Raw genomic sequence first — 71,490 nt, forward strand, 5'->3', positions numbered from 1 at the left:
CAACAAGTCCCTGTGGCCTCCTGATGTATTATTAATAATTGTAGACGATACATACAGAACCTGGTCATTCTATTTTCGTTTATAGTTATGTGTTAAAGTGTCCAGTATCATTCAGCAGGTAACTTGGTCTGATGAGTGAATATCCTTTTTAGGGGACAATGTAGGTAGAATTTTTTTTTCTAAACTCTGAATTGACTTATACTCTGAAACACAGACCTATATGGCCAGGGTGTACAAGCTATGTCATCTGACTACTGACAGTTTTGTATAAGGGGAATTGGAGGCTGATGCAGGCAAAGCTTTACTTTAAAATAAAGCAAGAAGTTGCAAATAAATGAGGCATAGTTGAATACAAGAGAGGTGGAAGCAAGTTTGAAAAGAAGACAGAAAGTAAATAATATGTTGAATTGATTGTGTTGTTGATCAGATTGATAAAAGGTTTTGATAAAGAAGAGCGTTGATTTAACTCCAAACAGCTTTTGTGACTGAAAAGCAGAAGTTGAAATTGTGCCGAAACCCAGGATAGAACCAGGGACCTTTAGATCTTCAGTCTAACACTCTCCCAACTGAGCTATTTCGGCCTGCTGGTAGTTTGGGTCTTCATCCTTTCTTTTAAACTTCCCAAGAAAATAGATGCTCAACCTCATGCTAGAGCTATGTTTTAAGATGTCCTGTATCATTCATCAGTTAACGGGTGCAATAGGTAAATAGCATTTTTCGGATCCAGGTTAGGTAACTTTTGTTTTTTACTCTGAATGGACTAGCACCATATTACACAGAGGTATTTGGCCTGAGTAGGTAAGCTATGTCATCTGAATACTGAAATCTGTGTTCAAGGAGAAGTGGAAGCTGATGCAGACAAGAGTTTACTTTACAAAAAAGCATGAAATAGGAAACATTTGTAGTCGAAGCTGAATGCAAGAGAGGTGGAAGCAAATTTAGAAGGAGGACAGAAAGACAATTCTATGTTGAATTGATCATGTTGTCGGTCAGTTGATCAAATATTTTGATAAATAAAGAAAGAAAAACTTGAGCTGATACCAAGAAATATTTTGTGAGAAGCAAGAAACCTCTCAGACTTTTCCGAAACCCAGTATTGAACAAGGGAGTTTTAGATTTTCAATCTAACACTCTCCCAACTGAGCTATTTCATCCAGCTGGCCATTTTGGCTTTCTGTTGTATTTTTGATAATTGTTAAAGATAAATGCAGACCCTGGTCATTCTATCTGCATGTGCAGTTATGTGTTAAATTGTCCAATATTATTCAGCAGCTAAATTGGTCTGATGGGTGAATTTCCTTTTTAGGAGCCAAGTTAGTTAGAAGATGTTTGTAAACTATGAATGGACTTATACTCAGACACACAGACCTATATGGCGAGGGTAGGCAAACTAGGTCATCTGACTACTAACAGTTTTGTATAAGGGGAACTCGAGGCTGATGCAGGCAAAGCTTTACTTTCAATTAAAGGAAGAATTGGCAAATAAAGCAGGTAAAGTTGAATACAAGAGAGGTGGAAGCAAGTTTGACAGAAAGACAGAATGTAAAAAATATGTTGAAATGGTTGTCTTATCGATCAGCTTGATAAAAGGTTTTGATCATTATAAACAACGTCAATATGAGTTGACTCCAAATAGCATTTGTGGCATGCAAAGCAGAAGTTCAAAATGTGCCTAAACCCGGGATTGAACCAGGGACCTTTAGATCTTCAGTCTACTGCTCTCCCAACTGAGCTATTTCATCCAGCTGGCAATTTTGGCTTTCTGTTGTATTTTTTATAATTGTTAAAGAAAAATGCAGAACCTGGTCACTCTATCTGCATGTGCAGTTATGTGTTAAATTGTCCAGTATTATTCAGTAGCTAAATTGGTCTGATGGGTGAATTTCCTTTTTAGGAGCCAAGTTAGTTAGATGATGTTTGTAAACTATGAATGGACTTATACTCAGAAACACAGACCTATATGGCGAGGGTCGGCAAGCTAGGTCATCTGACTACTAACAGTTTTGTATAAGGGGAACTGGAGGCTGATGCAGGCAAAGCTTTACTTTCAATTAAAGGAAGAATTGGGAAATAAGGGAGGCAAAGTTGAATACAAGAGAGGTGGAAGCAAGTTTGAAAGAAAGACAGAAAGTAAATAATATGTTGAATTAATTGTATTGTCGATTATCTTGATAAAAGGTTTTGATCATTATAAACAAAGTCAATATGAGTTGACTCAAAATAGTCTTTGTGGCATGCAAAGCAGAAGTTCAAAATGTGCCGAAACACGGGATCGAACCAGGGACCTTTGGATCTTCAGTCTAACGCTCTCCCAACTGAGCTATTTCGGCCTGCCAGCAGCTATAGTATTCAGCCTCTTTTTTTGAACAATCCCAGAACAGAGATGCAGAACCTGGATTTTCAATCTGAGGTTAGAGCTGTGTTTTAATGTGTCCTGCATTGTTCAGCAGCTAACTGGTGAAATGGGTGAGTAGCGTTTTTGGGATAAATGTTAGGTTGTTTTTCTTTTAAAACTCTGAGTGGACCAGCACTGTATTACACAGACGTATGTCGCCTGAGTAGGTAAGCTATGTCATCTCAATACTGACAACTTTGTTCAAGGAGAAGTGAAAGCTTATGCAGACAAGAGTTTACTTTGAAAAAAGTATAAAATGGGATAAATTCGTCATCAAAGTTGATGGCAAGAGAGGTGGAAGCAAGTTTAGAAGGAGGACAGAAAGACAACTTTTTGTTGAAGTTATCATGTTGTTGATCAGTTGATAAAATATTTTGAGAAATAAAGAAAAAAAAACTAGAGCTGATTTCAAGAAATATTTTGCAAGAATGTAGGATCCCCTCGCACTGTGCTGAAAGTCAGGATTGAATCAGGTACCTTAAGCTCTTCAGTCTAACGATCTCCCAACTGAGATATTTCAGCCAACAAGTCCCTGTGGCCTCCTGATGTATTATTAATAATTGTAGACGATACATACAGAACCTGGTCATTCTATTTTCGTTTATAGTTATGTGTTAAAGTGTCCAGTATCATTCAGCAGGTAACTTGGTCTGATGAGTGAATATCCTTTTTAGGGGACAATGTAGGTAGAATTTTTTTTTCTAAACTCTGAATTGACTTATACTCTGAAACACAGACCTATATGGCCAGGGTGTACAAGCTATGTCATCTGACTACTGACAGTTTTGTATAAGGGGAATTGGAGGCTGATGCAGGCAAAGCTTTACTTTAAAATAAAGCAAGAAGTTGCAAATAAATGAGGCATAGTTGAATACAAGAGAGGTGGAAGCAAGTTTGAAAAGAAGACAGAAAGTAAATAATATGTTGAATTGATTGTGTTGTTGATCAGATTGATAAAAGGTTTTGATAAAGAAGAGCGTTGATTTAACTCCAAACAGCTTTTGTGACTGAAAAGCAGAAGTTGAAATTGTGCCGAAACCCAGGATAGAACCAGGGACCTTTAGATCTTCAGTCTAACACTCTCCCAACTGAGCTATTTCGGCCTGCTGGTAGTTTGGGTCTTCATCCTTTCTTTTAAACTTCCCAAGAAAATAGATGCTCAACCTCATGCTAGAGCTATGTTTTAAGATGTCCTGTATCATTCATCAGTTAACGGGTGCAATAGGTAAATAGCATTTTTCGGATCCAGGTTAGGTAACTTTTGTTTTTTACTCTGAATGGACTAGCACCATATTACACAGAGGTATTTGGCCTGAGTAGGTAAGCTATGTCATCTGAATACTGAAATCTGTGTTCAAGGAGAAGTGGAAGCTGATGCAGACAAGAGTTTACTTTACAAAAAAGCATGAAATAGGAAACATTTGTAGTCGAAGCTGAATGCAAGAGAGGTGGAAGCAAATTTAGAAGGAGGACAGAAAGACAATTCTATGTTGAATTGATCATGTTGTCGGTCAGTTGATCAAATATTTTGATAAATAAAGAAAGAAAAACTTGAGCTGATACCAAGAAATATTTTGTGAGAAGCAAGAAACCTCTCAGACTTTTCCGAAACCCAGCATTGAACAAGGGAGTTTTAGATTTTCAATCTAACACTCTCCCAACTGAGCTATTTCATCCAGCTGGCCATTTTGGCTTTCTGTTGTATTTTTGATAATTGTTAAAGATAAATGCAGACCCTGGTCATTCTATCTGCATGTGCAGTTATGTGTTAAATTGTCCAATATTATTCAGCAGCTAAATTGGTCTGATGGGTGAATTTCCTTTTTAGGAGCCAAGTTAGTTAGAAGATGTTTGTAAACTATGAATGGACTTATACTCAGACACACAGACCTATATGGCGAGGGTAGGCAAACTAGGTCATCTGACTACTAACAGTTTTGTATAAGGGGAACTCGAGGCTGATGCAGGCAAAGCTTTACTTTCAATTAAAGGAAGAATTGGCAAATAAAGCAGGTAAAGTTGAATACAAGAGAGGTGGAAGCAAGTTTGACAGAAAGACAGAATGTAAAAAATATGTTGAAATGGTTGTCTTATCGATCAGCTTGATAAAAGGTTTTGATCATTATAAACAACGTCAATATGAGTTGACTCCAAATAGCATTTGTGGCATGCAAAGCAGAAGTTCAAAATGTGCCTAAACCCGGGATTGAACCAGGGACCTTTAGATCTTCAGTCTACTGCTCTCCCAACTGAGCTATTTCATCCAGCTGGCAATTTTGGCTTTCTGTTGTATTTTTTATAATTGTTAAAGAAAAATGCAGAACCTGGTCACTCTATCTGCATGTGCAGTTATGTGTTAAATTGTCCAGTATTATTCAGTAGCTAAATTGGTCTGATGGGTGAATTTCCTTTTTAGGAGCCAAGTTAGTTAGATGATGTTTGTAAACTATGAATGGACTTATACTCAGAAACACAGACCTATATGGCGAGGGTCGGCAAGCTAGGTCATCTGACTACTAACAGTTTTGTATAAGGGGAACTGGAGGCTGATGCAGGCAAAGCTTTACTTTCAATTAAAGGAAGAATTGGGAAATAAGGGAGGCAAAGTTGAATACAAGAGAGGTGGAAGCAAGTTTGAAAGAAAGACAGAAAGTAAATAATATGTTGAATTAATTGTATTGTCGATTATCTTGATAAAAGGTTTTGATCATTATAAACAAAGTCAATATGAGTTGACTCAAAATAGTCTTTGTGGCATGCAAAGCAGAAGTTCAAAATGTGCCGAAACACGGGATCGAACCAGGGACCTTTGGATCTTCAGTCTAACGCTCTCCCAACTGAGCTATTTCGGCCTGCCAGCAGCTATAGTATTCAGCCTCTTTTTTTGAACAATCCCAGAACAGAGATGCAGAACCTGGATTTTCAATCTGAGGTTAGAGCTGTGTTTTAATGTGTCCTGCATTGTTCAGCAGCTAACTGGTGAAATGGGTGAGTAGCGTTTTTGGGATAAATGTTAGGTTGTTTTTCTTTTAAAACTCTGAGTGGACCAGCACTGTATTACACAGACGTATGTCGCCTGAGTAGGTAAGCTATGTCATCTCAATACTGACAACTTTGTTCAAGGAGAAGTGAAAGCTTATGCAGACAAGAGTTTACTTTGAAAAAAGTATAAAATGGGATAAATTCGTCATCAAAGTTGATGGCAAGAGAGGTGGAAGCAAGTTTAGAAGGAGGACAGAAAGACAACTTTTTGTTGAAGTTATCATGTTGTTGATCAGTTGATAAAATATTTTGAGAAATAAAGAAAAAAAAACTAGAGCTGATTTCAAGAAATATTTTGCAAGAATGTAGGATCCCCTCGCACTGTGCTGAAAGTCAGGATTGAATCAGGTACCTTAAGCTCTTCAGTCTAACGATCTCCCAACTGAGATATTTCAGCCAACAAGTCCCTGTGGCCTCCTGATGTATTATTAATAATTGTAGACGATACATACAGAACCTGGTCATTCTATTTTCGTTTATAGTTATGTGTTAAAGTGTCCAGTATCATTCAGCAGGTAACTTGGTCTGATGAGTGAATATCCTTTTTAGGGGACAATGTAGGTAGAATTTTTTTTTCTAAACTCTGAATTGACTTATACTCTGAAACACAGACCTATATGGCCAGGGTGTACAAGCTATGTCATCTGACTACTGACAGTTTTGTATAAGGGGAATTGGAGGCTGATGCAGGCAAAGCTTTACTTTAAAATAAAGCAAGAAGTTGCAAATAAATGAGGCATAGTTGAATACAAGAGAGGTGGAAGCAAGTTTGAAAAGAAGACAGAAAGTAAATAATATGTTGAATTGATTGTGTTGTTGATCAGATTGATAAAAGGTTTTGATAAAGAAGAGCGTTGATTTAACTCCAAACAGCTTTTGTGACTGAAAAGCAGAAGTTGAAATTGTGCCGAAACCCAGGATAGAACCAGGGACCTTTAGATCTTCAGTCTAACACTCTCCCAACTGAGCTATTTCGGCCTGCTGGTAGTTTGGGTCTTCATCCTTTCTTTTAAACTTCCCAAGAAAATAGATGCTCAACCTCATGCTAGAGCTATGTTTTAAGATGTCCTGTATCATTCATCAGTTAACGGGTGCAATAGGTAAATAGCATTTTTCGGATCCAGGTTAGGTAACTTTTGTTTTTTACTCTGAATGGACTAGCACCATATTACACAGAGGTATTTGGCCTGAGTAGGTAAGCTATGTCATCTGAATACTGAAATCTGTGTTCAAGGAGAAGTGGAAGCTGATGCAGACAAGAGTTTACTTTACAAAAAAGCATGAAATAGGAAACATTTGTAGTCGAAGCTGAATGCAAGAGAGGTGGAAGCAAATTTAGAAGGAGGACAGAAAGACAATTCTATGTTGAATTGATCATGTTGTCGGTCAGTTGATCAAATATTTTGATAAATAAAGAAAGAAAAACTTGAGCTGATACCAAGAAATATTTTGTGAGAAGCAAGAAACCTCTCAGACTTTTCCGAAACCCAGCATTGAACAAGGGAGTTTTAGATTTTCAATCTAACACTCTCCCAACTGAGCTATTTCATCCAGCTGGCCATTTTGGCTTTCTGTTGTATTTTTGATAATTGTTAAAGATAAATGCAGACCCTGGTCATTCTATCTGCATGTGCAGTTATGTGATAAATTGTCCAATATTATTCAGCAGCTAAATTGGTCTGATGGGTGAATTTCCTTTTTAGGAGCCAAGTTAGTTAGAAGATGTTTGTAAACTATGAATGGACTTATACTCAGACACACAGACCTATATGGCGAGGGTAGGCAAACTAGGTCATCTGACTACTAACAGTTTTGTATAAGGGGAACTCGAGGCTGATGCAGGCAAAGCTTTACTTTCAATTAAAGGAAGAATTGGCAAATAAAGCAGGTAAAGTTGAATACAAGAGAGGTGGAAGCAAGTTTGACAGAAAGACAGAATGTAAAAAATATGTTGAAATGGTTGTCTTATCGATCAGCTTGATAAAAGGTTTTGATCATTATAAACAACGTCAATATGAGTTGACTCCAAATAGCATTTGTGGCATGCAAAGCAGAAGTTCAAAATGTGCCTAAACCCGGGATTGAACCAGGGACCTTTAGATCTTCAGTCTACTGCTCTCCCAACTGAGCTATTTCATCCAGCTGGCAATTTTGGCTTTCTGTTGTATTTTTTATAATTGTTAAAGAAAAATGCAGAACCTGGTCACTCTATCTGCATGTGCAGTTATGTGTTAAATTGTCCAGTATTATTCAGTAGCTAAATTGGTCTGATGGGTGAATTTCCTTTTTAGGAGCCAAGTTAGTTAGATGATGTTTGTAAACTATGAATGGACTTATACTCAGAAACACAGACCTATATGGCGAGGGTCGGCAAGCTAGGTCATCTGACTACTAACAGTTTTGTATAAGGGGAACTGGAGGCTGATGCAGGCAAAGCTTTACTTTCAATTAAAGGAAGAATTGGGAAATAAGGGAGGCAAAGTTGAATACAAGAGAGGTGGAAGCAAGTTTGAAAGAAAGACAGAAAGTAAATAATATGTTGAATTAATTGTATTGTCGATTATCTTGATAAAAGGTTTTGATCATTATAAACAAAGTCAATATGAGTTGACTCAAAATAGTCTTTGTGGCATGCAAAGCAGAAGTTCAAAATGTGCCGAAACACGGGATCGAACCAGGGACCTTTGGATCTTCAGTCTAACGCTCTCCCAACTGAGCTATTTCGGCCTGCCAGCAGCTATAGTATTCAGCCTCTTTTTTTGAACAATCCCAGAACAGAGATGCAGAACCTGGATTTTCAATCTGAGGTTAGAGCTGTGTTTTAATGTGTCCTGCATTGTTCAGCAGCTAACTGGTGAAATGGGTGAGTAGCGTTTTTGGGATAAATGTTAGGTTGTTTTTCTTTTAAAACTCTGAGTGGACCAGCACTGTATTACACAGACGTATGTCGCCTGAGTAGGTAAGCTATGTCATCTCAATACTGACAACTTTGTTCAAGGAGAAGTGAAAGCTTATGCAGACAAGAGTTTACTTTGAAAAAAGTATAAAATGGGATAAATTCGTCATCAAAGTTGATGGCAAGAGAGGTGGAAGCAAGTTTAGAAGGAGGACAGAAAGACAACTTTTTGTTGAAGTTATCATGTTGTTGATCAGTTGATAAAATATTTTGAGAAATAAAGAAAAAAAAACTAGAGCTGATTTCAAGAAATATTTTGCAAGAATGTAGGATCCCCTCGCACTGTGCTGAAAGTCAGGATTGAATCAGGTACCTTAAGCTCTTCAGTCTAACGATCTCCCAACTGAGATATTTCAGCCAACAAGTCCCTGTGGCCTCCTGATGTATTATTAATAATTGTAGACGATACATACAGAACCTGGTCATTCTATTTTCGTTTATAGTTATGTGTTAAAGTGTCCAGTATCATTTAGCAGGTAACTTGGTCTGATGAGTGAATATCCTTTTTAGGGGACAAGGTAGGTAGAATTTTTTTTTCTAAACTCTGAATTGACTTATACTCTGAAACACAGACCTATATGGCCAGGGTGTACAAGCTATGTCATCTGACTACTGACAGTTTTGTATAAGGGGAATTGGAGGCTGATGCAGGCAAAGCTTTACTTTAAAATAAAGCAAGAAGTTGCAAATAAATGAGGCATAGTTGAATACAAGAGAGGTGGAAGCAAGTTTGAAAGGAAGACAGAAAGTAAATAATATGTTGAATTGATTGTGTTGTTGATCAGATTGATAAAAGGTTTTGATAAAGAAGAGCGTTGATTTAACTCCAAACAGCTTTTGTGACATGAAAAGCAGAAGTTGAAATTGTGCCGAAACACGGGATTGAACCAGGGACCTTTAGATCTTCAGTCTAACGCTCTCCCAACTGAGCTATTTCGGCCTGCTGGTAGTTTGGGTCTTCATCCTTTCTTTTAAACTTCCCAAGAAAATAGATGCTCAACCTCATGCTAGAGCTATGTTTTAAGATGTCCTGTATCATTCATCAGTTAACGGGTGCAATAGGTAAATAGCATTTTTCGGATCCAGGTTAGGTAGCTTTTGTTTTTTACTCTGAATGGACTAGCACCATATTACACAGAGGTATTTGGCCTGAGTAGGTAAGCTATGTCATCTGAATACTGAAATCTGTGTTCAAGGAGAAGTGGAAGCTGATGCAGACAAGAGTTTACTTTACAAAAAAGCATGAAATAGGAAACATTTGTAGTCGAAGCTGAATGCAAGAGAGGTGGAAGCAAATTTAGAAGGAGGACAGAAAGACAATTCTATGTTGAATTGATCATGTTGTCGATCAGTTGATCAAATATTTTGATAAATAAAGAAAGAAAAACTTGAGCTGATACCAAGAAATATTTTGTGAGAAGCAAGAAACCTCTCAGACTTTTCCGAAACCCAGCATTGAACAAGGGACTTTTAGATTTTCAATCTAACACTCTCCCAACTGAGCTATTTCATCCAGCTGGCCATTTTGGCTTTCTGTTGTATTTTTGATAATTGTTAAAGATAAATGCAGACCCTGGTCATTCTATCTGCATGTGCAGTTATGTGTTAAATTGTCCAATATTATTCAGCAGCTAAATTGGTCTGATGGGTGAATTTCCTTTTTAGGAGCCAAGTTAGTTAGAAGATGTTTGTAAACTATGAATGGACTTATACTCAGACACACAGACCTATATGGCGAGGGTAGGCAAACTAGGTTATCTGACTACTAACAGTTTTGTATAAGGGGAACTCGAGGCTGATGCAGGCAAAGCTTTACTTTCAATTAAAGGAAGAATTGGCAAATAAAGCAGGTAAAGTTGAATACAAGAGAGGTGGAAGCAAGTTTGACAGAAAGACAGAATGTAAAAAATATGTTGAAATGGTTGTCTTATCGATCAGCTTGATAAAAGGTTTTGATCATTATAAACAACGTCAATATGAGTTGACTCCAAATAGCATTTGTGGCATGCAAAGCAGAAGTTCAAAATGTGCCTAAACCCGGGATTGAACCAGGGACCTTTAGATCTTCAGTCTACTGCTCTCCCAACTGAGCTATTTCATCCAGCTGGCAATTTTGGCTTTCTGTTGTATTTTTTATAATTGTTAAAGAAAAATGCAGAACCTGGTCACTCTATCTGCATGTGCAGTTATGTGTTAAATTGTCCAGTATTATTCAGTAGCTAAATTGGTCTGATGGGTGAATTTCCTTTTTAGGAGCCAAGTTAGTTAGATGATGTTTGTAAACTATGAATGGACTTATACTCAGAAACACAGACCTATATGGCGAGGGTCGGCAAGCTAGGTCATCTGACTACTAACAGTTTTGTATAAGGGGAACTGGAGGCTGATGCAGGCAAAGCTTTACTTTCAATTAAAGGAAGAATTGGGAAATAAGGGAGGCAAAGTTGAATACAAGAGAGGTGGAAGCAAGTTTGAAAGAAAGACAGAAAGTAAATAATATGTTGAATTAATTGTATTGTCGATTATCTTGATAAAACGTTTTGATCATTATAAACAAAGTCAATATGAGTTGACTCAAAATAGTCTTTGTGGCATGCAAAGCAGAAGTTCAAAATGTGCCGAAACCCGGGATCGAACCAGGGACCTTTAGATCTTCAGTCTAACGCTCTCCCAACTGAGCTATTTCGGCCTGCCAGCAGCTATAGTATTCAGCCTCTTTTTTTGAACAATCCCAGAACAGAGATGCAGAACCTGGATTTTCAATCTGAGGTTAGAGCTGTGTTTTAATGTGTCCTGCATTGTTCAGCAGCTAACTGGTGAAAGGGTGAGTAGCGTTTTTGGGATAAATGTTAGGTCGTTTTTCTTTTAAAACTCTAAGTGGACCAGCACTGTATTACACAGACGTATGTCGCCTGAGTAGGTAAGCTATGTCATCTCAATACTGACAACTTTGTTCAAGGAGAAGTGAAAGCTGATGCAGACAAGAGTTTACTTTGAAAAAAGTATAAAATGGGATAAATTCGTCATCAAAGTTGATGGCAAGAGAGGTGGAAGCAAGTTTAGAAGGAGGACAGAAAGACAACTTTTTGTTGAAGTTATCATGTTGTTGATCAGTTGATAAAATATTTTGAGAAATAAAGAAAAAAACTAGAGCTGATTTCAAGAAATATTTTGCAAGAATGTAGGATCCCCTCGCACTGTGCTGAAAGTCAGGATTGAATCAGGTACCTTAAGCTCTTCTGTCTAACGATCTCCCAACTGAGATATTTCAGCCAACAAGTCCCTGTGGCCTCCTGATGTATTATTAATAATTGTAGACGATACATACAGAACCTGGTCATTCTATTTTCGTTTATAGTTATGTGTTAAAGTGTCCAGTATCATTCAGCAGGTAACTTGGTCTGATGAGTGAATATCCTTTTTAGGGGACAATGTAGGTAGAATTTTTTTTTCTAAACTCTGAATTGACTTATACTCTGAAACACAGACCTATATGGCCAGGGTGTACAAGCTATGTCATCTGACTACTGACAGTTTTGTATAAGGGGAATTGGAGGCTGATGCAGGCAAAGCTTTACTTTAAAATAAAGCAAGAAGTTGCAAATAAATGAGGCATAGTTGAATACAAGAGAGGTGGAAGCAAGTTTGAAAAGAAGACAGAAAGTAAATAATATGTTGAATTGATTGTGTTGTTGATCAGATTGATAAAAGGTTTTGATAAAGAAGAGCGTTGATTTAACTCCAAACAGCTTTTGTGACTGAAAAGCAGAAGTTGAAATTGTGCCGAAACCCAGGATTGAACCAGGGACCTTTAGATCTTCAGTCTAACACTCTCCCAACTGAGCTATTTCGGCCAGCTGGTAGTTTGGGTCTTCATCCTTTCTTTTAAACTTCCCAAGAAAATAGATGCTCAACCTCATGCTAGAGCTATGTTTTAAGATGTCCTGTATCATTCATCAGTTAACGGGTGCAATAGGTAAATAGCATTTTTCGGATCCAGGTTAGGTAGCTTTTGTTTTTTACTCTGAATGGACTAGCACCATATTACACAGAGGTATTTGGCCTGAGTAGGTAAGCTATGTCATCTGAATACTGAAATCTGTGTTCAAGGAGAAGTGGAAGCTGATGCAGACAAGAGTTTACTTTACAAAAAAGCATGAAATAGGAAACATTTGTAGTCGAAGCTGAATGCAAGAGAGGTGGAAGCAAATTTAGAAGGAGGACAGAAAGACAATTCTATGTTGAATTGATCATGTTGTCGGTCAGTTGATCAAATATTTTGATAAATAAAGAAAGAAAAACTTGAGCTGATACCAAGAAATATTTTGTGAGAAGCAAGAAACCTCTCAGACTTTTCCGAAACCCAGCATTGAACAAGGGACTTTTAGATTTTCAATCTAACACTCTCCCAACTGAGCTATTTCATCCAGCTGGCCATTTTGGCTTTCTGTTGTATTTTTGATAATTGTTAAAGATAAATGCAGACCCTGGTCATTCTATCTGCATGTGCAGTTATGTGTTAAATTGTCCAATATTATTCAGCAGCTAAATTGGTCTGATGGGTGAATATCCTTTTTAGGAGCCAAGTTAGTTAGAAGATGTTTGTAAACTATGAATGGACTTATACTCAGACACACAGACCTATATGGCGAGGGTAGGCAAACTAGGTCATCTGACTACTAACAGTTTTGTATAAGGGGAACTCGAGGCTGATGCAGGCAAAGCTTTACTTTCAATTAAAGGAAGAATTGGCAAATAAAGCAGGTAAAGTTGAATACAAGAGAGGTGGAAGCAAGTTTGACAGAAAGACAGAATGTAAAAAATATGTTGAAATGGTTGTCTTATCGATCAGCTTGATAAAAGGTTTTGATCATTATAAACAACGTCAATATGAGTTGACTCCAAATAGCATTTGTGGCATGCAAAGCAGAAGTTCAAAATGTGCCTAAACCCGGGATTGAACCAGGGACCTTTAGATCTTCAGCCTACTGCTCTCCCAACTGAGCTATTTCATCCAGCTGGCAATTTTGGCTCTCTGTTGTATTTTTTATAATTGTTAAAGATAAATGCAGAACCTGGTCACTCTATCTGCATGTGCAGTTATGTGTTAAATTGTCCAGTATTATTCAGTAGCTAAATTGGTCTGATGGGTGAATTTCCTTTTTAGGAGCCAAGTTAGTTAGATGATGTTTGTAAACTATGAATGGACTTATACTCAGAAACACAGACCTATATGGCGAGGGTCGGCAAGCTAGGTCATCTGACTACTAACAGTTTTGTATAAGGGGAACTGGAGGCTGATGCAGGCAAAGCTTTACTTTCAATTAAAGGAAGAATTGGGAAATAAAGGAGGCAAAGTTGAATACAAGAGAGGTGGAAGCAAGTTTGAAAGAAAGACAGAAAGTAAATAATATGTTGAATTAATTGTATTGTCGATTATCTTGATAAAAGGTTTTGATCATTATAAACAAAGTCAATATGAGTTGACTCAAAATAGTCTTTGTGGCATGCAAAGCAGAAGTTCAAAATGTGCTGAAACCCGGGATCGAACCAGGGACCTTTAGATCTTCAGTCTAACACTCTCCCAACTGAGCTATTTCGGCCTGCCAGCAGCTACAGTATTCAGCCTCTTTTTTTGAACAATCCCAGAACAGAGATGCAGAACCTGGATTTTCAATCTGAGGTTAGAGCTGTGTTTTAATGTGTCCTGCATTGTTCAGCAGCTAACTGGTGAAATGGGTGAGTAGCGTTTTTGGGATAAATGTTAGGTTGTTTTTCTTTTAAAACTCTGAGTAGACCAGCACTGTATTACACAGACGTATGTCGCCTGAGTAGGTAAGCTATGTCATCTCAATACTGACAACTTTGTTCAAGGAGAAGTGAAAGCTGATGCAGACAAGAGTTTACTTTGAAAAAAGTATAAAATGGGATAAATTCGTCATCAAAGTTGATGGCAAGAGAGGTGGAAGCAAGTTTAGAAGGAGGACAGAAAGACAACTTTTTGTTGAAGTTATCATGTTGTTGATCAGTTGATAAAATATTTTGAGAAATAAAGAAAAAAAAACTAGAGCTGATTTCAAGAAATATTTTGCAAGAATGTAGGATCCCCTCGCACTGTGCTGAAAGTCAGGATTGAATCAGGTACCTTAAGCTCTTCAGTCTAACGATCTCCCAACTGAGATATTTCAGCCAACAAGTCCCTGTGGCCTCCTGATGTATTATTAATAATTGTAGACGATACATACAGAACCTGGTCATTCTATTTTCGTTTATAGTTATGTGTTAAAGTGTCCAGTATCATTCAGCAGGTAACTTGGTCTGATGAGTGAATATCCTTTTTAGGGGACAAGGTAGGTAGAATTTTTTTTTCTAAACTCTGAATTGACTTATACTCTGAAACACAGACCTATATGGCCAGGGTGTACAAGCTATGTCATCTGACTACTGACAGTTTTGTATAAGGGGAATTGGAGGCTGATGCAGGCAAAGCTTTACTTTAAAATAAAGCAAGAAGTTGCAAATAAATGAGGCATAGTTGAATACAAGAGAGGTGGAAGCAAGTTTGAAAGGAAGACAGAAAGTAAATAATATGTTGAATTGATTGTGTTGTTGATCAGATTGATAAAAGGTTTTGATAAAGAAGAGCGTTGATTTAACTCCAAACAGCTTTTGTGACATGAAAAGCAGAAGTTGAAATTGTGCCGAATCCCGGGATTGAACCAGGGACCTTTAGATCTTCAGTCTAACGCTCTCCCAACTGAGCTATTTCGGCCTGCTGGTAGTTTGGGTCTTCATCCTTTCTTTTAAACTTCCCAAGAAAATAGATGCTCAACCTCATGCTAGAGCTATGTTTTAAGATGTCCTGTATCATTCATCAGTTAACGGGTGCAATAGGTAAATAGCATTTTTCGGATCCAGGTTAGGTAGCTTTTTTTTTTACTCTGAATGGACTAGCACCATATTACACAGAGGTATTTGGCCTGAGTAGGTAAGCTATGTCATCTGAATACTGAAATCTGTGTTCAAGGAGAAGTGGAAGCTGATGCAGACAAGAGTTTACTTTACAAAAAAGCATGAAATAGGAAACATTTGTAGTCGAAGCTGAATGCAAGAGAGGTGGAAGCAAATTTAGAAGGAGGACAGAAAGACAATTCTATGTTGAATTGATCATGTTGTCGATCAGTTGATCAAATATTTTGATAAATAAAGAAAGAAAAACTTGAGCTGATACCAAGAAATATTTTGTGAGAAGCAAGAAACCTCTCAGACTTTTCCGAAACCCAGAATTGAACAAGGGACTTTTAGATTTTCAATCTAACACTCTCCCAACTGAGCTATTTCATCCAGCTGGCCATTTTGGCTTTCTGTTCTATTTTTGATAATTGTTAAAGATAAATGCAGACCCTGGTCATTCTATCTGCATGTGCAGTTATGTGTTAAATTGTCCAATATTATTCAGCAGCTAAATTGGTCCGATGGGTGAATTTCCTTTTTAGGAGCCAAGTTAGTTAGAAGATGTTTGTAAACTATGAATGGACTTATACTCAGACACACAGACCTATATGGCGAGGGTAGGCAAACTAGGTTATCTGACTACTAACAGTTTTGTATAAGGGGAACTCGAGGCTGATGCAGGCAAAGCTTTACTTTCAATTAAAGGAAGAATTGGCAAATAAAGCAGGTAAAGTTGAATACAAGAGAGGTGGAAGCAAGTTTGACAGAAAGACAGAATGTAAAAAATATGTTGAAATGGTTGTCTTATCGATCAGCTTGATAAAAGGTTTTGATCATTATAAACAACGTCAATATGAGTTGACTCCAAATAGCATTTGTGGCATGCAAAGCAGAAGTTCAAAATGTGCCTAAACCCGGGATTGAACCAGGGACCTTTAGATCTTCAGTCTACTGCTCTCCCAACTGAGCTATTTCATCCAGCTGGCAATTTTGGCTTTCTGTTGTATTTTTTATAATTGTTAAAGAAAAATGCAGAACCTGGTCACTCTATCTGCATGTGCAGTTATGTGTTAAATTGTCCAGTATTATTCAGTAGCTAAATTGGTCTGATGGGTGAATTTCCTTTTTAGGAGCCAAGTTAGTTAGATGATGTTTGTAAACTATGAATGGACTTATACTCAGAAACACAGACCTATATGGCGAGGGTCGGCAAGCTAGGTCATCTGACTACTAACAGTTTTGTATAAGGGGAACTCGAGGCTGATGCAGGCAAAGCTTTACTTTCAATTAAAGGAAGAATTGGGAAATAAAGGAGGCAAAGTTGAATACAAGAGAGGTGGAAGCAAGTTTGAAAGAAAGACAGAAAGTAAATAATATGTTGAATTAATTGTATTGTCGATTATCTTGATAAAAGGTTTTGATCATTATAAACAAAGTCAATATGAGTTGACTCAAAATAGTCTTTGTGGCATGCAAAGCAGAAGTTCAAAATGTGCCGAAACCCGGGATCGAACCAGGGACCTTTAGATCTTCAGTCTAACACTCTCCCAACTGAGCTATTTCGGCCTGCCAGCAGCTATAGTATTCAGCCTCTTTTTTTGAACAATCCCAGAACAGAGATGCAGAACCTGGATTTTCAATCTGAGGTTAGAACTGTGTTTTAATGTGTCCTGCATTGTTCAGCAGCTAACTGGTGAAATGGGTGAGTAGCGTTTTTGGGATAAATGTTAGGTCGTTTTTCTTTTAAAACTCTGAGTGGACCAGCACTGTATTACACAGACGTATGTCGCCTGAGTAGGTAAGCTATGTCATCTCAATACTGACAACTTTGTTCAAGGAGAAGTGAAAGCTGATGCAGACAAGTGTTTACTTTGAAAAAAGTATAAAATGGGATAAATTCGTCATCAAAGTTGATGGCAAGAGAGGTGGAAGCAAGTTTAGAAGGAGGACAGAAAGACAACTTTTTGTTGAAGTTATCATGTTGTTGATCAGTTGATAAAATATTTTGAGAAATAAAGAAAAAAAAACTAGAGCTGATTTCAAGAAATATTTTGCAAGAATGTAGGATCCCCTCGCACTGTGCTGAAAGTCAGGATTGAATCAGGTACCTTAAGCTCTTCAGTCTAACGATCTCCCAACTGAGATATTTCAGCCAACAAGTCCCTGTGGCCTCCTGATGTATTATTAATAATTGTAGACGATACATACAGAACCTGGTCATTCTATTTTCGTTTATAGTTATGTGTTAAAGTGTCCAGTATCATTCAGCAGGTAACTTGGTCTGATGAGTGAATATCCTTTTTAGGGGACAATGTAGGTAGAATTTTTTTTTCTAAACTCTGAATTGACTTATACTCTGAAACACAGACCTATATGGCCAGGGTGTACAAGCTATGTCATCTGACTACTGACAGTTTTGTATAAGGGGAATTGGAGGCTGATGCAGGCAAAGCTTTACTTTAAAATAAAGCAAGAAGTTTCAAATAAATGAGGCATAGTTGAATACAAGAGAGGTGGAAGCAAGTTTGAAAAGAAGACAGAAAGTAAATAATATGTTGAATTGATTGTGTTGTTGATCAGATTGATAAAAGGTTTTGATAAAGAAGAGCGTTGATTTAACTCCAAACAGCTTTTGTGACTGAAAAGCAGAAGTTGAAATTGTGCCGAAACCCGGGATTGAACCAGGGACCTTTAGATCTTCAGTTTAACACTCTCCCAACTGAGCTATTTCGGCCTGCTGGTAGTTTGGGTCTTCATCCTTTCTTTTAAACTTCCCAAGAAAATAGATGCTCAACCTCATGCTAGAGCTATGTTTTAAGATGTCCTGTATCATTCATCAGTTAACGGGTGCAATAGGTAAATAGCATTTTTCGGATCCAGGTTAGGTAGCTTTTGTTTTTTACTCTGAATGGACTAGCACCATATTACACAGAGGTATTTGGCCTGAGTAGGTAAGCTATGTCATCTGAATACTGAAATCTGTGTTCAAGGAGAAGTGGAAGCTGATGCAGACAAGAGTTTACTTTACAAAAAAGCATGAAATAGGAAACATTTGTAGTCGAAGCTGAATGCAAGAGAGGTGGAAGCAAATTTAGAAGGAGGACAGAAAGACAATTCTATGTTGAATTGATCATGTTGTCGGTCAGTTGATCAAATATTTTGATAAATAAAGAAAGAAAAACTTGAGCTGATACCAAGAAATATTTTGTGAGAAGCAAGAAACCTCTCAGACTTTTCCGAAACCCAGCATTGAACAAGGGACTTTTAGATTTTCAATCTAACACTCTCCCAACTGAGCTATTTCATCCAGCTGGCCATTTTGGCTTTCTGTTGTATTTTTGATAATTGTTAAAGATAAATGCAGACCCTGGTCATTCTATCTGCATGTGCAGTTATGTGTTAAATTGTCCAATATTATTCAGCAGCTAAATTGACCTGATGGGTGAATATCCTTTTTAGGAGCCAAGTTAGTTAGAAGATGTTTGTAAACTATGAATGGACTTATACTCAGACACACAGACCTATATGGCGAGGGTAGGCAAACTAGGTCATCTGACTACTAACAGTTTTGTATAAGGGGAACTCGAGGCTGATGCAGGCAAAGCTTTACTTTCAATTAAAGGAAGAATTGGCAAATAAAGCAGGTAAAGTTGAATACAAGAGAGGTGGAAGCAAGTTTGACAGAAAGACAGAATGTAAAAAATATGTTGAAATGGTTGTCTTATCGATCAGCTTGATAAAAGGTTTTGATCATTATAAACAACGTCAATATGAGTTGACTCCAAATAGCATTTGTGGCATGCAAAGCAGAAGTTCAAAATGTGCCTAAACCCGGGATTGAACCAGGGACCTTTAGATCTTCAGCCTACTGCTCTCCCAACTGAGCTATTTCATCCAGCTGGCAATTTTGGCTCTCTGTTGTATTTTTTATAATTGTTAAAGATAAATGCAGAACCTGGTCACTCTATCTGCATGTGCAGTTATGTGTTAAATTGTCCAGTATTATTCAGTAGCTAAATTGGTCTGATGGGTGAATTTCCTTTTTAGGAGCCAAGTTAGTTAGATGATGTTTGTAAACTATGAATGGACTTATACTCAGAAACACAGACCTATATGGCGAGGGTCGGCAAGCTAGGTCATCTGACTACTAACAGTTTTGTATAAGGGGAACTGGAGGCTGATGCAGGCAAAGCTTTACTTTCAATTAAAGGAAGAATTGGGAAATAAAGGAGGCAAAGTTGAATACAAGAGAGGTGGAAGCAAGTTTGAAAGAAAGACAGAAAGTAAATAATATGTTGAATTAATTGTATTGTCGATTATCTTGATAAAAGGTTTTGATCATTATAAACAAAGTCAATATGAGTTGACTCAAAATAGTCTTTGTGGCATGCAAAGCAGAAGTTCAAAATGTGCCGAAACCCGGGATCGAACCAGGGACCTTTAGATCTTCAGTCTAACACTCTCCCAACTGAGCTATTTCGGCCTGCCAGCAGCTATAGTATTCAGCCTCTTTTTTTGAACAATCCCAGAACAGAGATGCAGAACCTGGATTTTCAATCTGAGGTTAGAGCTGTGTTTTAATGTGTCCTGCATTGTTCAGCAGCTAACTGGTGAAATGGGTGAGTAGCGTTTTTGGGATAAATGTTAGGTTGTTTTTCTTTTAAAACTCTGAGTAGACCAGCACTGTATTACACAGACGTATGTCGCCTGAGTAGGTAAGCTATGTCATCTCAATACTGACAACTTTGTTCAAGGAGAAGTGAAAGCTGATGCAGACAAGAGTTTACTTTGAAAAAAGTATAAAATGGGATAAATTCGTCATCAAAGTTGATGGCAAGAGAGGTGGAAGCAAGTTTAGAAGGAGGACAGAAAGACAACTTTTTGTTGAAGTTATCATGTTGTTGATCAGTTGATAAAATATTTTGAGAAATAAAGAAAAAAAAACTAGAGCTGATTTCAAGAAATATTTTGCAAGAATGTAGGATCCCCTCGCACTGTGCTGAAAGTCAGGATTGAATCAGGTACCTTAAGCTCTTCAGTCTAACGATCTCCCAACTGAGATATTTCAGCCAACAAGTCCCTGTGGCCTCCTGATGTATTATTAATAATTGTAGACGATACATACAGAACCTGGTCATTCTATTTTCGTTTATAGTTATGTGTTAAAGTGTCCAGTATCATTCAGCAGGTAACTTGGTCTGATGAGTGAATATCCTTTTTAGGGGACAAGGTAGGTAGAATTTTTTTTTCTAAACTCTGAATTGACTTATACTCTGAAACACAGACCTATATGGCCAGGGTGTACAAGCTATGTCATCTGACTACTGACAGTTTTGTATAAGGGGAATTGGAGGCTGATGCAGGCAAAGCTTTACTTTAAAATAAAGCAAGAAGTTGCAAATAAATGAGGCATAGTTGAATACAAGAGAGGTGGAAGCAAGTTTGAAAGGAAGACAGAAAGTAAATAATATGTTGAATTGATTGTGTTGTTGATCAGATTGATAAAAGGTTTTGATAAAGAAGAGCGTTGATTTAACTCCAAACAGCTTTTGTGACATGAAAAGCAGAAGTTGAAATTGTGCCGAATCCCGGGATTGAACCAGGGACCTTTAGATCTTCAGTCTAACGCTCTCCCAACTGAGCTATTTCGGCCTGCTGGTAGTTTGGGTCTTCATCCTTTCTTTTAAACTTCCCAAGAAAATAGATGCTCAACCTCATGCTAGAGCTATGTTTTAAGATGTCCTGTATCATTCATCAGTTAACGGGTGCAATAGGTAAATAGCATTTTTCGGATCCAGGTTAGGTAGCTTTTTTTTTTACTCTGAATGGACTAGCACCATATTACACAGAGGTATTTGGCCTGAGTAGGTAAGCTATGTCATCTGAATACTGAAATCTGTGTTCAAGGAGAAGTGGAAGCTGATGCAGACAAGAGTTTACTTTACAAAAAAGCATGAAATAGGAAACATTTGTAGTCGAAGCTGAATGCAAGAGAGGTGGAAGCAAATTTAGAAGGAGGACAGAAAGACAATTCTATGTTGAATTGATCATGTTGTCGATCAGTTGATCAAATATTTTGATAAATAAAGAAAGAAAAACTTGAGCTGATACCAAGAAATATTTTGTGAGAAGCAAGAAACCTCTCAGACTTTTCCGAAACCCAGCATTGAACAAGGGACTTTTAGATTTTCAATCTAACACTCTCCCAACTGAGCTATTTCATCCAGCTGGCCATTTTGGCTTTCTGTTGTATTTTTGATAATTGTTAAAGATAAATGCAGACCCTGGTCATTCTATCTGCATGTGCAGTTATGTGTTAAATTGTCCAATATTATTCAGCAGCTAAATTGGTCTGATGGGTGAATTTCCTTTTTAGGAGCCAAGTTAGTTAGAAGATGTTTGTAAACTATGAATGGACTTATACTCAGACACACAGACCTATATGGCGAGGGTAGGCAAACTAGGTAATCTGACTACTAACAGTTTTGTATAAGGGGAACTCGAGGCTGATGCAGGCAAAGCTTTACTTTCAATTAAAGGAAGAATTGGCAAATAAAGCAGGTAAAGTTGAATACAAGAGAGGTGGAAGCAAGTTTGACAGAAAGACAGAATGTAAAAAATATGTTGAAATGGTTGTCTTATCGATCAGCTTGATAAAAGGTTTTGATCATTATAAACAACGTCAATATGAGTTGACTCCAAATAGCATTTGTGGCATGCAAAGCAGAAGTTCAAAATGTGCCTAAACCCGGGATTGAACCAGGGACCTTTAGATCTTCAGTCTACTGCTCTCCCAACTGAGCTATTTCATCCAGCTGGCAATTTTGGCTTTCTGTTGTATTTTTTATAATTGTTAAAGAAAAATGCAGAACCTGGTCACTCTATCTGCATGTGCAGTTATGTGTTAAATTGTCCAGTATTATTCAGTAGCTAAATTGGTCTGATGGGTGAATTTCCTTTTTAGGAGCCAAGTTAGTTAGATGATGTTTGTAAACTATGAATGGACTTATACTCAGAAACACAGACCTATATGGCGAGGGTCGGCAAGCTAGGTCATCTGACTACTAACAGTTTTGTATAAGGGGAACTGGAGGCTGATGCAGGCAAAGCTTTACTTTCAATTAAAGGAAGAATTGGGAAATAAGGGAGGCAAAGTTGAATACAAGAGAGGTGGAAGCAAGTTTGAAAGAAAGACAGAAAGTAAATAATATGTTGAATTAATTGTATTGTCGATTATCTTGATAAAACGTTTTGATCATTATAAACAAAGTCAATATGAGTTGACTCAAAATAGTCTTTGTGGCATGCAAAGCAGAAGTTCAAAATGTGCCGAAACACGGGATCGAACCAGGGACCTTTAGATCTTCAGTCTAACGCTCTCCCAACTGAGCTATTTCGGCCTGCCAGCAGCTATAGTATTCAGCCTCTTTTTTTGAACAATCCCAGAACAGAGATGCAGAACCTGGATTTTCAATCTGAGGTTAGAGCTGTGTTTTAATGTGTCCTGCATTGTTCAGCAGCTAACTGGTGAAAGGGTGAGTAGCGTTTTTGGGATAAATGTTAGGTCGTTTTTCTTTTAAAACTCTAAGTGGACCAGCACTGTATTACACAGACGTATGTCGCCTGAGTAGGTAAGCTATGTCATCTCAATACTGACAACTTTGTTCAAGGAGAAGTGAAAGCTGATGCAGACAAGAGTTTACTTTGAAAAAAGTATAAAATGGGATAAATTCGTCATCAAAGTTGATGGCAAGAGAGGTGGAAGCAAGTTTAGAAGGAGGACAGAAAGACAACTTTTTGTTGAAGTTATCATGTTGTTGATCAGTTGATAAAATATTTTGAGAAATAAAGAAAAAAACTAGAGCTGATTTCAAGAAATATTTTGCAAGAATGTAGGATCCCCTCGCACTGTGCTGAAAGTCAGGATTGAATCAGGTACCTTAAGCTCTTCAGTCTAACGATCTCCCAACTGAGATATTTCAGCCAACAAGTCCCTGTGGCCTCCTGATGTATTATTAATAATTGTAGACGATACATACAGAACCTGGTCATTCTATTTTCGTTTATAGTTATGTGTTAAAGTGTCCAGTATCATTCAGCAGGTAACTTGGTCTGATGAGTGAATATCCTTTTTAGGGGACAATGTAGGTAGAATTTTTTTTTCTAAACTCTGAATTGACTTATACTCTGAAACACAGACCTATATGGCCAGGGTGTACAAGCTATGTCATCTGACTACTGACAGTTTTGTATAAGGGGAATTGGAGGCTGATGCAGGCAAAGCTTTACTTTAAAATAAAGCAAGAAGTTGCAAATAAATGAGGCATAGTTGAATACAAGAGAGATGGAAGCAAGTTTGAAAAGAAGACAGAATGTAAATAATATGTTGAATTGATTGTGTTGTTGATCAGATTGATAAAAGGTTTTGATAAAGAAGAGCGTTGATTTAACTCCAAACAGCTTTTGTGACTGAAAAGCAGAAGTTGAAATTGTGCCGAAACCCAGGATTGAACCAGGGACCTTTAGATCTTCAGTCTAACACTCTCCCAACTGAGCTATTTCGGCCTGCTGGTAGTTTGGGTCTTCATCCTTTCTTTTAAACTTCCCAAGAAAATAGATGCTCAACCTCATGCTAGAGCTATGTTTTAAGATGTCCTGTATCATTCATCAGTTAACGGGTGCAATAGGTAAATAGCATTTTTCGGATCCAGGTTAGGTAGCTTTTGTTTTTTACTCTGAATGGACTAGCACCATATTACACAGAGGTATTTGGCCTGAGTAGGTAAGCTATGTCATCTGAATACTGAAATCTGTGTTCAAGGAGAAGTGGAAGCTGATGCAGACAAGAGTTTACTTTACAAAAAAGCATGAAATAGGAAACATTTGTAGTCGAAGCTGAATGCAAGAGAGGTGGAAGCAAATTTAGAAGGAGGACAGAAAGACAATTCTATGTTGAATTGATCATGTTGTCGGTCAGTTGATCAAATATTTTGATAAATAAAGAAAGAAAAACTTGAGCTGATACCAAGAAATATTTTGTGAGAAGCAAGAAACCTCTCAGACTTTTCCGAAACCCAGCATTGAACAAGGGACTTTTAGATTTTCAATCTAACACTCTCCCAACTGAGCTATTTCATCCAGCTGGCCATTTTGGCTTTCTGTTGTATTTTTGATAATTGTTAAAGATAAATGCAGACCCTGGTCATTCTATCTGCATGTGCAGTTATGTGTTAAATTGTCCAATATTATTCAGCAGCTAAATTGACCTGATGGGTGAATATCCTTTTTAGGAGCCAAGTTAGTTAGAAGATGTTTGTAAACTATGAATGGACTTATACTCAGACACACAGACCTATATGGCGAGGGTAGGCAAACTAGGTCATCTGACTACTAACAGTTTTGTATAAGGGGAACTCGAGGCTGATGCAGGCAAAGCTTTACTTTCAATTAAAGGAAGAATTGGCAAATAAAGCAGGTAAAGTTGAATACAAGAGAGGTGGAAGCAAGTTTGACAGAAAGACAGAATGTAAAAAATATGTTGAAATGGTTGTCTTATCGATCAGCTTGATAAAAGGTTTTGATCATTATAAACAACGTCAATATGAGTTGACTCCAAATAGCATTTGTGGCATGCAAAGCAGAAGTTCAAAATGTGCCTAAACCCGGGATTGAACCAGGGACCTTTAGATCTTCAGCCTACTGCTCTCCCAACTGAGCTATTTCATCCAGCTGGCAATTTTGGCTCTCTGTTGTATTTTTTATAATTGTTAAAGATAAATGCAGAACCTGGTCACTCTATCTGCATGTGCAGTTATGTGTTAAATTGTCCAGTATTATTCAGTAGCTAAATTGGTCTGATGGGTGAATTTCCTTTTTAGGAGCCAAGTTAGTTAGATGATGTTTGTAAACTATGAATGGACTTATACTCAGAAACACAGACCTATATGGCGAGGGTCGGCAAGCTAGGTCATCTGACTATTAACAGTTTTGTATAAGGGGAACTGGAGGCTGATGCAGGCAAAGCTTTACTTTCAATTAAAGGAAGAATTGGGAAATAAAGGAGGCAAAGTTGAATACAAGAGAGGTGGAAGCAAGTTTGAAAGAAAGACAGAAAGTAAATAATATGTTGAATTAATTGTATTGTCGATTATCTTGATAAAAGGTTTTGATCATTATAAACAAAGTCAATATGAGTTGACTCAAAATAGTCTTTGTGGCATGCAAAGCAGAAGTTCAAAATGTGCCGAAACCCGGGATCGAACCAGGGACCTTTAGATCTTCAGTCTAACACTCTCGCAACTGAGCTATTTCGGCCTGCCAGCAGCTATAGTATTCAGCCTCTTTTTTTGAACAATCCCAGAACAGAGATGCAGAACCTGGATTTTCAATCTGAGGTTAGAGCTGTGTTTTAATGTGTCCTGCATTGTTCAGCAGCTAACTGGTGAAATGGGTGAGTAGCGTTTTTGGGATAAATGTTAGGTTGTTTTTCTTTTAAAACTCTGAGTAGACCAGCACTGTATTACACAGACGTATGTCGCCTGAGTAGGTAAGCTATGTCATCTCAATACTGACAACTTTGTTCAAGGAGAAGTGAAAGCTGATGCAGACAAGAGTTTACTTTGAAAAAAGTATAAAATGGGATAAATTCGTCATCAAAGTTGATGGCAAGAGAGGTGGAAGCAAGTTTAGAAGGAGGACAGAAAGACAACTTTTTGTTGAAGTTATCATGTTGTTGATCAGTTGATAAAATATTTTGAGAAATAAAGAAAAAAAAACTAGAGCTGATTTCAAGAAATATTTTGCAAGAATGTAGGATCCCCTCGCACTGTGCTGAAAGTCAGGATTGAATCAGGTACCTTAAGCTCTTCAGTCTAACGATCTCCCAACTGAGATATTTCAGCCAACAAGTCCCTGTGGCCTCCTGATGTATTATTAATAATTGTAGACGATACATACAGAACCTGGTCATTCTATTTTCGTTTATAGTTATGTGTTAAAGTGTCCAGTATCATTCAGCAGGTAACTTGGTCTGATGAGTGAATATCCTTTTTAGGGGACAAGGTAGGTAGAATTTTTTTTTCTAAACTCTGAATTGACTTATACTCTGAAACACAGACCTATATGGCCAGGGTGTACAAGCTATGTCATCTGACTACTGACAGTTTTGTATAAGGGGAATTGGAGGCTGATGCAGGCAAAGCTTTACTTTAAAATAAAGCAAGAAGTTGCAAATAAATGAGGCATAGTTGAATACAAGAGAGGTGGAAGCAAGTTTGAAAGGAAGACAGAAAGTAAATAATATGTTGAATTGATTGTGTTGTTGATCAGATTGATAAAAGGTTTTGATAAAGAAGAGCGTTGATTTAACTCCAAACAGCTTTTGTGACATGAAAAGCAGAAGTTGAAATTGTGCCGAATCCCGGGATTGAACCAGGGACCTTTAGATCTTCAGTCTAACGCTCTCCCAACTGAGCTATTTCGGCCTGCTGGTAGTTTGGGTCTTCATCCTTTCTTTTAAACTTCCCAAGAAAATAGATGCTCAACCTCATGCTAGAGCTATGTTTTAAGATGTCCTGTATCATTCATCAGTTAACGGGTGCAATAGGTAAATAGCATTTTTCGGATCCAGGTTAGGTAGCTTTTTTTTTTACTCTGAATGGACTAGCACCATATTACACAGAGGTATTTGGCCTGAGTAGGTAAGCTATGTCATCTGAATACTGAAATCTGTGTTCAAGGAGAAGTGGAAGCTGATGCAGACAAGAGTTTACTTTACAAAAAAGCATGAAATAGGAAACATTTGTAGTCGAAGCTGAATGCAAGAGAGGTGGAAGCAAATTTAGAAGGAGGACAGAAAGACAATTCTATGTTGAATTGATCATGTTGTCGATCAGTTGATCAAATATTTTGATAAATAAAGAAAGAAAAACTTGAGCTGATACCAAGAAATATTTTGTGAGAAGCAAGAAACCTCTCAGACTTTTCCGAAACCCAGCATTGAACAAGGGACTTTTAGATTTTCAATCTAACACTCTCCCAACTGAGCTATTTCATCCAGCTGGCCATTTTGGCTTTCTGTTCTATTTTTGATAATTGTTAAAGATAAATGCAGACCCTGGTCATTCTATCTGCATGTGCAGTTATGTGTTAAATTGTCCAATATTATTCAGCAGCTAAATTGGTCTGATGGGTGAATTTCCTTTTTAGGAGCCAAGTTAGTTAGAAGATGTTTGTAAACTATGAATGGACTTATACTCAGACACACAGACCTATATGGCGAGGGTAGGCAAACTAGGTTATCTGACTACTAACAGTTTTGTATAAGGGGAACTCGAGGCTGATGCAGGCAAAGCTTTACTTTCAATTAAAGGAAGAATTGGCAAATAAAGCAGGTAAAGTTGAATACAAGAGAGGTGGAAGCAAGTTTGACAGAAAGACAGAATGTAAAAAATATGTTGAAATGGTTGTCTTATCGATCAGCTTGATAAAAGGTTTTGATCATTATAAACAACGTCAATATGAGTTGACTCCAAATAGCATTTGTGGCATGCAAAGCAGAAGTTCAAAATGTGCCTAAACCCGGGATTGAACCAGTGACCTTTAGATCTTCAGTCTACTGCTCTCCCAACTGAGCTATTTCATCCAGCTGGCAATTTTGGCTTTCTGTTGTATTTTTTATAATTGTTAAAGAAAAATGCAGAACCTGGTCACTCTATCTGCATGTGCAGTTATGTGTTAAATTGTCCAGTATTATTCAGTAGCTAAATTGGTCTGATGGGTGAATTTCCTTTTTAGGAGCCAAGTTAGTTAGATGATGTTTGTAAACTATGAATGGACTTATACTCAGAAACACAGACCTATATGGCGAGGGTCGGCAAGCTAGGTCATCTGACTACTAACAGTTTTGTATAAGGGGAACTGGAGGCTGATGCAGGCAAAGCTTTACTTTCAATTAAAGGAAGAATTGGGAAATAAGGGAGGCAAAGTTGAATACAAGAGAGGTGGAAGCAAGTTTGAAAGAAAGACAGAAAGTAAATAATATGTTGAATTAATTGTATTGTCGATTATCTTGATAAAAGGTTTTGATCATTATAAACAAAGTCAATATGAGTTGACTCAAAATAGTCTTTGTGGCATGCAAAGCAGAAGTTCAAAATGTGCCGAAAAACGGGATCGAACCAGGGACCTTTGGATCTTCAGTCTAACGCTCTCCCAACTGAGCTATTTCGGCCTGCCAGCAGCTATAGTATTCAGCCTCTTTTTTTGAACAATCCCAGAACAGAGATGCAGAACCTGGATTTTCAATCTGAGGTTAGAGCTGTGTTTTAATGTGTCCTGCATTGTTCAGCAGCTAACTGGTGAAATGGGTGAGTAGCGTTTTTGGGATAAATGTTAGGTCGTTTTTCTTTTAAAACTCTCAGTGGACCAGCACTGTATTACACAGACGTATGTCGCCTGAGTAGGTAAGCTATGTCATCTCAATACTGACAACTTTGTTCAAGGAGAAGTGAAAGCTGATGCAGACAAGAGTTTACTTTGAAAAAAGTATAAAATGGGATAAATTCGTCATCAAAGCTGATGGCAAGAGAGGTGGAAGCAAGTTTAGAAGGAGGACAGAAAGACAACTTTTTGTTGAAGTTATCATGTTGTTGATCAGTTGATAAAATATTTTGAGAAATAAAGAAAAAAACTAGAGCTGATTTCAAGAAATATTTTGCAAGAATGTAGGATCCCCTCGCACTGTGCTGAAAGTCAGGATTGAATCAGGTACCTTAAGCTCTTCAGTCTAACGATCTCCCAACTGAGATATTTCAGCCAACAAGTCCCTGTGGCCTCCTGATGTATTATTAATAATTGTAGACGATACATACAGAACCTGGTCATTCTATTTTCGTTTATAGTTATGTGTTAAAGTGTCCAGTATCATTCAGCAGGTAACTTGGTCTGATGAGTGAATATCCTTTTTAGGGGACAATGTAGGTAGAATTTTTTTTTCTAAACTCTGAATTGACTTATACTCTGAAACACAGACCTATATGGCCAGGGTGTACAAGCTATGTCATCTGACTACTGACAGTTTTGTATAAGGGGAATTGGAGGCTGATGCAGGCAAAGCTTTACTTTAAAATAAAGCAAGAAGTTTCAAATAAATGAGGCATAGTTGAATACAAGAGAGGTGGAAGCAAGTTTGAAAAGAAGACAGAAAGTAAATAATATGTTGAATTGATTGTGTTGTTGATCAGATTGATAAAAGGTTTTGATAAAGAAGAGCGTTGATTTAACTCCAAACAGCTTTTGTGACTGAAAAGCAGAAGTTGAAATTGTGCCGAAACCCGGGATTGAACCAGGGACCTTTAGATCTTCAGTCTAACACTCTCCCAACTGAGCTATTTCGGCCTGCTGGTAGTTTGGGTCTTCATCCTTTCTTTTAAACTTCCCAAGAAAATAGATGCTCAACCTCATGCTAGAGCTATGTTTTAAGATGTCCTGTATCATTCATCAGTTAACGGGTGCAATAGGTAAATAGCATTTTTCGGATCCAGGTTAGGTAGCTTTTTTTTTTACTCTGAATGGACTAGCACCATATTACACAGAGGTATTTGGCCTGAGTAGGTAAGCTATGTCATCTGAATACTGAAATCTGTGTTCAAGGAGAAGTGGAAGCTGATGCAGACAAGAGTTTACTTTACAAAAAAGCATGAAATAGGAAACATTTGTAGTCGAAGCTGAATGCAAGAGAGGTGGAAGCAAATTTAGAAGGAGGACAGAAAGACAATTCTATGTTGAATTGATCATGTTGTCGATCAGTTGATCAAATATTTTGATAAATAAAGAAAGAAAAACTTGAGCTGATACCAAGAAATATTTTGTGAGAAGCAAGAAACCTCTCAGACTTTTCCGAAACCCAGCATTGAACAAGGGACTTTTAGATTTTCAATCTAACACTCTCCCAACTGAGCTATTTCATCCAGCTGGCCATTTTGGCTTTCTGTTGTATTTTTGATAATTGTTAAAGATAAATGCAGACCCTGGTCATTCTATCTGCATGTGCAGTTATGTGTTAAATTGTCCAATGTTATTCAGCAGCTAAATTGGTCTGATGGGTGAATTTCCTTTTTAGGAGCCAAGTTAGTTAGAAGATGTTTGTAAACTATGAATGGACTTATACTCAGACACACAGACCTATGTGGCGAGGGTAGGCAAACTAGGTCATCTGACTACTAACAGTTTTGTATAAGGGGAACTCGAGGCTGATGCAGGCAAAGCTTTACTTTCAATTAAAGGAAGAATTGGCAAATAAAGCAGGTAAAGTTGAATACAAGAGAGGTGGAAGCAAGTTTGACAGAAAGACAGAATGTAAAAAATATGTTGAAATGGTTGTCTTTTCGATCAGCTTGATAAAAGGTTTTGATCATTATAAACAACGTCAATATGAGTTGACTCCAAATAGCATTTGTGGCATGCAAAGCAGAAGTTCAAAATGTGCCTAAACCCGGGATTGAACCAGGGACCTTTAGATCTTCAGTCTACTGCTCTCCCAACTGAGCTATTTCATCCAGCTGGCAATTTTGGCTTTCTGTTGTATTTTTTATAATTGTTAAAGATAAATGCAGAACCTGGTCACTCTATCTGCATGTGCAGTTATGTGTTAAATTGTCCAGTATTATTCAGTAGCTAAATTGGTCTGATGGGTGAATTTCCTTTTTAGGAGCCAAGTTAGTTAGATGATGTTTGTAAACTATGAATGGACTTATACTCAGAAACACAGACCTATATGGCGAGGGTCGGCAAGCTAGGTCATCTGACTACTAACAGTTTTGTATAAGGGGAACTGGAGGCTGATGCAGGCAAAGCTTTACTTTCAATTAAAGGAAGAATTGGGAAATAAAGGAGGCAAAGTTGAATACAAGAGAGGTGGAAGCAAGTTTGAAAGAAAGACAGAAAGTAAATAATATGTTGAATTAATTGTATTGTCGATTATCTTGATAAAAGGTTTTGATCATTATAAACAAAGTCAATATGAGTTGACTCAAAATAGTCTTTGTGGCATGCAAAGCAGAAGTTCAAAATGTGCCGAAACACGGGATCGTACCAGGGACCTTTGGATCTTCAGTCTAACGCTCTCCCAACTGAGCTATTTCGGCCTGCCAGCAGCTATAGTATTCAGCCTCTTTTTTTGAACAATCCCAGAACAGAGATGCAGAACCTGGATTTTCAATCTGAGGTTAGAGCTGTGTTTTAATGTGTCCTGCATTGTTCAGCAGCTAACTGGTGAAATGGGTGAGTAGCGTTTTTGGGATAAATGTTAGGTCGTTTTTCTTTTAAAACTCTCAGTGGACCAGCACTGTATTACACAGACGTATGTCGCCTGAGTAGGTAAGCTATGTCATCTCAATACTGACAACTTTGTTCAAGGAGAAGTGAAAGCTGATGCAGACAAGAGTTTACTTTGAAAAAAGTATAAAATGGGATAAATTCGTCATCAAAGCTGATGGCAAGAGAGGTGGAAGCAAGTTTAGAAGGAGGACAGAAAGACAACTTTTTGTTGAAGTTATCATGTTGTTGATCAGTTGATAAAATATTTTGAGAAATAAAGAAAAAAACTAGAGCTGATTTCAAGAAATATTTTGCAAGAATGTAGGATCCCCTCGCACTGTGCTGAAAGTCAGGATTGAATCAGGTACCTTAAGCTCTTCAGTCTAACGATCTCCCAACTGAGATATTTCAGCCAACAAGTCCCTGTGGCCTCCTGATGTATTATTAATAATTGTAGACGATACATACAGAACCTGGTCATTCTATTTTCGTTTATAGTTATGTGTTAAAGTGTCCAGTATCATTCAGCAGGTAACTTGGTCTGATGAGTGAATATCCTTTTTAGGGGACAATGTAGGTAGAATTTTTTTTTCTAAACTCTGAATTGACTTATACTCTGAAACACAGACCTATATGGCCAGGGTGTACAAGCTATGTCATCTGACTACTGACAGTTTTGTATAAGGGGAATTGGAGGCTGATGCAGGCAAAGCTTTACTTTAAAATAAAGCAAGAAGTTTCAAATAAATGAGGCATAGTTGAATACAAGAGAGGTGGAAGCAAGTTTGAAAAGAAGACAGAAAGTAAATAATATGTTGAATTGATTGTGTTGTTGATCAGATTGATAAAAGGTTTTGATAAAGAAGAGCGTTGATTTAACTCCAAACAGCTTTTGTGACTGAAAAGCAGAAGTTGAAATTGTGCCGAAACCCGGGATTGAACCAGGGACCTTTAAATCTTCAGTCTAACACTCTCCCAACTGAGCTATTTCGGCCTGCTGGTAGTTTGGGTCTTCATCCTTTCTTTTAAACTTCCCAAGAAAATAGATGCTCAACCTCATGCTAGAGCTATGTTTTAAGATGTCCTGTATCATTCATCAGTTAACGGGTGCAATAGGTAAATAGCATTTTTCGGATCCAGGTTAGGTAGCTTTTTTTTTTACTCTGAATGGACTAGCACCATATTACACAGAGGTATTTGGCCTGAGTAGGTAAGCTATGTCATCTGAATACTGAAATCTGTGTTCAAGGAGAAGTGGAAGCTGATGCAGACAAGAGTTTACTTTACAAAAAAGCATGAAATAGGAAACATTTGTAGTCGAAGCTGAATGCAAGAGAGGTGGAAGCAAATTTAGAAGGAGGACAGAAAGACAATTCTATGTTGAATTGATCATGTTGTCGATCAGTTGATCAAATATTTTGATAAATAAAGAAAGAAAAACTTGAGCTGATACCAAGAAATATTTTGTGAGAAGCAAGAAACCTCTCAGACTTTTCCGAAACCCAGCATTGAACAAGGGACTTTTAGATTTTCAATCTAACACTCTCCCAACTGAGCTATTTCATCCAGCTGGCCATTTTGGCTTTCTGTTGTATTTTTGATAATTGTTAAAGATAAATGCAGACCCTGGTCATTCTATCTGCATGTGCAGTTATGTGTTAAATTGTCCAATGTTATTCAGCAGCTAAATTGGTCTGATGGGTGAATTTCCTTTTTAGGAGCCAAGTTAGTTAGAAGATGTTTGTAAACTATGAATGGACTTATACTCAGACACACAGACCTATGTGGCGAGGGTAGGCAAACTAGGTCATCTGACTACTAACAGTTTTGTATAAGGGGAACTCGAGGCTGATGCAGGCAAAGCTTTACTTTCAATTAAAGGAAGAATTGGCAAATAAAGCAGGTAAAGTTGAATACAAGAGAGGTGGAAGCAAGTTTGACAGAAAGACAGAATGTAAAAAATATGTTGAAATGGTTGTCTTTTCGATCAGCTTGATAAAAGGTTTTGATCATTATAAACAACGTCAATATGAGTTGACTCCAAATAGCATTTGTGGCATGCAAAGCAGAAGTTCAAAATGTGCCTAAACCCGGGATTGAACCAGGGACCTTTAGATCTTCAGTCTACTGCTCTCCCAACTGAGCTATTTCATCCAGTGTGGCAATTTTGGCTTTCTGTTGTATTTTTTATAATTGTTAAAGATAAATGCAGAACCTGGTCACTCTATCTGCATGTGCAGTTATGTGTTAAATTGTCCAGTATTATTCAGTAGCTAAATTGGTCTGATGGGTGAATTTCCTTTTTAGGAGCCAAGTTAGTTAGATGATGTTTGTAAACTATGAATGGACTTATACTCAGAAACACAGACCTATATGGCGAGGGTCGGCAAGCTAGGTCATCTGACTACTAACAGTTTTGTATAAGGGGAACTGGAGGCTGATGCAGGCAAAGCTTTACTTTCAATTAAAGGAAGAATTGGGAAATAAAGGAGGCAAAGTTGAATACAAGAGAGGTGGAAGCAAGTTTGAAAGAAAGACAGAAAGTAAATAATATGTTGAATTAATTGTATTGTCGATTATCTTGATAAAAGGTTTTGATCATTATAAACAAAGTCAATATGAGTTGACTCAAAATAGTCTTTGTGGCATGCAAAGCAGAAGTTCAAAATGTGCCGAAACCCGGGATCGAACCAGGGACCTTTAGATCTTCAGTCTAACACTCTCCCAACTGAGCTATTTCGGCCTGCCAGCAGCTATAGTATTCAGCCTCTTTTTTTGAACAATCCCAGAACAGAGATGCAGAACCTGGATTTTCAATCTGAGGTTAGAACTGTGTTTTAATGTGTCCTGCATTGTTCAGCAGCTAACTGGTGAAATGGGTGAGTAGCGTTTTGGGATAAATGTTAGGTCGTTTTTCTTTTAAAACTCTGAGTGGACCAGCACTGTATTACACAGACGTATGTCGCCTGAGTAGGTAAGCTATGTCATCTCAATACTGACAACTTTGTTCAAGGAGAAGTGAAAGCTGATGCAGACAAGTGTTTACTTTGAAAAAAGTATAAAATGGGATAAATTCGTCATCAAAGTTGATGGCAAGAGAGGTGGAAGCAAGTTTAGAAGGAGGACAGAAAGACAACTTTTTGTTGAAGTTATCATGTTGTTGATCAGTTGATAAAATATTTTGAGAAATAAAGAAAAAAAAACTAGAGCTGATTTCAAGAAATATTTTGCAAGAATGTAGGATCCCCTCGCACTGTGCTGAAAGTCAGGATTGAATCAGGTACCTTAAGCTCTTCAGTCTAACGATCTCCCAACTGAGATATTTCAGCCAACAAGTCCCTGTGGCCTCCTGATGTATTATTAATAATTGTAGACGATACATACAGAACCTGGTCATTCTATTTTCGTTTATAGTTATGTGTTAAAGTGTCCAGTATCATTCAGCAGGTAACTTGGTCTGATGAGTGAATATCCTTTTTAGGGGACAAGGTAGGTAGAATTTTTTTTTCTAAACTCTGAATTGACTTATACTCTGAAACACAGACCTATATGGCCAGGGTGTACAAGCTATGTCATCTGACTACTGACAGTTTTGTATAAGGGGAATTGGAGGCTGATGCAGGCAAAGCTTTACTTTAAAATAAAGCAAGAAGTTGCAAATAAATGAGGCATAGTTGAATACAAGAGAGGTGGAAGCAAGTTTGAAAGGAAGACAGAAAGTAAATAATATGTTGAATTGATTGTGTTGTTGATCAGATTGATAAAAGGTTTTGATAAAGAAGAGCGTTGATTTAACTCCAAACAGCTTTTGTGACATGAAAAGCAGAAGTTGAAATTGTGCCGAAACCCGGGATTGAACCAGGGACCTTTAGATCTTCAGTCTAACGCTCTCCCAACTGAGCTATTTCGGCCTGCTGGTAGTTTGGGTCTTCATCCTTTCTTTTAAACTTCCCAAGAAAATAGATGCTCAACCTCATGCTAGAGCTATGTTTTAAGATGTCCTGTATCATTCATCAGTTAACGGGTGCAATAGGTAAATAGCATTTTTCGGATCCAGGTTAGGTAGCTTTTGTTTTTTACTCTGAATGGACTAGCACCATATTACACAGAGGTATTTGGCCTGAGTAGGTAAGCTATGTCATCTGAATACTGAAATCTGTGTTCAAGGAGAAGTGGAAGCTGATGCAGACAAGAGTTTACTTTACAAAAAAGCATGAAATAGGAAACATTTGTAGTCGAAGCTGAATGCAAGAGAGGTGGAAGCAAATTTAGAAGGAGGACAGAAAGACAATTCTATGTTGAATTGATCATGTTGTCGATCAGTTGATCAAATATTTTGATAAATAAAGAAAGAAAAACTTGAGCTGATACCAAGAAATATTTTGTGAGAAGCAAGAAACCTCTCAGACTTTTCCGAAACCCAGCATTGAACAAGGGACTTTTAGATTTTCAATCTAACACTCTCCCAACTGAGCTATTTCATCCAGCTGGCCATTTTGGCTTTCTGTTGTATTTTTGATAATTGTTAAAGATAAATGCAGACCCTGGTCATTCTATCTGCATGTGCAGTTATGTGTTAAATTGTCCAATATTATTCAGCAGCTAAATTGGTCTGATGGGTGAATTTCCTTTTTAGGAGCCAAGTTAGTTAGAAGATGTTTGTAAACTATGAATGGACTTATACTCAGACACACAGACCTATATGGCGAGGGAAGGCAAACTAGGTTATCTGACTACTAACAGTTTTGTATAAGGGGAACTCGAGGCTGATGCAGGCAAAGCTTTACTTTCAATTAAAGGAAGAATTGGCAAATAAAGCAGGTAAAGTTGAATACAAGAGAGGTGGAAGCAAGTTTGACAGAAAGACAGAATGTAAAAAATATGTTGAAATGGTTGTCTTATCGATCAGCTTGATAAAAGGTTTTGATCATTATAAACAACGTCAATATGAGTTGACTCCAAATAGCATTTGTGGCATGCAAAGCAGAAGTTCAAAATGTGCCTAAACCCGGGATTGAACCAGGGACCTTTAGATCTTCAGTCTACTGCTCTCCCAACTGAGCTATTTCATCCAGCTGGCAATTTTGGCTTTCTGTTGTATTTTTTATAATTGTTAAAGAAAAATGCAGAACCTGGTCACTCTATCTGCATGTGCAGTTATGTGTTAAATTGTCCAGTATTATTCAGTAGCTAAATTGGTCTGATGGGTGAATTTCCTTTTTAGGAGCCAAGTTAGTTAGATGATGTTTGTAAACTATGAATGGACTTATACTCAGAAACACAGACCTATATGGCGAGGGTCGGCAAGCTAGGTCATCTGACTACTAACAGTTTTGTATAAGGGGAACTGGAGGCTGATGCAGGCAAAGCTTTACTTTCAATTAAAGGAAGAATTGGGAAATAAGGGAGGCAAAGTTGAATACAAGAGAGGTGGAAGCAAGTTTGAAAGAAAGACAGAAAGTAAATAATATGTTGAATTAATTGTATTGTCGATTATCTTGATAAAAGGTTTTGATCATTATAAACAAAGTCAATATGAGTTGACTCAAAATAGTCTTTGTGGCATGCAAAGCAGAAGTTCAAAATGTGCCGAAACACGGGATCGAACCAGGGACCTTTGGATTTTCAGTCTAACGCTCTCCCAACTGAGCTATTTCGGCCTGCCAGCAGCTATAGTATTCAGCCTCTTTTTTTGAACAATCCCAGAACAGAGATGCAGAACCTGGATTTTCAATCTGAGGTTAGAGCTGTGTTTTAATGTGTCCTGCATTGTTCAGCAGCTAACTGGTGAAATGGGTGAGTAGCGTTTTTGGGATAAATGTTAGGTCGTTTTTCTTTTAAAACTCTCAGTGGACCAGCACTGTATTACACAGACGTATGTCGCCTGAGTAGGTAAGCTATGTCATCTCAATACTGACAACTTTGTTCAAGGAGAAGTGAAAGCTGATGCAGACAAGAGTTTACTTTGAAAAAAGTATAAAATGGGATAAATTCGTCATCAAAGCTGATGGCAAGAGAGGTGGAAGCAAGTTTAGAAGGAGGACAGAAAGACAACTTTTTGTTGAAGTTATCATGTTGTTGATCAGTTGATAAAATATTTTGAGAAATAAAGAAAAAAACTAGAGCTGATTTCAAGAAATATTTTGCAAGAATGTAGGATCCCCTCGCACTGTGCTGAAAGTCAGGATTGAATCAGGTACCTTAAGCTCTTCAGTCTAACGATCTCCCAACTGAGATATTTCAGCCAACAAGTCCCTGTGGCCTCCTGATGTATTATTAATAATTGTAGACGATACATACAGAACCTGGTCATTCTATTTTCGTTTATAGTTATGTGTTAAAGTGTCCAGTATCATTCAGCAGGTAACTTGGTCTGATGAGTGAATATCCTTTTTAGGGGACAATGTAGGTAGAATTTTTTTTTCTAAACTCTGAATTGACTTATACTCTGAAACACAGACCTATATGGCCAGGGTGTACAAGCTATGTCATCTGACTACTGACAGTTTTGTATAAGGGGAATTGGAGGCTGATGCAGGCAAAGCTTTACTTTAAAATAAAGCAAGAAGTTGCAAATAAATGAGGCATAGTTGAATACAAGAGAGGTGGAAGCAAGTTTGAAAAGAAGACAGAAAGTAAATAATATGTTGAATTGATTGTGTTGTTGATCAGATTGATAAAAGGTTTTGATAAAGAAGAGCGTTGATTTAACTCCAAACAGCTTTTGTGACTGAAAAGCAGAAGTTGAAATTGTGCCGAAACCCAGGATTGAACCAGGGACCTTTAGATCTTCAGTCTAACACTCTCCCAACTGAGCTATTTCGGCCTGCTGTTAGTTTGGGTCTTCTTCCTTTCTTTTAAACTTCCCAAGAAAATAGATGCTCAACCTCATGCTAGAGCTATGTTTTAAGATGTCCTGTATCATTCATCAGTTAACGGGTGCAATAGGTAAATAGCATTTTTCGGATCCAGGTTAGGTAGCTTTTGTTTTTTACTCTGAATGGACTAGCACCATATTACACAGAGGTATTTGGCCTGAGTAGGTAAGCTATGTCATCTGAATACTGAAATCTGTGTTCAAGGAGAAGTGGAAGCTGATGCAGACAAGAGTTTACTTTACAAAAAAGCATGAAATAGGAAACATTTGTAGTCGAAGCTGAATGCAAGAGAGGTGGAAGCAAATTTAGAAGGAGGACAGAAAGACAATTCTATGTTGAATTGATCATGTTGTCGGTCAGTTGATCAAATATTTTGATAAATAAAGAAAGAAAAACTTGAGCTGATACCAAGAAATATTTTGTGAGAAGCAAGAAACCTCTCAGACTTTTCCGAAACCCAGCATTGAACAAGGGACTTTTAGATTTTCAATCTAACACTCTTTTTGCATCTGAGCTATTTCATCCAGCTGGCCATTTTGGCTTTCTGTTGTATTTTTGATAATTGTTAAAGATAAATGCAGACCCTGGTCATTCTATCTGCATGTGCAGTTATGTGTTAAATTGTCCAATATTATTCAGCAGCTAAATTGGTCTGATGGGTGAATTTCCTTTTTAGGAGCCAAGTTAGTTAGAAGATGTTTGTAAACTATGAATGGACTTATACTCAGACACACAGACCTATATGGCGAGGGTAGGCAAACTAGGTCATCTGACTACTAACAGTTTTGTATAAGGGGAACTCGAGGCTGATGCAGGCAAAGCTTTACTTTCAATTAAAGGAAGAATTGGCAAATAAAGCAGGTAAAGTTGAATACAAGAGAGGTGGAAGCAAGTTTGACAGAAAGACAGAATGTAAAAAATATGTTGAAATGGTTGTCTTATCGATCAGCTTGATAAAAGGTTTTGATCATTATAAACAACGTCAATATGAGTTGACTCCAAATAGCATTTGTGGCATGCAAAGCAGAAGTTCAAAATGTGCCTAAACCCGGGATTGAACCAGGGACCTTTAGATCTTCAGTCTACTGCTCTCCCAACTGAGCTATTTCATCCAGCTGGCAATTTTGGCTTTCTGTTGTATTTTTTATAATTGTTAAAGATAAATGCAGAACCTGGTCACTCTATCTGCATGTGCAGTTATGTGTTAAATTGGCCAGTATTATTCAGTAGCTAAATTGGTCTGATGGGTGAATTTCCTTTTTAGGAGCCAAGTTAGTTAGATGATGTTTGTAAACTATGAATGGACTTATACTCAGAAACACAGACCTATATGGCGAGGGTCGGCAAGCTAGGTCATCTGACTACTAACAGTTTTGTATAAGGGGAACTGGAGGCTGATGCAGGCAAAGCTTTACTTTCAATTAAAGGAAGAATTGGGAAATAAAGGAGGCAAAGTTGAATACAAGAGAGGTGGAAGCAAGTTTGAAAGAAAGACAGAAAGTAAATAATATGTTGAATTAATTGTATTGTCGATTATCTTGATAAAAGGTTTTGATCATTATAAACAAAGTCAATATGAGTTGACTCAAAATAGTCTTTGTGGCATGCAAAGCAGAAGTTCAAAATGTGCCGAAACCCGGGATCAACCCAGGGACCTTTAGATCTTCAGTCTAACACTCTCCCAACTGAGCTATTTCGGCCTGCCAGCAGCTATAGTATTCAGCCTCTTTTTTTGAACAATCCCAGAACAGAGATGCAGAACCTGGATTTTCAATCTGAGGTTAGAGCTGTGTTTTAATGTGTCCTGCATTGTTCAGCAGCTAACTGGTGAAATGGGTGAGTAGCGTTTTTGGGATAAATGTTAGGTTGTTTTTCTTTTAAAACTCTGAGTGGACCAGCACTGTATTACACAGACGTATGTCGCCTGAGTAGGTAAGCTATGTCATCTCAATACTGACAACTTTGTTCAAGGAGAAGTGAAAGCTGATGCAGACAAGAGTTTACTTTGAAAAAAGTATAAAATGGGATAAATTCGTCATCAAAGTTGATGGCAAGAGAGGTGGAAGCAAGTTTAGAAGGAGGACAGAAAGACAACTTTTTGTTGAAGTTATCATGTTGTTGATCAGTTGATAAAATATTTTGAGAAATAAAGAAAAAAAAACTAGAGCTGATTTCAAGAAATATTTTGCAAGAATGTAGGATCCCCTCGCACTGTGCTGAAAGTCAGGATTGAATCAGGTACCTTAAGCTCTTCAGTCTAACGATCTCCCAACTGAGATATTTCAGCCAACAAGTCCCTGTGGCCTCCTGATGTATTATTAATAATTGTAGACGATACATACAGAACCAGGTCATTCTATTTTCGTTTATAGTTATGTGTTAAAGTGTCCAGTATCATTCAGCAGGTAACTTGGTCTGATGAGTGAATATCCTTTTTAGGGGACAAGGTAGGTAGAATTTTTTTTTCTAAACTCTGAATTGACTTATACTCTGAAACACAGACCTATATGGCCAGGGTGTACAAGCTATGTCATCTGACTACTGACAGTTTTGTATAAGGGGAATTGGAGGCTGATGCAGGCAAAGCTTTACTTTAAAATAAAGCAAGAAGTTGCAAATAAATGAGGCATAGTTGAATACAAGAGAGGTGGAAGCAAGTTTGAAAGGAAGACAGAAAGTAAATAATATGTTGAATTGATTGTGTTGTTGATCAGATTGATAAAAGGTTTTGATAAAGAAGAGCGTTGATTTAACTCCAAACAGCTTTTGTGACATGAAAAGCAGAAGTTGAAATTGTGCCGAAACACGGGATTGAACCAGGGACCTTTAGATCTTCAGTCTAACGCTCTCCCAACTGAGTTATTTCGGCCTGCTGGTAGTTTGGGTCTTCATCCTTTCTTTTAAACTTCCCAAGAAAATAGATGCTCAACCTCATGCTAGAGCTATGTTTTAAGATGTCCTGTATCATTCATCAGTTAACGGGTGCAATAGGTAAATAGCATTTTTCGGATCCAGGTTAGGTAGCTTTTGTTTTTTACTCTGAATGGACTAGCACCATATTACACAGAGGTATTTGGCCTGAGTAGGTAAGCTATGTCATCTGAATACTGAAATCTGTGTTCAAGGAGAAGTGGAAGCTGATGCAGACAAGAGTTTACTTTACAAAAAAGCATGAAATAGGAAACATTTGTAGTCGAAGCTGAATGCAAGAGAGGTGGAAGCAAATTTAGAAGGAGGACAGAAAGACAATTCTATGTTGAATTGATCATGTTGTCGATCAGTTGATCAAATATTTTGATAAATAAAGAAAGAAAAACTTGAGCTGATACCAAGAAATATTTTGTGAGAAGCAAGAAACCTCTCAGACTTTTCCGAAACCCAGCATTGAACAAGGGACTTTTAGATTTTCAATCTAACACTCTCCCAACTGAGCTATTTCATCCAGCTGGCCATTTTGGCTTTCTGTTGTATTTTTGATAATTGTTAAAGATAAATGCAGACCCTGGTCATTCTATCTGCATGTGCAGTTATGTGTTAAATTGTCCAATATTATTCAGCAGCTAAATTGGTCTGATGGGTGAATTTCCTTTTTAGGAGCCAAGTTAGTTAGAAGATGTTTGTAAACTATGAATGGACTTATACTCAGACACACAGACCTATATGGCGAGGGTAGGCAAACTAGGTTATCTGACTACTAACAGTTGTGTATAAGGGGGAACTCGAGGCTGATGCAGGCAAAGCTTTACTTTCAATTAAAGGAAGAATTGGCAAATAAAGCAGGTAAAGTTGAATACAAGAGAGGTGGAAGCAAGTTTGACAGAAAGACAGAATGTAAAAAATATGTTGAAATGGTTGTCTTATCGATCAGCTTGATAAAAGGTTTTGATCATTATAAACAACGTCAATATGAGTTGACTCCAAATAGCATTTGTGGCATGCAAAGCAGAAGTTCAAAATGTGCCTAAACCCGGGATTGAACCAGGGACCTTTAGATCTTCAGTCTACTGCTCTCCCAACTGAGCTATTTCATCCAGCTGGCAATTTTGGCTTTCTGTTGTATTTTTTATAATTGTTAAAGAAAAATGCAGAACCTGGTCACTCTATCTGCATGTGCAGTTATGTGTTAAATTGTCCAGTATTATTCAGTAGCTAAATTGGTCTGATGGGTGAATTTCCTTTTTAGGAGCCAAGTTAGTTAGATGATGTTTGTAAACTATGAATGGACTTATACTCAGAAACACAGACCTATATGGCGAGGGTCGGCAAGCTAGGTCATCTGACTACTAACAGTTTTGTATAAGGGGAACTGGAGGCTGATGCAGGCAAAGCTTTACTTTCAATTAAAGGAAGAATTGGGAAATAAGGGAGGCAAAGTTGAATACAAGAGAGGTGGAAGCAAGTTTGAAAGAAAGACAGAAAGTAAATAATATGTTGAATTAATTGTATTGTCGATTATCTTGATAAAAGGTTTTGATCATTATAAACAAAGTCAATATGAGTTGACTCAAAATAGTCTTTGTGGCATGCAAAGCAGAAGTTCAAAATGTGCCGAAACCCGGGATCGAACCAGGGACCTTTAGATCTTCAGTCTAACGCTCTCCCAACTGAGCTATTTCGGCCTGCCAGCAGCTATAGTATTCAGCCTCTTTTTTTGAACAATCCCAGAACAGAGATGCAGAACCTGGATTTTCAATCTGAGGTTAGAGCTGTGTTTTAATGTGTCCTGCATTGTTCAGCAGCTAACTGGTGAAAGGGTGAGTAGCGTTTTTGGGATAAATGTTAGGTCGTTTTTCTTTTAAAACTCTAAGTGGACCAGCACTGTATTACACAGACGTATGTCGCCTGAGTAGGTAAGCTATGTCATCTCAATACTGACAACTTTGTTCAAGGAGAAGTGAAAGCTGATGCAGACAAGAGTTTACTTTGAAAAAAGTATAAAATGGGATACATTTGTCATCAAAGTTGATGGCAAGAGAGGTGGAAGCAAGTTTAGAAGGAGGACAGAAAGACAACTTTTTGTTGAAGTTATCATGTTGTTGATCAGTTGATAAAATATTTTGAGAAATAAAGAAAAAAACTAGAGCTGATTTCAAGAAATATTTTGCAAGAATGTAGGATCCCCTCGCACTGTGCTGAAAGTCAGGATTGAATCAGGTACCTTAAGCTCTTCAGTCTAACGATCTCCCAACTGAGATATTTCAGCCAACAAGTCCCTGTGGCCTCCTGATGTATTATTAATAATTGTAGACGATACATACAGAACCTGGTCATTCTATTTTCGTTTATAGTTATGTGTTAAAGTGTCCAGTATCATTCAGCAGGTAACTTGGTCTGATGAGTGAATATCCTTTTTAGGGGACAATGTAGGTAGAATTTTTTTTTCTAAACTCTGAATTGACTTATACTCTGAAACACAGACCTATATGGCCAGGGTGTACAAGCTATGTCATCTGACTACTGACAGTTTTGTATAAGGGGAATTGGAGGCTGATGCAGGCAAAGCTTTACTTTAAAATAAAGCAAGAAGTTGCAAATAAATGAGGCATAGTTGAATACAAGAGAGGTGGAAGCAAGTTTGAAAGGAAGACAGAAAGTAAATAATATGTTGAATTGATTGTGTTGTTGATCAGATTGATAAAAGGTTTTGATAAAGAAGAGCGTTGATTTAACTCCAAACAGCTTTTGTGACATGAAAAGCAGAAGTTGAAATTGTGCCGAATCCCGGGATTGAACCAGGGACCTTTAGATCTTCAGTCTAACGCTCTCCCAACTGAGCTATTTCGGCCTGCTGGTAGTTTGGGTCTTCATCCTTTCTTTTAAACTTCCCAAGAAAATAGATGCTCAACCTCATGCTAGAGCTATGTTTTAAGATGTCCTGTATCATTCATCAGTTAACGGGTGCAATAGGTAAATAGCATTTTTCGGATCCAGGTTAGGTAGCTTTTTTTTTTACTCTGAATGGACTAGCACCATATTACACAGAGGTATTTGGCATGAGTAGGTAAGCTATGTCATCTGAATACTGAAATCTGTGTTCAAGGAGAAGTGGAAGCTGATGCAGACAAGAGTTTACTTTACAAAAAAGCATGAAATAGGAAACATTTGTAGTCGAAGCTGAATGCAAGAGAGGTGGAAGCAAATTTAGAAGGAGGACAGAAAGACAATTCTATGTTGAATTGATCATGTTGTCGATCAGTTGATCAAATATTTTGATAAATAAAGAAAGAAAAACTTGAGCTGATACCAAGAAATATTTTGTGAGAAGCAAGAAACCTCTCAGACTTTTCCGAAACCCAGCATTGAACAAGGGACTTTTAGATTTTCAATCTAACACTCTTTTTGCATCTGAGCTATTTCATCCAGCTGGCCATTTTGGCTTTCTGTTGTATTTTTGATAATTGTTAAAGATAAATGCAGACCCTGGTCATTCTATCTGCATGTGCAGTTATGTGTTAAATTGTCCAATATTATTCAGCAGCTAAATTGGTCTGATGGGTGAATTTCCTTTTTAGGAGCCAAGTTAGTTAGAAGATGTTTGTAAACTATGAATGGACTTATACTCAGACACACAGACCTATATGGCGAGGGTAGGCAAACTAGGTCATCTGACTACTAACAGTTTTGTATAAGGGGAACTCGAGGCTGATGCAGGCAAAGCTTTACTTTCAATTAAAGGAAGAATTGGCAAATAAAGCAGGTAAAGTTGAATACAAGAGAGGTGGAAGCAAGTTTGACAGAAAGACAGAATGTAAAAAATATGTTGAAATGGTTGTCTTATCGATCAGCTTGATAAAAGGTTTTGATCATTATAAACAACGTCAATATGAGTTGACTCCAAATAGCATTTGTGGCATGCAAAGCAGAAGTTCAAAATGTGCCTAAACCCGGGATTGAACCAGGGACCTTTAGATCTTCAGTCTACTGCTCTCCCAACTGAGCTATTTCATCCAGCTGGCAATTTTGGCTTTCTGTTGTATTTTTTATAATTGTTAAAGATAAATGCAGAACCTGGTCACTCTATCTGCATGTGCAGTTATGTGTTAAATTGGCCAGTATTATTCAGTAGCTAAATTGGTCTGATGGGTGAATTTCCTTTTTAGGAGCCAAGTTAGTTAGATGATGTTTGTAAACTATGAATGGACTTATACTCAGAAACACAGACCTATATGGCGAGGGTCGGCAAGCTAGGTCATCTGACTACTAACAGTTTTGTATAAGGGGAACTGGAGGCTGATGCAGGCAAAGCTTTACTTTCAATTAAAGGAAGAATTGGGAAATAAAGGAGGCAAAGTTGAATACAAGAGAGGTGGAAGCAAGTTTGAAAGAAAGACAGAAAGTAAATAATATGTTGAATTAATTGTATTGTCGATTATCTTGATAAAAGGTTTTGATCATTATAAACAAAGTCAATATGAGTTGACTCAAAATAGTCTTTGTGGCATGCAAAGCAGAAGTTCAAAATGTGCCGAAACCCGGGATCGACCCAGGGACCTTTAGATCTTCAGTCTAACACTCTCCCAACTGAGCTATTTCGGCCTGCCAGCAGCTATAGTATTCAGCCTCTTTTTTTGAACAATCCCAGAACAGAGATGCAGAACCTGGATTTTCAATCTGAGGTTAGAGCTGTGTTTTAATGTGTCCTGCATTGTTCAGCAGCTAACTGGTGAAATGGGTGAGTAGCGTTTTTGGGATAAATGTTAGGTTGTTTTTCTTTTAAAACTCTGAGTGGACCAGCACTGTATTACACAGACGTATGTCGCCTGAGTAGGTAAGCTATGTCATCTCAATACTGACAACTTTGTTCAAGGAGAAGTGAAAGCTGATGCAGACAAGAGTTTACTTTGAAAAAAGTATAAAATGGGATAAATTCGTCATCAAAGTTGATGGCAAGAGAGGTGGAAGCAAGTTTAGAAGGAGGACAGAAAGACAACTTTTTGTTGAAGTTATCATGTTGTTGATCAGTTGATAAAATATTTTGAGAAATAAAGAAAAAAAAACTAGAGCTGATTTCAAGAAATATTTTGCAAGAATGTAGGATCCCCTCGCACTGTGCTGAAAGTCAGGATTGAATCAGGTACCTTAAGCTCTTCAGTCTAACGATCTCCCAACTGAGATATTTCAGCCAACAAGTCCCTGTGGCCTCCTGATGTATTATTAATAATTGTAGACGATACATACAGAACCAGGTCATTCTATTTTCGTTTATAGTTATGTGTTAAAGTGTCCAGTATCATTCAGCAGGTAACTTGGTCTGATGAGTGAATATCCTTTTTAGGGGACAAGGTAGGTAGAATTTTTTTTTCTAAACTCTGAATTGACTTATACTCTGAAACACAGACCTATATGGCCAGGGTGTACAAGCTATGTCATCTGACTACTGACAGTTTTGTATAAGGGGAATTGGAGGCTGATGCAGGCAAAGCTTTACTTTAAAATAAAGCAAGAAGTTGCAAATAAATGAGGCATAGTTGAATACAAGAGAGGTGGAAGCAAGTTTGAAAGGAAGACAGAAAGTAAATAATATGTTGAATTGATTGTGTTGTTGATCAGATTGATAAAAGGTTTTGATAAAGAAGAGCGTTGATTTAACTCCAAACAGCTTTTGTGACATGAAAAGCAGAAGTTGAAATTGTGCCGAAACACGGGATTGAACCAGGGACCTTTAGATCTTCAGTCTAACGCTCTCCCAACTGAGTTATTTCGGCCTGCTGGTAGTTTGGGTCTTCATCCTTTCTTTTAAACTTCCCAAGAAAATAGATGCTCAACCTCATGCTAGAGCTATGTTTTAAGATGTCCTGTATCATTCATCAGTTAACGGGTGCAATAGGTAAATAGCATTTTTCGGATCCAGGTTAGGTAGCTTTTGTTTTTTACTCTGAATGGACTAGCACCATATTACACAGAGGTATTTGGCCTGAGTAGGTAAGCTATGTCATCTGAATACTGAAATCTGTGTTCAAGGAGAAGTGGAAGCTGATGCAGACAAGAGTTTACTTTACAAAAAAGCATGAAATAGGAAACATTTGTAGTCGAAGCTGAATGCAAGAGAGGTGGAAGCAAATTTAGAAGGAGGACAGAAAGACAATTCTATGTTGAATTGATCATGTTGTCGATCAGTTGATCAAATATTTTGATAAATAAAGAAAGAAAAACTTGAGCTGATACCAAGAAATATTTTGTGAGAAGCAAGAAACCTCTCAGACTTTTCCGAAACCCAGCATTGAACAAGGGACTTTTAGATTTTCAATCTAACACTCTCCCAACTGAGCTATTTCATCCAGCTGGCCATTTTGGCTTTCTGTTGTATTTTTGATAATTGTTAAAGATAAATGCAGACCCTGGTCATTCTATCTGCATGTGCAGTTATGTGTTAAATTGTCCAATATTATTCAGCAGCTAAATTGGTCTGATGGGTGAATTTCCTTTTTAGGAGCCAAGTTAGTTAGAAGATGTTTGTAAACTATGAATGGACTTATACTCAGACACACAGACCTATATGGCGAGGGTAGGCAAACTAGGTTATCTGACTACTAACAGTTGTGTATAAGGGGGAACTCGAGGCTGATGCAGGCAAAGCTTTACTTTCAATTAAAGGAAGAATTGGCAAATAAAGCAGGTAAAGTTGAATACAAGAGAGGTGGAAGCAAGTTTGACAGAAAGACAGAATGTAAAAAATATGTTGAAATGGTTGTCTTATCGATCAGCTTGATAAAAGGTTTTGATCATTATAAACAACGTCAATATGAGTTGACTCCAAATAGCATTTGTGGCATGCAAAGCAGAAGTTCAAAATGTGCCTAAACCCGGGATTGAACCAGGGACCTTTAGATCTTCAGTCTACTGCTCTCCCAACTGAGCTATTTCATCCAGCTGGCAATTTTGGCTTTCTGTTGTATTTTTTATAATTGTTAAAGAAAAATGCAGAACCTGGTCACTCTATCTGCATGTGCAGTTATGTGTTAAATTGTCCAGTATTATTCAGTAGCTAAATTGGTCTGATGGGTGAATTTCCTTTTTAGGAGCCAAGTTAGTTAGATGATGTTTGTAAACTATGAATGGACTTATACTCAGAAACACAGACCTATATGGCGAGGGTCGGCAAGCTAGGTCATCTGACTACTAACAGTTTTGTATAAGGGGAACTGGAGGCTGATGCAGGCAAAGCTTTACTTTCAATTAAAGGAAGAATTGGGAAATAAGGGAGGCAAAGTTGAATACAAGAGAGGTGGAAGCAAGTTTGAAAGAAAGACAGAAAGTAAATAATATGTTGAATTAATTGTATTGTCGATTATCTTGATAAAAGGTTTTGATCATTATAAACAAAGTCAATATGAGTTGACTCAAAATAGTCTTTGTGGCATGCAAAGCAGAAGTTCAAAATGTGCTGAAACCCGGGATCGAACCAGGGACCTTTAGATCTTCAGTCTAACGCTCTCCCAACTGAGCTATTTCGGCCTGCCAGCAGCTATAGTATTCAGCCTCTTTTTTTGAACAATCCCAGAACAGAGATGCAGAACCTGGATTTTCAATCTGAGGTTAGAGCTGTGTTTTAATGTGTCCTGCATTGTTCAGCAGCTAACTGGTGAAAGGGTGAGTAGCGTTTTTGGGATAAATGTTAGGTCGTTTTTCTTTTAAAACTCTAAGTGGACCAGCACTGTATTACACAGACGTATGTCGCCTGAGTAGGTAAGCTATGTCATCTCAATACTGACAACTTTGTTCAAGGAGAAGTGAAAGCTGATGCAGACAAGAGTTTACTTTGAAAAAAGTATAAAATGGGATACATTTGTCATCAAAGTTGATGGCAAGAGAGGTGGAAGCAAGTTTAGAAGGAGGACAGAAAGACAACTTTTTGTTGAAGTTATCATGTTGTTGATCAGTTGATAAAATATTTTGAGAAATAAAGAAAAAAACTAGAGCTGATTTCAAGAAATATTTTGCAAGAATGTAGGATCCCCTCGCACTGTGCTGAAAGTCAGGATTGAATCAGGTACCTTAAGCTCTTCAGTCTAACGATCTCCCAACTGAGATATTTCAGCCAACAAGTCCCTGTGGCCTCCTGATGTATTATTAATAATTGTAGACGATACATACAGAACCTGGTCATTCTATTTTCGTTTATAGTTATGTGTTAAAGTGTCCAGTATCATTCAGCAGGTAACTTGGTCTGATGAGTGAATATCCTTTTTAGGGGACAATGTAGGTAGAATTTTTTTTTCTAAACTCTGAATTGACTTATACTCTGAAACACAGACCTATATGGCCAGGGTGTACAAGCTATGTCATCTGACTACTGACAGTTTTGTATAAGGGGAATTGGAGGCTGATGCAGGCAAAGCTTTACTTTAAAATAAAGCAAGAAGTTGCAAATAAATGAGGCATAGTTGAATACAAGAGAGGTGGAAGCAAGTTTGAAAGGAAGACAGAAAGTAAATAATATGTTGAATTGATTGTGTTGTTGATCAGATTGATAAAAGGTTTTGATAAAGAAGAGCGTTGATTTAACTCCAAACAGCTTTTGTGACATGAAAAGCAGAAGTTGAAATTGTGCCGAATCCCGGGATTGAACCAGGGACCTTTAGATCTTCAGTCTAACGCTCTCCCAACTGAGCTATTTCGGCCTGCTGGTAGTTTGGGTCTTCATCCTTTCTTTTAAACTTCCCAAGAAAATAGATGCTCAACCTCATGCTAGAGCTATGTTTTAAGATGTCCTGTATCATTCATCAGTTAACGGGTGCAATAGGTAAATAGCATTTTTCGGATCCAGGTTAGGTAGCTTTTTTTTTTACTCTGAATGGACTAGCACCATATTACACAGAGGTATTTGGCATGAGTAGGTAAGCTATGTCATCTGAATACTGAAATCTGTGTTCAAGGAGAAGTGGAAGCTGATGCAGACAAGAGTTTACTTTACAAAAAAGCATGAAATAGGAAACATTTGTAGTCGAAGCTGAATGCAAGAGAGGTGGAAGCAAATTTAGAAGGAGGACAGAAAGACAATTCTATGTTGAATTGATCATGTTGTCGATCAGTTGATCAAATATTTTGATAAATAAAGAAAGAAAAACTTGAGCTGATACCAAGAAATATTTTGTGAGAAGCAAGAAACCTCTCAGACTTTTCCGAAACCCAGCATTGAACAAGGGACTTTTAGATTTTCAATCTAACACTCTCCCAACTGAGCTATTTCATCCAGCTGGCCATTTTGGCTTTCTGTTCTATTTTTGATAATTGTTAAAGATAAATGCAGACCCTGGTCATTCTATCTGCATGTGCAGTTATGTGTTAAATTGTCCAATATTATTCAGCAGCTAAATTGGTCTGATGGGTGAATTTCCTTTTTAGGAGCCAAGTTAGTTAGAAGATGTTTGTAAACTATGAATGGACTTATACTCAGACACACAGACCTATATGGCGAGGGTAGGCAAACTAGGTTATCTGACTACTAACAGTTTTGTATAAGGGGAACTCGAGGCTGATGCAGGCAAAGCTTTACTTTCAATTAAAGGAAGAATTGGCAAATAAAGCAGGTAAAGTTGAATACAAGAGAGGTGGAAGCAAGTTTGACAGAAAGACAGAATGTAAAAAATATGTTGAAATGGTTGTCTTATCGATCAGCTTGATAAAAGGTTTTGATCATTATAAACAACGTCAATATGAGTTGACTCCAAATAGCATTTGTGGCATGCAAAGCAGAAGTTCAAAATGTGCCTAAACCCGGGATTGAACCAGGGACCTTTAGATCTTCAGTCTACTGCTCTCCCAACTGAGCTATTTCATCCAGCTGGCAATTTTGGCTTTCTGTTGTATTTTTTATAATTGTTAAAGAAAAATGCAGAACCTGGTCACTCTATCTGCATGTGCAGTTATGTGTTAAATTGTCCAGTATTATTCAGTAGCTAAATTGGTCTGATGGGTGAATTTCCTTTTTAGGAGCCAAGTTAGTTAGATGATGTTTGTAAACTATGAATGGACTTATACTCAGAAACACAGACCTATATGGCGAGGGTCGGCAAGCTAGGTCATCTGACTACTAACAGTTTTGTATAAGGGGAACTGGAGGCTGATGCAGGCAAAGCTTTACTTTCAATTAAAGGAAGAATTGGGAAATAAGGGAGGCAAAGTTGAATACAAGAGAGGTGGAAGCAAGTTTGAAAGAAAGACAGAAAGTAAATAATATGTTGAATTAATTGTATTGTCGATTATCTTGATAAAAGGTTTTGATCATTATAAACAAAGTCAATATGAGTTGACTCAAAATAGTCTTTGTGGCATGCAAAGCAGAAGTTCAAAATGTGCCGAAACACGGGATCGAACCAGGGACCTTTGGATCTTCAGTCTAACGCTCTCCCAACTGAGCTATTTCGGCCTGCCAGCAGCTATAGTATTCAGCCTCTTTTTTTGAACAATCCCAGAACAGAGATGCAGAACCTGGATTTTCAATCTGAGGTTAGAGCTGTGTTTTAATGTGTCCTGCATTGTTCAGCAGCTAACTGGTGAAATGGGTGAGTAGCGTTTTTGGGATAAATGTTAGGTCGTTTTTCTTTTAAAACTCTCAGTGGACCAGCACTGTATTACACAGACGTATGTCGCCTGAGTAGGTAAGCTATGTCATCTCAATACTGACAACTTTGTTCAAGGAGAAGTGAAAGCTGATGCAGACAAGAGTTTACTTTGAAAAAAGTATAAAATGGGATAAATTCGTCATCAAAGCTGATGGCAAGAGAGGTGGAAGCAAGTTTAGAAGGAGGACAGAAAGACAACTTTTTGTTGAAGTTATCATGTTGTTGATCAGTTGATAAAATATTTTGAGAAATAAAGAAAAAAACTAGAGCTGATTTCAAGAAATATTTTGCAAGAATGTAGGATCCCCTCGCACTGTGCTGAAAGTCAGGATTGAATCAGGTACCTTAAGCTCTTCAGTCTAACGATCTCCCAACTGAGATATTTCAGCCAACAAGTCCCTGTGGCCTCCTGATGTATTATTAATAATTGTAGACGATACATACAGAACCTGGTCATTCTATTTTCGTTTATAGTTATGTGTTAAAGTGTCCAGTATCATTCAGCAGGTAACTTGGTCTGATGAGTGAATATCCTTTTTAGGGGACAATGTAGGTAGAAATTTTTTTTCTAAACTCTGAATTGACTTATACTCTGAAACACAGACCTATATGGCCAGGGTGTACAAGCTATGTCATCTGACTACTGACAGTTTTGTATAAGGGGAATTGGAGGCTGATGCAGGCAAAGCTTTACTTTAAAATAAAGCAAGAAGTTTCAAATAAATGAGGCATAGTTGAATACAAGAGAGGTGGAAGCAAGTTTGAAAAGAAGACAGAAAGTAAATAATATGTTGAATTGATTGTGTTGTTGATCAGATTGATAAAAGGTTTTGATAAAGAAGAGCGTTGATTTAACTCCAAACAGCTTTTGTGACTGAAAAGCAGAAGTTGAAATTGTGCCGAAACCCGGGATTGAACCAGGGACCTTTAGATCTTCAGTCTAACACTCTCCCAACTGAGCTATTTCAGCCTGCTGGTAGTTTTGGTCTTCATCCTTTCTTTTAAACTTCCCAAGAAAATAGATGCTCAACCTCATGCTAGAGCTATGTTTTAAGATGTCCTGTATCATTCATCAGTTAACGGGTGCAATAGGTAAATAGCATTTTTCGGATCCAGGTTAGGTAGCTTTTTTTTTTACTCTGAATGGACTAGCACCATATTACACAGAGGTATTTGGCCTGAGTAGGTAAGCTATGTCATCTGAATACTGAAATCTGTGTTCAAGGAGAAGTGGAAGCTGATGCAGACAAGAGTTTACTTTACAAAAAAGCATGAAATAGGAAACATTTGTAGTCGAAGCTGAATGCAAGAGAGGTGGAAGCAAATTTAGAAGGAGGACAGAAAGACAATTCTATGTTGAATTGATCATGTTGTCGATCAGTTGATCAAATATTTTGATAAATAAAGAAAGAAAAACTTGAGCTGATACCAAGAAATATTTTGTGAGAAGCTAGAAACCTCTCAGACTTTTCCGAAACCCAGCATTGAACAAGGGACTTTTAGATTTTCAATCTAACACTCTCCCAACTGAGCTATTTCATCCAGCTGGCCATTTTGGCTTTCTGTTGTATTTTTGATAATTGTTAAAGATAAATGCAGACCCTGGTCATTCTATCTGCATGTGCAGTTATGTGTTAAATTGTCCAATGTTATTCAGCAGCTAAATTGGTCTGATGGGTGAATTTCCTTTTTAGGAGCCAAGTTAGTTAGAAGATGTTTGTAAACTATGAATGGACTTATACTCAGACACACAGACCTATGTGGCGAGGGTAGGCAAACTAGGTCATCTGACTACTAACAGTTTTGTATAAGGGGAACTCGAGGCTGATGCAGGCAAAGCTTTACTTTCAATTAAAGGAAGAATTGGCAAATAAAGCAGGTAAAGTTGAATACAAGAGAGGTGGAAGCAAGTTTGACAGAAAGACAGAATGTAAAAAATATGTTGAAATGGTTGTCTTATCGATCAGCTTGATAAAAGGTTTTGATCATTATAAGCAACGTCAATATGAGTTGACTCCAAATAGCATTTGTGGCATGCAAAGCAGAAGTTCAAAATGTGCCTAAACCCGGGATTGAACCAGGGACCTTTAGATCTTCAGTCTACTGCTCTCCCAACTGAGCTATTTCATCCAGCTGGCAATTTTTGCTCTCTGTTGTATTTTTTATAATTGTTAAAGATAAATGCAGAACCTGGTCACTCTATCTGCATGTGCAGTTATGTGTTAAATTGTCCAGTATTATTCAGTAGCTAAATTGGTCTGATGGGTGAATTTCCTTTTTAGGAGCCAAGTTAGTTAGATGATGTTTGTAAACTATGAATGGACTTATACTCAGAAACACAGACCTATATGGCGAGGGTCGGCAAGCTAGGTCATCTGACTACTAACAGTTTTGTATAAGGGGAACTGGAGGCTGATGCAGGCAAAGCTTTACTTTCAATTAAAGGAAGAATTGGGAAATAAAGGAGGCAAAGTTGAATACAAGAGAGGTGGAAGCAAGTTTGAAAGAAAGACAGAAAGTAAATAATATGTTGAATTAATTGTATTGTCGATTATCTTGATAAAAGGTTTTGATCATTATAAACAAAGTCAATATGAGTTGACTCAAAATAGTCTTTGTGGCATGCAAAGCAGAAGTTCAAAATGTGCCGAAACCCGGGATCGAACCAGGGACCTTTAGATCTTCAGTCTAACACTCTCCCAACTGAGCTATTTCGGCCTGCCAGCAGCTATAGTATTCAGCCTCTTTTTTTGAACAATCCCAGAACAGAGATGCAGAACCTGGATTTTCAATCTGAGGTTAGAGCTGTGTTTTAATGTGTCCTGCATTGTTCAGCAGCTAACTGGTGAAATGGGTGAGTAGCGTTTTTGGGATAAATGTTAGGTTGTTTTTCTTTTAAAACTCTGAGTGGACCAGCACTGTATTACACAGACGTATGTCGCCTGAGTAGGTAAGCTATGTCATCTCAATACTGACAACTTTGTTCAAGGAGAAGTGAAAGCTGATGCAGACAAGAGTTTACTTTGAAAAAAGTATAAAATGGGATAAATTCGTCATCAAAGTTGATGGCAAGAGAGGTGGAAGCAAGTTTAGAAGGAGGACAGAAAGACAACTTTTTGTTGAAGTTATCATGTTGTTGATCAGTTGATAAAATATTTTGAGAAATAAAGAAAAAAAAAATAGAGCTGATTTCAAGAAATATTTTGCAAGAATGTAGGATCCCCTCGCACTGTGCTGAAAGTCAGGATTGAATCAGGTACCTTAAGCTCTTCAGTCTAACGATCTCCCAACTGAGATATTTCAGCCAACAAGTCCCTGTGGCCTCCTGATGTATTATTAATAATTGTAGACGATACATACAGAACCTGGTCATTCTATTTTCGTTTATAGTTATGTGTTAAAGTGTCCAGTATCATTCAGCAGGTAACTTGGTCTGATGAGTGAATATCCTTTTTAGGGGACAAGGTAGGTAGAATTTTTTATCTAAACTCTGAATTGACTTATACTCTGAAACACAGACCTATATGGCCAGGGTGTACAAGCTATGTCATCTGACTACTGACAGTTTTGTATAAGGGGAATTGGAGGCTGATGCAGGCAAAGCTTTACTTTAAAATAAAGCAAGAAGTTGCAAATAAATGAGGCATAGTTGAATACAAGAGAGGTGGAAGCAAGTTTGAAAGGAAGACAGAAAGTAAATAATATGTTGAATTGATTGTGTTGTTGATCAGATTGATAAAAGGTTTTGATAAAGAAGAGCGTTGATTTAACTCCAAACAGCTTTTGTGACATGAAAAGCAGCAGTTGAAATTGTGCCGAAACCCGGGATTGAACCAGGGACCTTTAGATCTTCAGTCTAACGCTCTCCCAACTGAGCTATTTCGGCCTGCTGGTAGTTTGGGTCTTCATCCTTTCTTTTAAACTTCCCAAGAAAATAGATGCTCAACCTCATGCTAGAGCTATGTTTTAAGATGTCCTGTATCATTCATCAGTTAACGGGTGCAATAGGTAAATAGCATTTTTCGGATCCAGGTTAGGTAGCTTTTGTTTTTTACTCTGAATGGACTAGCACCATATTACACAGAGGTATTTGGCCTGAGTAGGTAAGCTATGTCATCTGAATACTGAAATCTGTGTTCAAGGAGAAGTGGAAGCTGATGCAGACAAGAGTTTACTTTACAAAAAAGCATGAAATAGGAAACATTTGTAGTCGAAGCTGAATGCAAGAGAGGTGGAAGCAAATTTAGAAGGAGGACAGAAAGACAATTCTATGTTGAATTGATCATGTTGTCGATCAGTTGATCAAATATTTTGATAAATAAAGAAAGAAAAACTTGAGCTGATACCAAGAAATATTTTGTGAGAAGCAAGAAACCTCTCAGACTTTTCCGAAACCCAGCATTGAACAAGGGACTTTTAGATTTTCAATCTAACACTCTCCCAACTGAGCTATTTCATCCAGCTGGCCATTTTGGCTTTCTGTTGTATTTTTGATAATTGTTAAAGATAAATGCAGACCCTGGTCATTCTATCTGCATGTGCAGTTATGTGTTAAATTGTCCAATATTATTCAGCAGCTAAATTGGTCTGATGGGTGAATTTCCTTTTTAGGAGCCAAGTTAGTTAGAAGATGTTTGTAAACTATGAATGGACTTATACTCAGACACACAGACCTATATGGCGAGGGAAGGCAAACTAGGTTATCTGACTACTAACAGTTTTGTATAAGGGGAACTCGAGGCTGATGCAGGCAAAGCTTTACTTTCAATTAAAGGAAGAATTGGCAAATAAAGCAGGTAAAGTTGAATACAAGAGAGGAGGAAGCAAGTTTGACAGAAAGACAGAATGTAAAAAATATGTTGAAATGGTTGTCTTATCGATCAGCTTGATAAAAGGTTTTGATCATTATAAACAACGTCAATATGAGTTGACTCCAAATAGCATTTGTGGCATGCAAAGCAGAAGTTCAAAATGTGCCTAAACCCGGGATTGAACCAGGGACCTTTAGATCTTCAGTCTACTGCTCTCCCAACTGAGCTATTTCATCCAGCTGGAAATTTTGGCTTTCTGTTGTATTTTTTATAATTGTTAAAGAAAAATGCAGAACCTGGTCACTCTATCTGCATGTGCAGTTATGTGTTAAATTGTCCAGTATTATTCAGTAGCTAAATTGGTCTGATGGGTGAATTTCCTTTTTAGGAGCCAAGTTAGTTAGATGATGTTTGTAAACTATGAATGGACTTATACTCAGAAACACAGACCTATATGGCGAGGGTCGGCAAGCTAGGTCATCTGACTACTAACAGTTTTGTATAAGGGGAACTGGAGGCTGATGCAGGCAAAGCTTTACTTTCAATTAAAGGAAGAATTGGGAAATAAGGGAGGCAAAGTTGAATACAAGAGAGGTGGAAGCAAGTTTGAAAGAAAGACAGAAAGTAAATAATATGTTGAATTAATTGTATTGTCGATTATCTTGATAAAAGGTTTTGATCATTATAAACAAAGTCAATATGAGTTGACTCAAAATAGTCTTTGTGGCATGCAAAGCAGAAGTTCAAAATGTGCCGAAACACGGGATCGAACCAGGGACCTTTGGATCTTCAGTCTAACGCTCTCCCAACTGAGCTATTTCGGCCTGCCAGCAGCTATAGTATTCAGCCTCTTTTTTTGAACAATCCCAGAACAGAGATGCAGAACCTGGATTTTCAATCTGAGGTTAGAGCTGTGTTTTAATGTGTCCTGCATTGTTCAGCAGCTAACTGGTGAAATGGGTGAGTAGCGTTTTTGGGATAAATGTTAGGTCGTTTTTCTTTTAAAACTCTCAGTGGACCAGCACTGTATTACACAGACGTATGTAGCCTGAGTAGGTAAGCTATGTCATCTCAATACTGACAACTTTGTTCAAGGAGAAGTGAAAGCTGATGCAGACAAGAGTTTACTTTGAAAAAAGTATAAAATGGGATAAATTCGTCATCAAAGCTGATGGCAAGAGAGGTGGAAGCAAGTTTAGAAGGAGGACAGAAAGACAACTTTTTGTTGAAGTTATCATGTTGTTGATCAGTTGATAAAATATTTTGAGAAATAAAGAAAAAAACTAGAGCTGATTTCAAGAAATATTTTGCAAGAATGTAGGATCCCCTCGCACTGTGCTGAAAGTCAGGATTGAATCAGGTACCTTAAGCTCTTCAGTCTAACGATCTCCCAACTGAGATATTTCAGCCAACAAGTCCCTGTGGCCTCCTGATGTATTATTAATAATTGTAGACGATACATACAGAACCTGGTCATTCTATTTTCGTTTATAGTTATGTGTTAAAGTGTCCAGTATCATTCAGCAGGTAACTTGGTCTGATGAGTGAATATCCTTTTTAGGGGACAATGTAGGTAGAATTTTTTTTTCTAAACTCTGAATTGACTTATACTCTGAAACACAGACCTATATGGCCAGGGTGTACAAGCTATGTCATCTGACTACTGACAGTTTTGTATAAGGGGAATTGGAGGCTGATGCAGGCAAAGCTTTACTTTAAAATAAAGCAAGAAGTTTCAAATAAATGAGGCATAGTTGAATACAAGAGAGGTGGAAGCAAGTTTGAAAAGAAGACAGAAAGTAAATAATATGTTGAATTGATTGTGTTGTTGATCAGATTGATAAAAGGTTTTGATAAAGAAGAGCGTTGATTTAACTCCAAACAGCTTTTGTGACTGAAAAGCAGAAGTTGAAATTGTGCCGAAACCCGGGATTGAACCAGGGACCTTTAGATCTTCAGTCTAACACTCTCCCAACTGAGCTATTTCGGCCTGCTGGTAGTTTGGGTCTTCATCCTTTCTTTTAAACTTCCCAAGAAAATAGATGCTCAACCTCATGCTAGAGCTATGTTTTAAGATGTCCTGTATCATTCATCAGTTAACGGGTGCAATAGGTAAATAGCATTTTTCGGATCCAGGTTAGGTAGCTTTTGTTTTTTACTCTGAATGGACTAGCACCATATTACACAGAGGTATTTGGCCTGAGTAGGTAAGCTATGTCATCTGAATACTGAAATCTGTGTTCAAGGAGAAGTGGAAGCTGATGCAGACAAGAGTTTACTTTACAAAAAAGCATGAAATAGGAAACATTTGTAGTCGAAGCTGAATGCAAGAGAGGTGGAAGCAAATTTAGAAGGAGGACAGAAAGACAATTCTATGTTGAATTGATCATGTTGTCGGTCAGTTGATCAAATATTTTGATAAATAAAGAAAGAAAAACTTGAGCTGATACCAAGAAATATTTTGTGAGAAGCAAGAAACCTCTCAGACTTTTCCGAAACCCAGCATTGAACAAGGGACTTTTAGATTTTCAATCTAACACTCTCCCAACTGAGCTATTTCATCCAGCTGGCCATTTTGGCTTTCTGTTGTATTTTTGATAATTGTTAAAGATAAATGCAGACCCTGGTCATTCTATCTGCATGTGCAGTTATGTGTTAAATTGTCCAATGTTATTCAGCAGCTAAATTGGTCTGATGGGTGAATTTCCTTTTTAGGAGCCAAGTTAGTTAGAAGATGTTTGTAAACTATGAATGGACTTATACTCAGACACACAGACCTATATGGCGAGGGTAGGCAAACTAGGTCATCTGACTACTAACAGTTTTGTATAAGGGGAACTCGAGGCTGATGCAGGCAAAGCTTTACTTTCAATTAAAGGAAGAATTGGCAAATAAAGCAGGTAAAGTTGAATACAAGAGAGGTGGAAGCAAGTTTGACAGAAAGACAGAATGTAAAAAATATGTTGAAATGGTTGTCTTATCGATCAGCTTGATAAAAGGTTTTGATCATTATAAACAACGTCAATATGAGTTGACTCCAAATAGCATTTGTGGCATGCAAAGCAGAAGTTCAAAATGTGCCTAAACCCGGGATTGAACCAGGGACCTTTAGATCTTCAGTCTACTGCTCTCCCAACTGAGCTATTTCATCCAGCTGGCAATTTTGGCTTTCTGTTGTATTTTTTATAATTGTTAAAGATAAATGCAGAACCTGGTCACTCTATCTGCATGTGGAGTTATGTGTTAAATTGTCCAGTATTATTCAGTAGCTAAATTGGTCTGATGGGTGAATTTCCTTTTTAGGAGCCAAGTTAGTTAGATGATGTTTGTAAACTATGAATGGACTTATACTCAGAAACACAGACCTATATGGCGAGGGTCGGCAAGCTAGGTCATCTGACTACTAACAGTTTTGTATAAGGGGAACTGGAGGCTGATGCAGGCAAAGCTTTACTTTCAATTAAAGGAAGAATTGGGAAATAAAGGAGGCAAAGTTGAATACAAGAGAGGTGGAAGCAAGTTTGAAAGAAAGACAGAAAGTAAATAATATGTTGAATTAATTGTATTGTCGATTATCTTGATAAAAGGTTTTGATCATTATAAACAAAGTCAATATGAGTTGACTCAAAATAGTCTTTGTGGCATGCAAAGCAGAAGTTCAAAATGTGCCGAAACCCGGGATCGAACCAGGGACCTTTAGATCTTCAGTCTAACACTCTCCCAACTGAGCTATTTCGGCCTGCCAGCAGCTATAGTATTCAGCCTCTTTTTTTGAACAATCCCAGAACAGAGATGCAGAACCTGGATTTTCAATCTGAGGTTAGAGCTGTGTTTTAATGTGTCCTGCATTGTTCAGCAGCTAACTGGTGAAATGGGTGAGTAGCGTTTTTGGGATAAATGTTAGGTTGTTTTTCTTTTAAAACTCTGAGTGGACCAGCACTGTATTACACAGACGTATGTCGCCTGAGTAGGTAAGCTATGTCATCTCAATACTGACAACTTTGTTCAAGGAGAAGTGAAAGCTGATGCAGACAAGAGTTTACTTTGAAAAAAGTATAAAATGGGATAAATTTGTCATCAAAGTTGATGGCAAGAGAGGTGGAAGCAAGTTTAAAAGGAGGACAGAAAGACAACTTTTTGTTGAAGTTATCATGTTGTTGATCAGTTGATAAAATATTTTGAGAAATAAAGAAAAAAAAACTAGAGCTGATTTCAAGAAATATTTTGCAAGAATGTAGGATCCCCTCGCACTGTGCTGAAAGTCAGGATTGAATCAGGTACCTTAAGCTCTTCAGTCTAACGATCTCCCAACTGAGATATTTCAGCCAACAAGTCCCTGTGGCCTCCTGATGTATTATTAATAATTGTAGACGATACATACAGAACCTGGTCATTCTATTTTCGTTTATAGTTATGTGTTAAAGTGTCCAGTATCATTCAGCAGGTAACTTGGTCTGATGAGTGAATATCCTTTTTAGGGGACAAGGTAGGTAGAATTTTTTTTTCTAAACTCTGAATTGACTTATACTCTGAAACACAGACCTATATGGCCAGGGTGTACAAGCTATGTCATCTGACTACTGACAGTTTTGTATAAGGGGAATTGGAGGCTGATGCAGGCAAAGCTTTACTTTAAAATAAAGCAAGAAGTTGCAAATAAATGAGGAATAGTTGAATACAAGAGAGGTGGAAGCAAGTTTGAAAGGAAGACAGAAAGTAAATAATATGTTGAATTGATTGTGTTGTTGATCAGATTGATAAAAGGTTTTGATAAAGAAGAGCGTTGATTTAACTCCAAACAGCTTTTGTGACATGAAAAGCAGAAGTTGAAATTGTGCCGAAACCCGGGATTGAACCAGGGACCTTTAGATCTTCAGTCTAACGCTCTCCCAACTGGGCTATTTCGGCCTGCTGGTAGTTTGGGTCTTCATCCTTTCTTTTAAACTTCCCAAGAAAATAGATGCTCAACCTCATGCTAGAGCTATGTTTTAAGATGTCCTGTATCATTCATCAGTTAACGGGTGCAATAGGTAAATAGCATTTTTCGGATCCAGGTTAGGTAGCTTTTGTTTTTTACTCTGAATGGACTAGCACCATATTACACAGAGGTATTTGGCCTGAGTAGGTAAGCTATGTCATCTGAATACTGAAATCTGTGTTCAAGGAGAAGTGGAAGCTGATGCAGACAAGAGTTTACTTTACAAAAAAGCATGAAATAGGAAACATTTGTAGTCGAAGCTGAATGCAAGAGAGGTGGAAGCAAATTTAGAAGGAGGACAGAAAGACAATTCTATGTTGAATTGATCATGTTGTCGATCAGTTGATCAAATATTTTGATAAATAAAGAAAGAAAAACTTGAGCTGATACCAAGAAATATTTTGTGAGAAGCAAGAAACCTCTCAGACTTTTCCGAAACCCAGCATTGAACAAGGGACTTTTAGATTTTCAATCTAACACTCTCCCAACTGAGCTATTTCATCCAGCTGGCCATTTTGGCTTTCTGTTGTATTTTTGATAATTGTTAAAGATAAATGCAGACCCTGGTCATTCTATCTGCATGTGCAGTTATGTGTTAAATTGTCCAATGTTATTCAGCAGCTAAATTGGTCTGATGGGTGAATTTCCTTTTTAGGAGCCAAGTTAGTTAGAAGATGTTTGTAAACTATGAATGGACTTATACTCAGACACACAGACCTATGTGGCGAGGGTAGGCAAACTAGGTCATCTGACTACTAACAGTTTTGTATAAGGGGAACTCGAGGCTGATGCAGGCAAAGCTTTACTTTCAATTAAAGGAAGAATTGGCAAATAAAGCAGGTAAAGTTGAATACAAGAGAGGTGGAAGCAAGTTTGACAGAAAGACAGAATGTAAAAAATATGTTGAAATGGTTGTCTTTTCGATCAGCTTGATAAAAGGTTTTGATCATTATAAACAACGTCAATATGAGTTGACTCCAAATAGCATTTGTGGCATGCAAAGCAGAAGTTCAAAATGTGCCTAAACCCGGGATTGAACCAGGGACCTTTAGATCTTCAGTCTACTGCTCTCCCAACTGAGCTATTTCATCCAGTGTGGCAATTTTGGCTTTCTGTTGTATTTTTTATAATTGTTAAAGATAAATGCAGAACCTGGTCACTCTATCTGCATGTGCAGTTATGTGTTAAATTGTCCAGTATTATTCAGTAGCTAAATTGGTCTGATGGGTGAATTTCCTTTTTAGGAGCCAAGTTAGTTAGATGATGTTTGTAAACTATGAATGGACTTATACTCAGAAACACAGACCTATATGGCGAGGGTCGGCAAGCTAGGTCATCTGACTACTAACAGTTTTGTATAAGGGGAACTGGAGGCTGATGCAGGCAAAGCTTTACTTTCAATTAAAGGAAGAATTGGGAAATAAAGGAGGCAAAGTTGAATACAAGAGAGGTGGAAGCAAGTTTGAAAGAAAGACAGAAAGTAAATAATATGTTGAATTAATTGTATTGTCGATTATCTTGATAAAAGGTTTTGATCATTATAAACAAAGTCAATATGAGTTGACTCAAAATAGTCTTTGTGGCATGCAAAGCAGAAGTTCAAAATGTGCCGAAACCCGGGATCGAACCAGGGACCTTTAGATCTTCAGTCTAACACTCTCCCAACTGAGCTATTTCAGCCTGCCAGCAGCTATAGTATTCAGCCTCTTTTTTTGAACAATCCCAGAACAGAGATGCAGAACCTGGATTTTCAATCTGAGGTTAGAACTGTGTTTTAATGTGTCCTGCATTGTTCAGCAGCTAACTGGTGAAATGGGTGAGTAGCGTTTTTGGGATAAATGTTAGGTCGTTTTTCTTTTAAAACTCTGAGTGGACCAGCACTGTATTACACAGACGTATGTCGCCTGAGTAGGTAAGCTATGTCATCTCAATACTGACAACTTTGTTCAAGGAGAAGTGAAAGCTGATGCAGACAAGTGTTTACTTTGAAAAAAGTATAAAATGGGATAAATTCGTCATCAAAGTTGATGGCAAGAGAGGTGGAAGCAAGTTTAGAAGGAGGACAGAAAGACAACTTTTTGTTGAAGTTATCATGTTGTTGATCAGTTGATAAAATATTTTGAGAAATAAAGAAAAAAAAAATAGAGCTGATTTCAAGAAATATTTTGCAAGAATGTAGGATCCCCTCGCACTGTGCTGAAAGTCAGGATTGAATCAGGTACCTTAAGCTCTTCAGTCTAACGATCTCCCAACTGAGATATTTCAGCCAACAAGTCCCTGTGGCCTCCTGATGTATTATTAATAATTGTAGACGATACATACAGAACCTGGTCATTCTATTTTCGTTTATAGTTATGTGTTAAAGTGTCCAGTATCATTCAGCAGGTAACTTGGTCTGATGAGTGAATATCCTTTTTAGGGGACAAGGTAGGTAGAATTTTTTTTTCTAAACTCTGAATTGACTTATACTCTGAAACACAGACCTATATGGCCAGGGTGTACAAGCTATGTCATCTGACTACTGACAGTTTTGTATAAGGAGAATTGGAGGCTGATGCAGGCAAAGCTTTACTTTAAAATAAAGCAAGAAGTTGCAAATAAATGAGGCATAGTTGAATACAAGAGAGGTGGAAGCAAGTTTGAAAGGAAGACAGAAAGTAAATAATATGTTGAATTGATTGTGTTGTTGATCAGATTGATAAAAGGTTTTGATAAAGAAGAGCGTTGATTTAACTCCAAACAGCTTTTGTGACATGAAAAGCAGAAGTTGAAATTGTGCCGAAACCCAGGATTGAACCAGAGACCTTTAGATCTTCAGTCTAACGCTCTCCCAACTGAGCTATTTCGGCCTGCTGGTAGTTTGGGTCTTCATCCTTTCTTTTAAACTTCCCAAGAAAATAGATGCTCAACCTCATGCTAGAGCTATGTTTTAAGATGTCCTGTATCATTCATCAGTTAACGGGTGCAATAGGTAAATAGCATTTTTCGGATCCAGGTTAGGTAGCTTTTGTTTTTTACTCTGAATGGACTAGCACCATATTACACAGAGGTATTTGGCCTGAGTAGGTAAGCTATGTCATCTGAATACTGAAATCTGTGTTCAAGGAGAAGTGGAAGCTGATGCAGACAAGAGTTTACTTTACAAAAAAGCATGAAATAGGAAACATTTGTAGTCGAAGCTGAATGCAAGAGAGGTGGAAGCAAATTTAGAAGGAGGACAGAAAGACAATTCTATGTTGAATTGATCATGTTGTCGATCAGTTGATCAAATATTTTGATAAATAAAGAAAGAAAAACTTGAGCTGATACCAAGAAATATTTTGTGAGAAGCAAGAAACCTCTCAGACTTTTCCGAAACCCAGCATTGAACAAGGGACTTTTAGATTTTCAATCTAACACTCTCCCAACTGAGCTATTTCATCCAGCTGGCCATTTTGGCTTTCTGTTGTATTTTTGATAATTGTTAAAGATAAATGCAGACCCTGGTCATTCTATCTGCATGTGCAGTTATGTGTTAAATTGTCCAATGTTATTCAGCAGCTAAATTGGTCTGATGGGTGAATTTCCTTTTTAGGAGCCAAGTTAGTTAGAAGATGTTTGTAAACTATGAATGGACTTATACTCAGACACACAGACCTATGTGGCGAGGGTAGGCAAACTAGGTCATCTGACTACTAACAGTTTTGTATAAGGGGAACTCGAGGCTGATGCAGGCAAAGCTTTACTTTCAATTAAAGGAAGAATTGGCAAATAAAGCAGGTAAAGTTGAATACAAGAGAGGTGGAAGCAAGTTTGACAGAAAGACAGAATGTAAAAAATATGTTGAAATGGTTGTCTTTTCGATCAGCTTGATAAAAGGTTTTGATCATTATAAACAACGTCAATATGAGTTGACTCCAAATAGCATTTGTGGCATGCAAAGCAGAAGTTCAAAATGTGCCTAAACCCGGGATTGAACCAGGGACCTTTAGATCTTCAGTCTACTGCTCTCCCAACTGAGCTATTTCATCCAGTGTGGCAATTTTGGCTTTCTGTTGTATTTTTTATAATTGTTAAAGATAAATGCAGAACCTGGTCACTCTATCTGCATGTGCAGTTATGTGTTAAATTGTCCAGTATTATTCAGTAGCTAAATTGGTCTGATGGGTGAATTTCCTTTTTAGGAGCCAAGTTAGTTAGATGATGTTTGTAAACTATGAATGGACTTATACTCAGAAACACAGACCTATATGGCGAGGGTCGGCAAGCTAGGTCATCTGACTACTAACAGTTTTGTATAAGGGGAACTGGAGGCTGATGCAGGCAAAGCTTTACTTTCAATTAAAGGAAGAATTGGGAAATAAAGGAGGCAAAGTTGAATACAAGAGAGGTGGAAGCAAGTTTGAAATTAAGACAGAAAGTAAATAATATGTTGAATTAATTGTATTGTCGATTATCTTGATAAAAGGTTTTGATCATTATAAACAAAGTCAATATGAGTTGACTCAAAATAGTCTTTGTGGCATGCAAAGCAGAAGTTCAAAATGTGCCGAAACCCGGGATCGAACCAGGGACCTTTAGATCTTCAGTCTAACACTCTCCCAACTGAGCTATTTCAGCCTGCCAGCAGCTATAGTATTCAGCCTCTTTTTTTGAACAATCCCAGAACAGAGATGCAGAACCTGGATTTTCAATCTGAGGTTAGAACTGTGTTTTAATGTGTCCTGCATTGTTCAGCAGCTAACTGGTGAAATGGGTGAGTAGCGTTTTTGGGATAAATGTTAGGTCGTTTTTCTTTTAAAACTCTGAGTGGACCAGCACTGTATTACACAGACGTATGTCGCCTGAGTAGGTAAGCTATGTCATCTCAATACTGACAACTTTGTTCAAGGAGAAGTGAAAGCTGATGCAGACAAGTGTTTACTTTGAAAAAAGTATAAAATGGGATAAATTCGTCATCAAAGTTGATGGCAAGAGAGGTGGAAGCAAGTTTAGAAGGAGGACAGAAAGACAACTTTTTGTTGAAGTTATCATGTTGTTGATCAGTTGATAAAATATTTTGAGAAATAAAGAAAAAAAAAATAGAGCTGATTTCAAGAAATATTTTGCAAGAATGTAGGATCCCCTCGCACTGTGCTGAAAGTCAGGATTGAATCAGGTACCTTAAGCTCTTCAGTCTAACGATCTCCCAACTGAGATATTTCAGCCAACAAGTCCCTGTGGCCTCCTGATGTATTATTAATAATTGTAGACGATACATACAGAACCTGGTCATTCTATTTTCGTTTATAGTTATGTGTTAAAGTGTCCAGTATCATTCAGCAGGTAACTTGGTTTGATGAGTGAATATCCTTTTTAGGGGACAAGGTAGGTAGAATTTTTTTTTCTAAACTCTGAATTGACTTATACTCTGAAACACAGACCTATATGGCCAGGGTGTACAAGCTATGTCATCTGACTACTGACAGTTTTGTATAAGGGGAATTGGAGGCTGATGCAGGCAAAGCTTTACTTTAAAATAAAGCAAGAAGTTTCAAATAAATGAGGCATAGTTGAATACAAGAGAGGTGGAAGCAAGTTTGAAAAGAAGACAGAAAGTAAATAATATGTTGAATTGATTGTGTTGTTGATCAGATTGATAAAAGGTTTTGATAAAGAAGAGCGTTGATTTAACTCCAAACAGCTTTTGTGACTGAAAAGCAGAAGTTGAAATTGTGCCGAAACCCGGGATTGAACCAGGGACCTTTAGATCTTCAGTCTAACACTCTCCCAACTGAGCTATTTCGGCCTGCTGTTAGTTTGGGTCTTCATCCTTTCTTTTAAACTTCCCAAGAAAATAGATGCTCAACCTCATGCTAGAGCTATGTTTTAAGATGTCCTGTATCATTCATCAGTTAACGGGTGCAATAGGTAAATAGCATTTTTCGGATCCAGGTTAGGTAGCTTTTTTTTTTACTCTGAATGGACTAGCACCATATTACACAGAGGTATTTGGCCTGAGTAGGTAAGCTATGTCATCTGAATACTGAAATCTGTGTTCAAGGAGAAGTGGAAGCTGATGCAGACAAGAGTTTACTTTACAAAAAAGCATGAAATAGGAAACATTTGTAGTCGAAGCTGAATGCAAGAGAGGTGGAAGCAAATTTAGAAGGAGGACAGAAAGACAATTCTATGTTGAATTGATCATGTTGTCGATCAGTTGATCAAATATTTTGATAAATAAAGAAAGAAAAACTTGAGCTGATACCAAGAAATATTTTGTGAGAAGCAAGAAACCTCTCAGACTTTTCCGAAACCCAGCATTGAACAAGGGACTTTTAGATTTTCAATCTAACACTCTCCCAACTGAGCTATTTCATCCAGCTGGCCATTTTGGCTTTCTGTTGTATTTTTGATAATTGTTAAAGATAAATGCAGACCCTGGTCATTCTATCTGCATGTGCAGTTATGTGTTAAATTGTCCAATGTTATTCAGCAGCTAAATTGGTCTGATGGGTGAATTTCCTTTTTAGGAGCCAAGTTAGTTAGAAGATGTTTGTAAACTATGAATGGACTTATACTCAGACACACAGACCTATGTGGCGAGGGTAGGCAAACTAGGTCATCTGACTACTAACAGTTTTGTATAAGGGGAACTCGAGGCTGATGCAGGCAAAGCTTTACTTTCAATTAAAGGAAGAATTGGCAAATAAAGCAGGTAAAGTTGAATACAAGAGAGGTGGAAGCAAGTTTGACAGAAAGACAGAATGTAAAAAATATGTTGAAATGGTTGTCTTTTCGATCAGCTTGATAAAAGGTTTTGATTATTATAAACAACGTCAATATGAGTTGACTCCAAATAGCATTTGTGGCATGCAAAGCAGAAGTTCAAAATGTGCCTAAACCCGGGATTGAACCAGGGACCTTTAGATCTTCAGTCTACTGCTCTCCCAACTGAGCTATTTCATCCAGTGTGGCAATTTTGGCTTTCTGTTGTATTTTTTATAATTGTTAAAGATAAATGCAGAACCTGGTCACTCTATCTGCATGTGCAGTTATGTGTTAAATTGTCCAGTATTATTCAGTAGCTAAATTGGTCTGATGGGTGAATTTCCTTTTTAGGAGCCAAGTTAGTTAGATGATGTTTGTAAACTATGAATGGACTTATACTCAGAAACACAGACCTATATGGCGAGGGTCGGCAAGCTAGGTCATCTGACTACTAACAGTTTTGTATAAGGGGAACTGGAGGCTGATGCAGGCAAAGCTTTACTTTCAATTAAAGGAAGAATTGGGAAATAAAGGAGGCAAAGTTGAATACAAGAGAGGTGGAAGCAAGTTTGAAAGAAAGACAGAAAGTAAATAATATGTTGAATTAATTGTATTGTCGATTATCTTGATAAAAGGTTTTGATCATTATAAACAAAGTCAATATGAGTTGACTCAAAATAGTCTTTGTGGCATGCAAAGCAGAAGTTCAAAATGTGCCGAAACCCGGGATCGAACAAGGGACCTTTAGATCTTCAGTCTAACACTCTCCCAACTGAGCTATTTCGGCCTGCCAGCAGCTATAGTATTCAGCCTCTTTTTTTGAACAATCCCAGAACAGAGATGCAGAACCTGGATTTTCAATCTGAGGTTAGAACTGTGTTTTAATGTGTCCTGCATTGTTCAGCAGCTAACTGGTGAAATGGGTGAGTAGCGTTTTTGGGATAAATGTTAGGTCGTTTTTCTTTTAAAACTCTGAGTGGACCAGCACTGTATTACACAGACGTATGTCGCCTGAGTAGGTAAGCTATGTCATCTCAATACTGACAACTTTGTTCAAGGAGAAGTGAAAGCTGATGCAGACAAGTGTTTACTTTGAAAAAAGTATAAAATGGGATAAATTCGTCATCAAAGTTGATGGCAAGAGAGGTGGAAGCAAGTTTAGAAGGAGGACAGAAAGACAACTTTTTGTTGAAGTTATCATGTTGTTGATCAGTTGATAAAATATTTTGAGAAATAAAGAAAAAAAAAATAGAGCTGATTTCAAGAAATATTTTGCAAGAATGTAGGATCCCCTCGCACTGTGCTGAAAGTCAGGATTGAATCAGGTACCTTAAGCTCTTCAGTCTAACGATCTCCCAACTGAGATATTTCAGCCAACAAGTCCCTGTGGCCTCCTGATGTATTATTAATAATTGTAGACGATACATACAGAACCTGGTCATTCTATTTTCGTTTATAGTTATGTGTTAAAGTGTCCAGTATCATTCAGCAGGTAACTTGGTCTGATGAGTGAATATCCTTTTTAGGGGACAAGGTAGGTAGAATTTTTTTTTCTAAACTCTGAATTGACTTATACTCTGAAACACAGACCTATATGGCCAGGGTGTACAAGCTATGTCATCTGACTACTGACAGTTTTGTATAAGGGGAATTGGAGGCTGATGCAGGCAAAGCTTTACTTTAAAATAAAGCAAGAAGTTGCAAATAAATGCGGCATAGTTGAATACAAGAGAGGTGGAAGCAAGTTTGAAAGGAAGACAGAAAGTAAATAATATGTTGAATTGATTGTGTTGTTGATCAGATTGATAAAAGGTTTTGATAAAGAAGAGTGTTGATTTAACTCCAAACAGCTTTTGTGACATGAAAAGCAGAAGTTGAAATTGTGCCGAAACCCGGGATTGAACCAGGGACCTTTAGATCTTCAGTCTAACGCTCTCCCAACTGAGCTATTTCGGCCTGCTGGTAGTTTGGGTCTTCATCCTTTCTTTTAAACTTCCCAAGAAAATAGATGCTCAACCTCATGCTAGAGCTATGTTTTAAGATGTCCTGTATCATTCATCAGTTAACGGGTGCAATAGGTAAATAGCATTTTTCGGATCCAGGTTAGGTAGCTTTTGTTTTTTACTCTGAATGGACTAGCACCATATTACACAGAGGTATTTGGCCTGAGTAGGTAAGCTATGTCATCTGAATACTGAAATCTGTGTTCAAGGAGAAGTGGAAGCTGATGCAGACAAGAGTTTACTTTACAAAAAAGCATGAAATAGGAAACATTTGTAGTCGAAGCTGAATGCAAGAGAGGTGGAAGCAAATTTAGAAGGAGGACAGAAAGACAATTCTATGTTGAATTGATCATGTTGTCGGTCAGTTGATCAAATATTTTGATAAATAAAGAAAGAAAAACTTGAGCTGATACCAAGAAATATTTTGTGAGAAGCAAGAAACCTCTCAGACTTTTCCGAAACCCAGCATTGAACAAGGGACTTTTAGATTTTCAATCTAACACTCTCCCAACTGAGCTATTTCATCCAGCTGGCCATTTTGGCTTTCTGTTGTATTTTTGATAATTGTTAAAGATAAATGCAGACCCTGGTCATTCTATCTGCATGTGCAGTTATGTGTTAAATTGTCCAATATTATTCAGCAGCTAAATTGGTCTGATGGGTGAATTTCCTTTTTAGGAGCCAAGTTAGTTAGAAGATGTTTGTAAACTATGAATGGACTTATACTCAGAGACACAGACCTATATGGCGAGGGTAGGCAAACTAGGTCATCTGACTACTAACAGTTTTGTATAAGGGGAACTCGAGGCTGATGCAGGCAAAGCTTTACTTTCAATTAAAGGAAGAATTGGCAAATAAAGCA

The 71,490-nt window shown here is 37.5% G+C and overlaps 13 non-coding genes across 13 annotated transcripts; all 13 read right to left on the reverse strand.

The window, feature by feature from the left end:
• Positions 1-11,009: 11,009 nt before the first annotated feature.
• TRNAF-GAA (transfer RNA phenylalanine (anticodon GAA)) lies at positions 11,010-11,082 on the reverse strand. Its single transcript has one exon. It is a non-coding gene; the product is annotated as a tRNA-Phe (tRNA).
• Positions 11,083-16,840: 5,758 nt separating this feature from the next.
• Positions 16,841-16,913, reverse strand: TRNAF-GAA (transfer RNA phenylalanine (anticodon GAA)). Its single transcript has one exon. It is a non-coding gene; the product is annotated as a tRNA-Phe (tRNA).
• A 2,844-nt stretch (positions 16,914-19,757) lies between these two features.
• TRNAF-GAA (transfer RNA phenylalanine (anticodon GAA)) lies at positions 19,758-19,830 on the reverse strand. The gene has a single exon. It is a non-coding gene; the product is annotated as a tRNA-Phe (tRNA).
• Positions 19,831-29,671: 9,841 nt separating this feature from the next.
• Positions 29,672-29,744, reverse strand: TRNAF-GAA (transfer RNA phenylalanine (anticodon GAA)). The gene has a single exon. It is a non-coding gene; the product is annotated as a tRNA-Phe (tRNA).
• Positions 29,745-34,334: 4,590 nt separating this feature from the next.
• Positions 34,335-34,407, reverse strand: TRNAF-GAA (transfer RNA phenylalanine (anticodon GAA)). Its single transcript has one exon. It is a non-coding gene; the product is annotated as a tRNA-Phe (tRNA).
• A 1,095-nt stretch (positions 34,408-35,502) lies between these two features.
• Positions 35,503-35,575, reverse strand: TRNAF-GAA (transfer RNA phenylalanine (anticodon GAA)). Its single transcript has one exon. It is a non-coding gene; the product is annotated as a tRNA-Phe (tRNA).
• Positions 35,576-43,088: 7,513 nt separating this feature from the next.
• Positions 43,089-43,161, reverse strand: TRNAF-GAA (transfer RNA phenylalanine (anticodon GAA)). The gene has a single exon. It is a non-coding gene; the product is annotated as a tRNA-Phe (tRNA).
• An 11,591-nt stretch (positions 43,162-54,752) lies between these two features.
• Positions 54,753-54,825, reverse strand: TRNAF-GAA (transfer RNA phenylalanine (anticodon GAA)). The gene has a single exon. It is a non-coding gene; the product is annotated as a tRNA-Phe (tRNA).
• A 1,095-nt stretch (positions 54,826-55,920) lies between these two features.
• On the reverse strand, positions 55,921-55,993 carry TRNAF-GAA (transfer RNA phenylalanine (anticodon GAA)). Its single transcript has one exon. It is a non-coding gene; the product is annotated as a tRNA-Phe (tRNA).
• A 2,842-nt stretch (positions 55,994-58,835) lies between these two features.
• TRNAF-GAA (transfer RNA phenylalanine (anticodon GAA)) lies at positions 58,836-58,908 on the reverse strand. The gene has a single exon. It is a non-coding gene; the product is annotated as a tRNA-Phe (tRNA).
• Positions 58,909-60,584: 1,676 nt separating this feature from the next.
• TRNAF-GAA (transfer RNA phenylalanine (anticodon GAA)) lies at positions 60,585-60,657 on the reverse strand. The gene has a single exon. It is a non-coding gene; the product is annotated as a tRNA-Phe (tRNA).
• A 6,933-nt stretch (positions 60,658-67,590) lies between these two features.
• On the reverse strand, positions 67,591-67,663 carry TRNAF-GAA (transfer RNA phenylalanine (anticodon GAA)). The gene has a single exon. It is a non-coding gene; the product is annotated as a tRNA-Phe (tRNA).
• Positions 67,664-70,508: 2,845 nt separating this feature from the next.
• TRNAF-GAA (transfer RNA phenylalanine (anticodon GAA)) lies at positions 70,509-70,581 on the reverse strand. Its single transcript has one exon. It is a non-coding gene; the product is annotated as a tRNA-Phe (tRNA).
• Positions 70,582-71,490: the final 909 nt, after the last annotated feature.

The sequence above is a fragment of the Triturus cristatus genome, chromosome 8 (assembly GCF_964204655.1).
Source record: "Triturus cristatus chromosome 8, aTriCri1.1, whole genome shotgun sequence".
Taxonomy (NCBI): Eukaryota; Metazoa; Chordata; class Amphibia; order Caudata; family Salamandridae; genus Triturus; species Triturus cristatus.